Below are 72,089 nucleotides of genomic sequence, written 5' to 3' on the forward strand. Positions count from 1 at the left end.
TCGACTAGCAGTTGCGCCAGCCACTGGCTCTGGGAGAGAAGCCTGAGCGGCCGACTCCCCAGCATTTGTCTCGCTCTCCCCCTCATTAGAGCCGACCGGCTGGATGCCGAGCGTCTCCATTTTTTTGGCCGCCGCCGCCTTCCTCTTCAAAATGCCAGCCATCACCGACTCCATGACAATGTTTGCTGCAAAGGAAAACAGAGAAAATCAGTTAGCAATTAAAACGAATGCACAAAGTAAAATTCTTATCGAAGCCGCTCGGAAGGGGGGTCCTGATCGGACTAAGACCGAATATATACATCACCCCTTCAGGCAGGAATTTGTTGATGTCAAACCTCAGACCGGTCAGCATGTTGGCGGCATGAAGATAGTCCGGTCGGGTTTTGAACATTTTGAGCTCTGGTGAGGTTGGCGGTCCGATCTGCCACTTCGTTAGGAAGGGGGCCCGCTCGGGCATACGAAGGTAGAAGTAGAATTCTTTCCAATGCTTATTGGAAGAAGGAAGTTTATTGAAGAAAACTAAACCGGGCCGAGCCTGGAACATATATGTGCCCAGCTCGGACTGTTTAGGGTAATAAAAATAATAGAAAACCTCCGGTCGGAGGGGGATATGGTGGATTTTGAACAGAACAACGACGCCGCATAAAAGGCGGAAAGTATTGGGGACTAGGCTTCCGAGCGGAACGCCGAAAAAATTACAGACTTCAACGATGAAGGGATGAATGGGAAATCGCAGACCGGCTGTGAACTGGTCGCGGAAAACACAAAAGGCTCCGCGCGGCGGTTTGTGAGGCCGAGCGGAGGAAGTGGGTAAGATAATTTCGAAGTCAGAGGGGATGTCAAAATTATCCATCAAAATATCGGCGTCGCGCTGATCGAAGCGCGACTCCATGGTAGTATACCATGGGCCGAGGGTTTGGTCTCGAGGCTGAGAGGAACTGGCCATTGCCCGAATGGACGAAATCAAAAAAGACGAAAGGCAGAGGATAGAAGAAAGGAGATGGCAAACGAAACAGTGTCCCGAGGACCAAAACTCGGGAAAAGAGAGGCAACGAAAACACAAGAACCAAAGAGAGAAAGAAGAAGAACCTTAAACGAAGAGGAGGATCGAGGGAAGCGCACCGGGGATCGCCGAAAATAGAAGAGCAAGATCGCCGGAATGCTGAGAGCGAGAAGCTATGGAGCACGCGAGAGCAGAATTGTGGCGAAGGAAGATAGCGAAGCCTTTATAGAGTGGAGCCCGAGCGGCCTCCACCGTCCGATTCAGGTCGCGAGAACCGGAGCATGCATCGCACCATTCATTTCGAACCGCCTCGATCCCGTCAGAACACCACGCCGCCGCCGTATAATGACGGCAGCCTCGACACGTGGCATTCGGCCACTGGAACGTATTTAATGAGTGCGTGCTCGACCTTAATGATGGAGATTGGCGAAAACTTCGAAAAGATACCGAGGAATGTTGGCGTTGACTGGCGTTTTAGTTGCCCCCGTGTATCCGAGCGGAAGCAAAGATGCATATGGACGCCGTTCGGCACAACTGATGGTCCAGTCAGTCGGACTAATCGTCTCCTTCGACTAGACTTGAAGGGGAGGCAAGTGATCCGGTAGTAAGGAAGGGGGACCCCCCTTTAAGCAGAGTCAACGCCACGTGGAGGTTGAAAGGTAAAAGGTCAATCAGGGGTTTGGTCGAGCGGATAAAGATAGGGGCGACCGACCGAACGTTCGAGCGAGGCAAAGACACCCGCGGGAGTCGGGGTTCCGACGCTCGTGTTGAACAGAGTTGTATGGCCGAGCGGATAACCCGCTCGGTCGAAACAGTCTCCACAGAGCACACAACCGGGAATCTCCCGAGCGGACTAGCACATACGACCGGCCCGATGTGAGGAGACTGCCGACCGGCCGGACGCTCGGAATGGGGTAAGAAGAGACAAAAGGACAAGGGAACATCTTCTGACAGCGGGTATGTTCAACGACCAGGCCATACGCAGGATCTTACGACAGAGGGTTTCGCTGTCCCATCAGAGATGTGCTCGGACTGTAGCAGTATGGTGTCAGGTAAGCTCTTCCGACAAGCCCATGCTGAGGTATGGTTAGAGGATACGTATTCGCCTCGGTATGTGCGTGTGAGTCTCTTCACACCTCTATATAAGGAGCCTCATACTTCGCCGGAGGTACGCATTCTCCCGTATTCGAAGCCACTTCTGCATTTCCTCTTGCCTGACTTAAGCGTCGGAGGGTCGTCGCCGGGAACTCCTTCCCGGCCCGACTTCTTTGCAGGTTCGCCGGAGGTCCATACGATCGGTCGGATATCTACGTCAGCAATTTGGAGAGAGCCACGCGCCCAATGTCCGTTGATTCAGCGTTCGGACAGGATCATACCCAAAGACAAATTTTTTACGTAAAGTCAAATAATTCAAATAAAAAATCTAAATCAACAAATTCAAAAACTAAACATTTCAAAACCCACCAAAACTTAGAATATCATGAAGTTAAATATAATTACAAAAAGAACAAACATAAACCAAGAACCAAAAATTAAATAAAGGCCAATAATTCAGAGGGAGACTCCAGAATAGTTGGCACCTTCAAAACTAACCTACCCGGCAGGGTAGCCCAAACTATTCTACCCGGTAGGGTACTTAAGACTAATTAGAAAGGGGTTCAAGTTTAACTTGAAAAATGGTACTGGTGAAGTTTTGGATGATAGTATGTCAAGGAAGCTGTGTCTATGCATGTCTAGGAAAATATGACTTCGACCTGGTGCATTTGGCTAAGTGGAACTGATCGAAGCTACCTTTTATGGATCCTAACCAGTGAGACCAAGGTTTTTGTACTAAGTCTAGTGGATAGGACTATTTGGAAAACCTCGAAGGGTTGGTTACTCTAATAATGTCCAAGTGACTCACCATAGCCCAGAAGTTTATCTAGAGAATGCCTATTTATTGAACCCAAAGCTAAACCTGAATCTAACACAAAGTTTAAAGCAAATCCTAAATTTGAACCTAATTCATCTCACAAAATTATAGGATTCCCTGATTGAAAACATAGATCGGGTGAGATGACTAAAGACTCAATTAAAATTTTAAATTAAATTAAATAGAATTAAAACTAAATTAAAATTAAGATAAAAATTAAAAATTTATTTTAAAATTAAACTTAAATTTTATTTAATTTTTTTTAACTTAAAAATTTATTTTGAAAATTTAACTTTATTTTTTTAAACTTAAAAAAATTATTTTAAAATTAAACTTAAATTTTATTCTTAAACTTAAAAAATTTATTTTAAAATTAAACTTAAATTTTATTAAAATTTTTTTTAACTTAAAAATTTATTTTAAACATTTAACTTTATTTTTTTAAAATTAAAAAATTTATTTTAAATTAAACTTAAATTTTATTCTTAAACTTAAAAATTTATTTTAAAATTAAACTTAAATTTTATTTAATTTTTTTAACTTAAAAATTTATTTTAAAAATTTAACTTTATTTTTTTAAAACTTAAAAAAATTATTTTAAAATTAAACTTAAATTTTATTCTTAAACTTAAAAATTTATTTTAAAATTAAACTTAAATTTTATTCTTAAACTTAAAAATTTATTTTAAAATTAAACTTAAATTTGACTTAAAAATTTTATTTTAAAACTTAAAAATTTATTTTAAAATTAAACTTAAAATTTTTATCTTTAAACTTAAAAATTTATTTTAAAATTAAACTTAAATTTGACTTAAAAATTTATATTAAAATTAAACTTAAAAATTTTACTTTAAAATTAAACTTTATTTTTAAACTTAAAAATTTTTATTTTAAAATTAAACTTAATGTTTTTTCTAAAACTTAATTTTTTTTTTAAACTTAAAAATTTTATTTTAAAATTAAACTTTGTTAAACTTAATTTTTTTTTTTAAATTTAAAAATTTTATTTTAAAATCAAACTTGATTTTTTAAACTCAAAAATTTTATTTTAAAATTAAACTTATTTTTTTTTAAAATTTATTTTAAAATTAAACTTAACTTTTTTAAAACTTAAAAATTTTATTTTAAAATTAAAACTTAACTTTTTTAAAACTTAAAAATTTTATTTTAAAATTAAACTTAATTTTTTTAACAATTTTATTTTAAAATTAAACTTAATGTTTTTTTAAACTTAAACTTTTATTTTAAAATTAAACTTAACTTTTTTTAAATTTAAAAATTTTATTTTAATATTAAAACTTAACTTTTTTAAAACTTAAAAATTTTATTTTAAAATTAAACTTAATTTTTTACTTAAAAATTTATTTTAAAATTAAACTTATTTTTTTAAAAAAACTTAAAAATTAATTTTAAAATTAAACTTAAATTTTTTTTAAACTTAAAAATTTATTTCAAAATTAAACTAAATTTTTTAAATCTTAAAAGTTTATTTTAAAATTTAACCTAATATTTTTTAAACTTAAAAATTTATGTTAAAAGTAAACTTAATCTTTTTTGTAACTTAAAAATTTATTAAATTTAAATTTAAAAAAAAAAATTAAACTTATTTTTTTTCTAAAACTTAAAAGATTTGTTTTTTAAATTTAAAAATTTATTTTAAAATTAAACTTAATTTTTTAAAACTTAAAAATTTATATTAAACTTAATTTTAAAAAAAACTTAAAAATATATTTTTAAATTAAACTTAATCCTTTTCTAAAACTTAAAAATTTGTTTTTAAATTAAACTTAAGAAAAAAAAAATCGAAGTAAAAAACCAGGGGCGGGCGCCCTGGTATTCCCTTCCGAGGCGCCCGGAAGGGACTCCGGGCACCCCACCCTAGCCAACCCAGGGCGCCCGGGAACGACCCGGGCGCCCGGAGCCCCCTATAAATAGGGGGCAGGGGCACCCTCACCCTTTGCACCACCTCCCCTTCACTCTCGTTAAGGTTCTTTCCGAGCTTTACCGCGAGAGTGATCAAATTTAAAATTTTATTCTACGATTATTATGCTGGTGCGATTCAACTGAGGTCGTCATCTCTAAAAATTCTTGTCACGATGCCTTGGTAAAACCTTTCCTCCTAAGTTTTTAAATATTTCATTGATTCGTGCCTATTATAATTTCTTTTTACTTAATATTGTAGAAAACGTTCTAGATCTGGTGCTGGACCCTCGACTGCTAGTATAGACCCTAGGTTCCCACTGACGAACTTAGGATTAAGTTTGAGTCGACCATTTACGTGGCTATTAGGAGTAAGTGTCTAGATAGAGAGTTCTTCTTACGTTCTTGTGTTCCAATTATAGAGGTTATTAGCCACTATAACTTATGGAACCTTGTTTACTGTACCAATTCAGTAAACATAGATTTATGTGCTGAATTTTATAATAACTTGCAGCCCCGACCCAGAGGCCGGGCCGTCTTGGGCGATTGCCCAGGGCCCTAGTTTGGGAGGGGCCCAAAAGCTTGTATTAAATGTTTATATATATATATATATATATATATATATATATATATATATATATATATATATATATTAATTGTTTATTTGTTTTAAGAATTAGGTTTTAACTTTTTTATAAACTTTGCACTGTTTGCCCGTTGGACTTCTCTTCCGCCGCCGCACAAGACAAGCTCAAATTTCTCTTCTTCCGCCGCCGCACAAGCAGATAAGCTCAAGCTTTTGGCTTTTGCAACTTCTGCCGACACTCCTTTTCCAGATTCGCTCTGTTCTCTTGGATTCTTTTTGCAATTTCTGCGCCTTTGCCTCTTCTCTACACGGTTGCACCAGGATCTCCTACAGTAAGCTGAATTAGTTTGCGTGTGTGTGATTTCTATTCTCAGTGTTAGTTTTTTCCTTTGTAATTGTTGTTTATTCGTAGAGTAGAGTACAGTGCTAGTTTGTATGAGATTCATCTATATAGTTGAGTAGAGTTTGATTACAACTAACTAAAATCACATAATTTTCTTTAACTTTCATTTTTTAATTGTTAAAATTATGCACATATTTTTATTTATGCATAGCGAGTTGTTGTCATTATATTTTAACTTTTTTCATTATATTGTACAACAACATAATTAAATTATAGTTGCGGCGGTTGCGGGTTGTTATCTACTCATCTTTTTCATCCAGGTGCATTTATTCCAGTTAATTTAAATTATAATTTTATTCAGTTTATTTAAATTATAATTTTGCAATTATTGTAATTTTGTGCATTATAATATGTTGCCTAGAAAACATATTTCTGGATGTGAAAAAAGGAAAAAAAGAAAAAGAATAGAACAATTAAGTGAATCACAAAGAGGTGCTCTGGAAAGTTTTACTTGATAATGTGAAAGGATTAACTGTCAAATCTTTTTCAAACACACGTTGGGAAAGTCGTATTAAAAGTGTTCAAGCTATTAGATTCCAGGCTCTTGAAGTGCGAAGTGCTTTATTAGAGTTATATAACATTTGTGATGATGCAAAGTCTAAGAGTGAAGCTGAAAGTATAATTAACTCAATTGAAAGTTTTGAATTTTTACTTGGTATGGTTATTTGGTATGACATTTTATTTGCTATAAACATGATAAGTAAGAAGTTACAATCAAAATCTATGTGCATTGATTTTGCTATGAAACAATTAGATGGTGTAATATCATATTTTGAAAAATATAGGAATGATGGTTTTGCAAAAAGTTTGACTATTGCTAAAAGTCTTGCATCTAATATGAATATAGAGCCAATATTTTCAATGAAACGTCGTATTTTTAGAAAAAAACAATTTGATGAGAAAAAAGATGATGAAATTCCACTATTACCGGAAGAATCTTTTAGAATTGATTATTTTGTGATTGTTGTAGACATGACAATTTCTTCTTTGAAAAGTAGATTTGATGAAATGAAAATATTTGAAAATATATTTGGTTTTTTGTTTGATTCAAAAACATTAAAATCATTAGATAATAATGAGTTGAGAAAATGTTGTATTAATTTAACATCCACTTTTACGCATGAAAATTCATTAGATGTTGAGTTAGATGATTTGTTTACAGAATTAAAAATATTACAAGTGACTTTACCAAATGAGATAATGTCAGCAATTGATATTCTTAATTTTGTGAAAAATATAGATTGTTATCCAAATGTTGCAATTGCTTATAGAATATTGTTAACTATGCCTGTTACCGTAGGATCAGCTGAAAGGAGTTTCTCAAAATTAAAATTGTTAAAAACATACATGAGATCAACAATGTCACAAGAGAGATTGAATGAATTAACAATTTTATCTATTGAAAAAGAGATTTTAGAAAATCTTGAAATTAATAATATTATAGATGATTTTACATCTAGAAAAGCTAGAAGAAGTCATTATAAATAATTTTTACTCTATGAAAAAAAAATTAAGGACCTATTTTGATCGTTTCGCCCCGGGCCTCCTGATTGTTAGGACCGGGGCTGATAACTTGGTTAGGGTAGATGATCTCACTTACGTTACTAGGGTAGCTGGTACGGATATTACACTATCTCCTACCACTATCCAGGACTTCTTAGGATTATGACCATTTGCGTGTCGTTTTCAGTGTTACCCCCCTAGGGATCTACCATTTGGTGATCCCTACTCACACATAACTCTGGATACGATTTATTTGTATTTTTTCGGAGGAGAGTGTGTACCCACTGTGACCATGTTTAGGTCAATAGGCCTTCGAGTTCATGATTATGCGCTCTATAGAGTCTTAGTTTATTGCATCTTACCACTATCCACTCGCGACATAGCGATGATGCGTCCATTCCATTCCTTTCTTTTGTACGCCCTTTGCCATAGATTAGATATAGATATTAGTCTACATATATTTCAGACCATTATCTACGCAGCTGGATACATCACCAGCGCTCGAGTACATATGCCGTATTGCCACATTTTGACGGCATATTTCGCCCACCTACATATTAACGTCACCCGAGGTAATGTTCGGGCCATGACTGAATTCAACGTCATAGGACCTAGGAGATTCTAGTTAGCGGGTGTCCATGTAGATGATGATGGTGTCATGTCTTGGTGGAGGGGGGCACAGCACCAGCCAGACCCAGATGCCCAGGAGGAGGCAGAGCATGATGAGTTCATGGTTGCACTGTTAGGCGAGGATGCTTTGGCCCTGGTACCACCTCCACCTCTTGGCCGAGCACCTCGTCCAGCTCATCGCACTCTAGGCGATCGAGTTACCGGACTCGACCTATCCATGACGAGTCTTCGGCAGGAGGTCTCCGACTTCAGACGAGATGTGAGACAGGATATCTCGGACCTTCGACGCGATCTATCCAGTTCCCGAGAGGATGCCTAGACCCGTCACGCCGAGCTGATTGAGATGTTCCGTTCCTTGGGATCCGAACCACCCGGACCACACCCCTCCTCCTCATCTTGATAGACATCCCGACCACTATGTACATTTTATCATGATTATTGTACCTTGACTTTGACATTAAGTTATGATATCCTATACTGCACCTACTTAGGTATATATTAACTTTGAAAATGATAGATCCTGATGTGTCTAATAGACTAGGAATTTTAAAATTATTTTCAAAAATGACTATAAAACAACTTTCAAATTCTAAGGTAAAATGTTTTTATGTTTTCAAAACTCCCCATTTTTAGAACTTCAAAACAGTTTTAGCCTTAGACTAGGGTAACCCCTTAGAAAGCATGTTCCCCTAGGGCTAGTACTTGAGCATCTCACCAACACTATGAGATTCCCTTGTTTGTGATTATCAAACATAGAAAGGGGTGAGATGCATAGGCAGATTGTCTAGACTTAAGATGCTTATTTCAGTACATCGACATAAGTCTGAGCGTTAAATACTAAACAGATATTAATTAGATTAAGTTATTCAGTTTAGTTAAACATCAACTGATTATAATTAACTTAATCTGACTAACCAAGTGAAAGCTGCTATCTTTTGATAGTTGGTAAGTAACTAATTGGTTAGACAGTTATTTATTTTTAAATGTTAGGTTCAAGGGGAGAAATTAATTAAATACTTATTTTCCCTTTATATTTTAAATTTGTGTTTGAAAAATATTTTCTTAAAAATTCTTAAATCTATTTTTGAAAACTAACTAATCTACGTTTAAAAATTAAATCTAACTTAGTTTTGAAAACTGATTTTCAAAGGTTAAATTTTACTGAGTTTTAAAATTACTTTATTTTTTTAAATTGAAAATCAGACAATACTTAATTTATTTTTGCTTAAAAGCCAAATTCTACAAAGTGAGTTTTGAAATTGACTTTGAAAAATTTAGTTCTACTTAATTTTGAACATTGGATCTTACCTGACTTTTGAGAACTTTACTTTTGTAAAATTATCTATATAAAATTCATGTTTTAAAAATGTTTCAAGTTCAAGTTAATTTTTCAAATTTCCAAACATAAGTTTCCTTTTTTAAAACTTATAAAAATGTTTTGTGATTGCAAAAAAATATCTTTTGAAAACTAATCTACAAATTTACTACTAAGTTATATTGTTAAATTAGCTATCTTTCACAACTTAGTTATTTTACAAAGGTTAAAATCTAAATTGACTATATTTTAAATTTAAACTCTCCCAAGTCAACTTGACTTTAATTCTTTGCATTGGCTGTATTCTATTTGCATTTTTCTGTAATTGTGATTATTTGATCTATGTTTATATTTGATGAATGCCAAAGGAGGAGGATTAGATGGTTAAGTTAGTTAAAACAAGAAAATCCCAAACTTATTTCAAAAACTAACTTAAAAACACAAAAAAATGCTTGTTTTACTTGCATTATTTTTCACTAACTTAACCAGGTTGTCATTACATCAAAAAGGGAGAGATTGTTGGTGCGGTTAGCACTAACGGTCTAATTCAGGTTTTGATGAATGACAAATTAGGTTAAGTTAGTTTTGTTGTTGATCTAACCCTTTGACCGAGTGTGCAGGAGAAGCCCAGACAGGTCGATGGGCTGACCCGATGTCTGACACGAAGCCCAACTAGGTCAACGGGTCGATCGGATAGCCGGCACGAAGTCCAAACGGGTCGATGGGCTGACCTGACGTTTGGCACGAAGTCCAGCTAGGTCGACGGGCTGACCGGATAGTTGGCGCGAAGTCCAGGAGGGTCGAAGGACTGATCGGACATCTGGCAGGTAAGTGAAGGTAAGTCACTAGAGTGGAGTGACTGTAAGGACGTATTACCGGGAAGGGAACTTAGGTGCCGATCCGACTTAGAACCATTTCGGAACTCTAAGTCGAGATCTTGACTAGATTCCGGTCTCGAGGAGACGGAATCTAATTAATATTTTATTCAATGATAAACTATGCTAACACTCTATTTTGTAGGATATATATTTGCCTCGGACTAACGTTTTCTTGCAGGTAGGAAACCTCTAGAAAACAGGGTCCGGGCGCCCGGAGGCAAAATTTATCCCCAGCGTCGCTGTGCCACGTGGAATTCGCTGGTTGGCTCCAGGGTGCCCTGAAGGTTCCAAGTGCCTCAAACCTCCTTTATAAGGAGGGTCAAGGCTAGAGTCAGAACAACAACTCTCAATTTGATCTCTGCTGCTCCTGCAACGCTGCGAAAGCTCTTCGACAAAGTTCTAGTTTGCTTTTTTCCTTTTCTAATTGTCGACTTTTATTTTACTAATTAATTCCTGTACTTCAATTCTATAATTGCTATTCCAATTATTAGTAATTGCCCCATCGCAAGCACCCTTGTGTGCGGGCCTTAGAGTAGGAGTCACCAAAGGCTCTGAACCAAGTAAATCTTTGTGTCGTCTTTGGCTCGTTTCTTTTTTCACTGTGCTTAACTCTTTTCGATAAATTTTAAAATCGATATTCACCCCCCCTCCCCCTATCGATTCTCACGATCCAACAGTTCCAAGTTTATCAGCCATTGGAAGCACTAAAGAGGGACCTAATCTTTATGCATGTCTCTTAGTTGAAGACATAAACAAACCAGCTGGTGAAAAGAAAGCATTATATTGGCAAGTCTGAATTTACAATTTAAAAAACCAGAAGTCTGTTGGAGGACTACAGACTGAGGTTTACAATAGAACTTTAGCTTGTTGCTCATGTGCTTATTTTTTTTATTTGAGTTGTCGCTAGTTAATGGCTAGTATTTTGTCTTATTAGATTGTAAGAATCACAATTATCAATTTGAGCTAATAGATCTGGTCAAGAATACTATATGAAATTAGCATCTAATTCTTGCAGACAAGAAATCCAGAGATATTATATGTAAGTAAAATGGGTGTTCTTAGGCATCTCAAACAAAAGAAAACTTCATATTTTGAGAATTCTTGCAAACAATTTTAGGTTTGATGAAATAAAAAAGATCAAACTACACCACACAAAAAAGATGACGTGTCTTGTATTCCATGCAACTCTGAGAATGGTGGCTGGAGGTGATGATACAGGAAGGATTGTGATGCTGTACAATTTTGGGAGAAGAAATTTGCTCAAAATTTACAAAATCTCAAGGGCACAAAGAATCCTTTTGATGAAGAAAAGTCTGGGGTGAGAAATAATGATGATGTGAATTCTTGCACAACATGACATTGGCACCCTAGTGAAGTAAAGTTTCTTCACTTCTCCTCTAACGACACTTATTTGTATTCAGGTTGTGCATACTTCATACCTAATGTTTATTTGCCTATGATCTTTTAGACCTTTTTTTGTGGGTTATTATATTAGCATTAGTTCATTGATGGTTGATTGGCTGTAGTTAATATACATCTACTCTTAGAAAGAATACGAGTGACATTTATTTGCTTAATTTCTTGATTTTTCAATTTTCCTTTTACATAGTTCTGAATGATCCATCTTGGTTCTGAAAGTATACCCTTTGATGAATATTTATCAGGTGGGAACGAAGGAGTTATTGTGGTTTGGTAGATTGACACTAGAAAGAACAAATTTAAGCCACAACTAGGATCACCTCTTTTATATTTCACTAAATCTCCAAATCCTTCCCTTTCATGTGAAAACTATTTTTTAACTTGCTTCTGTCTATCAGTCATTTCGTTTGCTACTTTTAATTGGTCTAGGTTTAGTGTATTGGATGCCCTTTTACTTTAATTAATTGTTTTTACTTTTTTAGCATATGGCAATTTTATTCTATCTTGGTTCTGAATGCTTGTAAGTTTGCATTGTTTAGAAACTAGCATTGACATCTCTAATGTTCAATCTTAATGTTGGCTGGATGATGGATTGAAACTAGCATTGACATCCTCAAGGGAATGGGTTGAGAAGAAGGATTTTTCTGTCAAATAATAACGGATTCAATTGAAGAGAGTAACAAGTTTTGTGATTAATGTGGAGGGACAGTAATAGAATTATAGAAATCATTACTTTATTTTGATTTCTATTATCCCTTTCCAAACAACATAAATGAGAATCAAAATTTACATTCATGACCCGGCGGACCAGAGGATCTTGCTTGGTCATGACCCCTAGACCAAGAGCCCCTATTTCTAAATCCTTTTCCTCAATTTTTATATTTTTTAAATGTTGAATGAATATATATTTTTAATAAAAAATGAATTCTCTTTTTCTAACCTGGCTCATTATCACTTGAAACCTAAAACCCTTCCGAATAGTCTTCACTCCCGCTTTTGTGCAATTGCTCCCGTTTTTGTGTCATGCTTGCCTTACCTAAAATACAATAGCAACCGCAACTCTGGCTTCTTGTTCTCGTCGTTCCTTGGTTTCAACATCACCGATGAGCGCCCCTATGATCACTGGCTGCCAGAGATTCATTGCCTCACCTCATGCCTTCTCCCAGGATGGTAAGAAGCTCTTGGTCTGCACCGGATGCATTATCTCCATCTTTAGTGCCTCCACCAGAATGCAGGTTACTTGACCAATTTCAACTTTTTATGTATTTTCCGTATCTCGTTTGTGGAAGGAAATACTACTCGGTGTTCAAAATTTAATCTTTTGTGCCTCAGATTTTGGAATTGGAGGGTGGGCACAATGACCGTGTCACTTTTGTTATTGTAGTGTCAGTTGCCTCGCATTTGAGTAAGTTCATGAGTTACTGTTGGACTTCCTCATTGGATGGGGACTATCTGTTATTGGGATTTTGCCTCAGCTGAGTTCATAAAGAAGATGAAGATCCAATTTCCAGTCCATTCTATGGTAAGTAGGAATTTTGTTTCACGTAGTATGTTTCTTCTAGTCTTCCTTCTACCATGATTCAAAATAAGGGCTTCATCCGTCGTGTTGCACGTCAAGGTGGATTTGGGGTCGAGAATTTTTTTAATATTGGTTCGAAACTTGGTCCTAACAATCTAGTAGAGTTTGCAGAATATGCTGCTTTTGTTTTAAAGGGGATAACAATGGGCTAATTTTGTGTGCTTTTTTTAGTTTCTTGGTTATACTAAAAGTGAAATAGAGTCATATGTATATATTAGTTTGGAGTTAGTTTAAATTATGTTCTTCTTTTGTTTTAATGATTAAAGCAGTGAGCTAATTGTACATGAAATTTATTTGTATTTCTTAGCTATACACATATACCAAAATTAGAATGGAATCATAAGTAACGTTGACGATTTTTCATCCTTTATTTTCTTGTCTTAAGTGAATTTCTGGGTTGAGCCTTATGAATTTCCTTCTTACGCCCTTTAAATTGGCATTCTTAGCATGATATCACATTCGTGCAGGTAATTTCAAGTTTATCAACCATTGGAAGCACCGAAGAGGGACCTAATATTTATGCATTTCTCTGAGTTGAAGACATAAACAAACCAGCTGGTGAAAATAAAGCATTACATGGGCAAGTCTGAATTTACAATTTTAAAAACCAGAAGTCTGTTGGAGGACTATTGACTGAGGTTTATAATAGAACTTTAGCTTGCTGCTCATGTGCTTATTTTTTTATTTGAGTTATCGCTAATTAATGGCTACTATTCTGTCTTATTAGATTGTAAGAATCATAATTATCAATTTTAGCTAATAGGCCAGGTCAAGAATACTATATGAAATTGGTATCTAATTCTCGTAGACAAGAAATCCAGAGATATTATATTCAAGTAAAAATGAGGAGTTCTTAGGCATCTCAAACAAAAGAAAGCTTCACATTTGGAGAATTCCTGCAAACAATTTTAGGGTTGACGAAATAAAAAAGGTCAAACTACATCACACAAAAAAGTTGACATGTCTTGCATTCCATGTAACTCTGAGAATGGTGGCTGGGGTGATGATACAGGAAGGATCTTGATATGGTACAATTTTGGGAGAGAAAAATTTGCTCAAAATTTACAAAATTTCAAGGGCACAATGAATCCTTCTAATGAAGAAACGCCTGGGGTGAGAAATAATGATGATGCAGATTCCTGCACAATATGGATTGACACCCTAGTGAAGTAAAGTTTCTTCACTTCTCCTCTGACGACGCTTATTTGTATTCAAGTTTTGCATACTTCATATCTAATGTGTTTAGAAGTTTTTTTTTATGGATTATTATATTAGCATTAGTTCATTGATGCTTGATTGGTTGTAGTTAATATACATATACTCTTAGAAAGAATACGAGTGACTTTTATTTGCTTAATTTCCTGATCTTTCAATTTTCCTTTTACATAGTTTTGAATGATCCATCCTTGTTATGAAAGTATACCCTTTGATGAATATTTATCAGGTGGGAACGAAGGAGTTATTGTGGTTTGGCAGATTGACACTGGAAAGAAAAAATTTAAGCCACGATTAGGATCACCTCTTTTATATTTCATTGAATCTCCAGATCCTTCCCTTTCATGTGTGAGTCTTATTTTTTAACTTCTAACTATCAGTCATTTCATTTGCTACTTTTAATTGGTCAACGTTTAGTGTATTGGATGTCATTTTACTTTAATTGACTGTTTCTACTTTTTTAGCATATGACAATTTTATTCTGTCTTGGTTCTGTATGCTTGTAAGTTTGCATTGTCTAGAAACTAGCATTGACATCTCTAATGTTCAAACTTAATGTTGGCTGGATGATGGATTGAAACTAGCATTGACATCCTCAAGGTAATGGCTTGAGGAGAAGGATTTTTCTGTCTAATAATGACAACTTCAATTGAGGAGAGTAATAAGTTTTGTGATTAATGGGGAGGGACGGTAATAGAATTCTAGGAATTATTGCTTTATTTTGATTTTATTGTCCCTTTCCAAACAACATAAAGGAGAATCAAAATTCACATTCATGATCCGGCGGACTAGAGGATCCCGCCTGATCATGACCCTTAAACCCCTAGACCAAGAGCCCCTATTTCTAAATCATTTTCCTCAATTTTTATATTTTTTTAACAGTCGAACGAATATATATTTTTAATAAAAAAATGAATTTTCTTTTTCTAACCTGGCTCATTATCACCCGAAACCTAAAACCCTTCCGAACAACCGCCACTCCCGATTTTGTGCCACCGCTCCTGCTTTTGTGTCGCACTTGCCTGACCTAAAATCCAATATCCGTCGCTGCTCCGACTTCTTGTATTCGCTGTTCCTAGGTTCCAACATCACCTGCGAGCGTCCCAATGATCACTAGTGGCTAGAGATTCGTTGCCTCGCCTCCTGCCTTCTCCCAGGATGACAAGAAGCTCTTGGTCTGCACCGGATGCACTGTCTCCATCTTTAGTGCGTCCATCGGAATGCAGGTTACTTGACCAATTTCAACTTTTTGTGTATTTTTCATATATCTTTTGCAGAAGGAAATACTACTCGGTGTTCAAAATTCAATCTTTTGTGCCTCAGATTACAGAATTGGAGGGTGGACACATTGATCGTGTCACTTCTGTCATTATAGTGCTAGTTGCCTCGCCTTCGAGTAAGTTCATGAGCTACTACTGGACTTCCTCATTGTATGGGACTATCTGTTACTCGGATTTTACCTCAGCTGAGCTGATTAAAAAGGTGAAGATCCAGTTTCCAGTCCATTCTATGGTAAGTAGGAATTTCGTTTCAGGTAGTGTGTTTCTTCTAGTCTTCCTTCTACCATGATTCAAAATAAGGGCTTCATCCATCGGGTTGCACGTCCAGGTAGATTTGTGGTCGAGATTTTTTTTAATATTGGTTCAAAACTCGGTCCTAACAATCTAGCAGAGCTTGCAAAATATGCTGCTTTTGTTTTAAAGGGGATGGCAATGGACTAATTTTGTGTGCTTTTTCTAGTTTCTTGATTATACTAAAAGTGAAATAGTTCTGCCTGCTTGTCAGTACTGACTATCCTTTGATAGCTTGCTGAATGGTGCCTGCTTTACAGGGCAATAATGCATGCCCTACTCCACCTCCGAGAAAAACCATGATGCAGGCGGTGATCTTATAGTGCTAATGCATCGAACATTTCTTCGTCATCTGAGAGCATCCATAACGCTAATCCATTATAACATCCATCATCTCATCAAAAAACATAAGATTCACTGTCACATATTCATTATAACAACATATCTTTTTCACCAACATTCCTTTTAACATTAACATGGATTCCACAATCCACTCAATCATCTTAAAATTAATATATATTAAATAAATATAATTTAAATATATTTTAAAATATTTAAATTATTATTATTATTATTATTAATCTTATTTTTTTAAAAAAATAATATTAAAATTTTTAATATCTTTTTATAATTTACAAAAAAAGAAAAAAAACAAAAATACAAACAAGAAGAGAGAGGGATGAATTCGGGATTTGTCTCAGAATTTAAAAAAAGAAAAAATAATTGAAATGCTTAAATATAGACCTAGAGTTATCTGAATTTCATAAAACAAGTTTTTATATGTTCGTATCGTTCTTCTGTTCATAATAATGTCCTCATAAATAATTTTGACCTAATATATTGAGTGTGGTGATTTTTTAACCCGAATTTGACCTAATTCAGGTTAAAAAATTACCACACTCAAAATATTAGGTTAAAATTATGGATGAGGATGTTTTTACAATTAGGAGAATGATACAAACACATAGAAATTTGTTTAATAAAATTTCGATGTCTCTAGGTCCAATACTTAAGCCTTCTGATTTCTTCTTCTTTTTTCTTTTTAAAAATTTTTAATTCTGGGACGAATTCTAGATTCATCCCCAATTCTGGGATTAATCCAGAATTCATCCCATAATTGAAAATTGAAAAAAAAAGGAAAAAAAAACGGAAGGCTTAAATATGGACAGGGCTATAAACAAATTGAGTCGAGCCGAGTTTTGGGGTATTCGAGCTTATTTGATAAGGCCACCAAGTTGAGCCGAGCCGAGCTTAAAATGAACCAAGCTTTTGAAATGAGTGTTCAAGCTTAACTTAGTGTATTTTTTATGAGCTTGAGCTTGTTTGAAGCTTGACTTGAGTTTAGTTCATTTAGATGTTATCAAGCTCTCAATTCAAACTTGGCTTGAGCTTGGTTCAAGCTTGGTTCGTTTAGATGTTATCAAGCTCTCAATTCAAGCTTGTTTAATTGTTTGAAACTTTAAGTTGTTTGATTGATTATTGGGCTTGATAATTTAAATTTATTTATTTATTTATTATTTATTTAGCATATTGAAAAGTGTTTTATTAATGAATATGATTCGTGAACGTTGTTCACGAACGTTGTTCACGAACATTATTCATGAACGTTGTTCACGAACATTGTTCATGAACGTTGTTCACGAACGTTAATGAGCTGAACATATATGTGTTCAAGCTTGTTTGTTTAGCTTAACGAGTTGTTCAAGTTTGTTTGTTTAATTAATCTTATGTATATTGAACGAACATAAACAAGCTCTTACCAAGCCAAACACCAAGTTTGTTCACGAACGTTTGGTTCATTTACAATCCTAAATATGGACATAGAGATATCAAAATTTCATTAAACAAGTTTCTATGCGTTTATTTCATTTTCCTGATCGTAAAAACATCCTCATCCATAATTTTAACCTAATATTTTGAGTGCGGTGATTTTTTTAACCCGAATTAGGTCAAATTCGGATTAAAAATTCCCAACACTCAATATATTATATTAAAATTATAGATGAGGACATTTTACAATAAGATGAATGATACAAACAAATAAAAACTTGTTTTATAAAATTCTGATATATCTGTGTTCGTATTTAAGGTTTTGGCTACATATACGAACATGCGTTGGACAGTCACTTTCTTAGTTAGTATTAAACTATATATGTTTTATAAATATGAATCTAGAGATATTAGAATTTTATGAAATAAATTTTTATGTGTTTGTATCGTTCTTCTGATCGTAAAAACATTCTCATCCCTAATTATAACCTAATATTTTGAGCGTGGTGATCTTTTAACCTGAATTAGGTCAAATTTGGGTTAAAAAAATTAGCACACTCAATATATTAGGTCAAAATTATTTATGAGGATATTATTACGATCAGAAGAATTATACGAATATATAGAAACTTGTTTCATAAAATTCCGATGTCTTTAGGTCCATATTTAAACCTTCTGATTTTTTTTCCTTCTTTTTTATTTTCAATTCTGGGATGAATCCAGGATTCGTCCCAGAATTGGGGATGAATTCATGATTTCGTCCCCAAATCTGGGATTCTTCCAAAATTTAATTTTTTTTTAAAAAAAGAAAAAATAATCGGAAGATTTAAATATGGATCTAGAGACATGAATTACACGAAACAAGTTTTTATGTGTTCGTATGGTTCTCCTGATCGTAATAATGTCCTCATAAATAATTTTGACCTGATATATTGAGTGTGGTGATTTTTTAACCCGAATTTGACCTAATTTAGGTTAAAAAATTACCACACTCAAAATATTAGGTTAAAATTATGGATGAGGATGTTTTTACAATCAGGAAAATGATACAAACAGATAGAAATTTGTTTCATGAAATTTCGATGTCTCCATGTTCATATTTAAGCCTTCTGATTTTTTTTTAAAATTTAAATTCTGGGATGAATCTTGGATTCGTCCTAGATTTGGGGACGAATCTAGGATTTGTCCCAAATTCTGGGACGAATTTGGCGTTGAAAATATGTTTTGTTGGGGATTTGAAATGAAAATATTTTGTTGCAGATTACGTTGTTAATTTGGGTCGATTTTTTTTTTGTTGCTAAAATTATTATGATTTTGGGATGAAAAATATTCGTCCTAGATTTTCGTCCCTAAATCATTATTTTTTTTAGTGAATACATATTAACACTCTCCTCTCTCTCTCTCTCTCTCTCTCTCTCTCTCTCGTGAGTGAGTGTTATAATGTCCACTCATAGCCCCCACGGGCTGGATCAGCTGGAGAGGTGCCTGATTCTTGCAGCTAAGGTTCTGGGGTCAAAGGTCGCCAGTTGCACACGGGGTTAAAATCCTGGTCTGCTGTGCCAAAAATTCCTGCGACCCCCAGTCACCTCTCTTGCCCAGCATTAACCGTGATTCACTCCCTCTGGAATCCTGGGGGGCCAGGCCCAGGGGGCCGCTAGGGTGGCGGTTCCACCTTTTTGCAGTTATAATGTCCACTCATAATGGAAAGGAATGTCTATTTAACACCCTACTAAGGTGCTCTGATGTCAATCTTTCAATTGTGGCAAAAGGTGAATACGCTCGTCTCCAGCACCCCCGCCAACTCGTCCCAGGACCAACACGGAGGAGGTAAATCACGGATGTCTATTAGTCTTTAGAATACATAAGGGAGATATTTACCTCGACTTTGTCAATGATGTCAATCTTTCAAGTAATTGATCAAGGATACCAAACTGTCCTTAATTGGTCAGATTTATGAAATGGTTGTATGAGCAAATGTGATTGGAGCTGCTCAATCACAAAAGGAAGGAAGCCCTGCTGCAAAAATAAAATTTGTTCCCCTATCCAGCTTCATGATTATGTAGTCTGGAAAAGTAGCTTACTGCTATAAAAAAGCTGATCGATTTTGGTTTGTGTTTTCGTGTAATTCGCCATCTTGTCACTATCATTAATGTTCTTGTCACCATTCTCCTAATTCTGCTTGGCCGAGTAGTATTGTAATAAATGGTACGCGCTTATTATATCATTGTTCTTTTTTTTGCTGAATCTTTAGCCTAAGTAGATTCAACTCTAGATATATTCTATGAACCTGAGTAGATTCAATCTGCACAATTGTCCTTCGAATTTCCAGGATTAATCCTACATTTAACAAGAACTATTCATCATCATCATTGAGATTACATAAGAAGTTCTCGCCCTCCTTTAAGTATTTGGTGTTTGATGAGCAGAGAAATCTTTCTTTTTCTCAACCATAAATCATTAAGAATTTTATTTTTTTTTGAAAGAAAAATTTGTGCAAATTAACGCTCGAACTATAAGCACATTACATCAGTTGCAATTTACAAAAGTCACTCCAGCTGAACTACAAAATTTTTAGAATATTTCCAATGTATACAAGGCATTTACCGTGAGCAGATAAATTTTAATGCACTGTTCTTCCATACAAAGTCCTCTAAGCTCATAAAATACTCTAACACCACTCAAGTCTATAATGCGCTTTCTTTAAAACCTTTGCGTATTACATGCACAGCGATCAGACTTCATGCAATTTTGTGCATATTCAAAGATCTGCATCTATTATCATCTCATTGCTGTTCTCCAGCCTTTTCTCCAGCAACGATTCGAAAAATGAGGTGCAGAGCTTGGTCAGCGGAGGTAGAACATGGGAAGATCCACTGAATATGGTTTCCCATGGTCTTTCACTCGGGGCAAATGGAACTTCTTGGAAATGGTTGTGCTTTGCATTTGTGTTAGACAGATCTCCATAAATTGATGTATACCCAAGCCTCTCTGCAAAGTAACCAAACACAATCCAAATAATTAGATCTTTGTTGTTCCTACAACTAAATTTGCATATAACAAGAAACAAAGCAAAGTCTTCCAAGAAAGATGAGTCTGATATTATTTTACCTGCTTCATCCTGTGCAGCTTGACTTTTCCGAGAATTCTTGCTAATTATGTCCTCTTCCTTGTGTGGATTGAAGATGGTGTATTCATGCTCGCCATTCATAAAAATAAGCAAAAGTTGATTTACGCCATTTGTAGCTGAGCTTTCGTGAAGCGAAGGATTGGCAGGTAGAAAGGCTAGGCTACCACCTTTTGCCTGGATTGAAGGAAACACTAAGGCCACATTGAACTCTTCAATCCACACATCAAAGGAGTCGTACTTTAACAACAAAATCTAATTCTAATACTTAGGAATGTTAATAGAGCAGTCAACATAAAACTAACCAAAGTTATTATAACTAAATGGTTTGTTTACATGGATATACAAGTAAAACAAAATTATGGGAAACAAAAAAATGTTGTGTGGAACTTCTGTTAGGTTGCAGTGATTTGATATCTAACAAGAAAACGCTCACACCATTTGAAAAAAAAAAAGTTTGCTGAATGCAGGCAAGTGGCATCAACAACCTCATCGGAATTTAGTTGCAAAGCAAAGAATGGGATGTAGACACGCTACCTTTGTCACTGTCCAAGTTGCCACAGGAACAGGATCTTCCACATGGAAGAAAAATATTACCCCATTTCCTTTTGCATCAGCATCACCTGGTGAACTGAGAAGAGCTAAGACGGCGAATTGAGATTCATCATGGGAACAGCTTACGGCTGTAAAAAAAAGGGAACCATCAACAAGGCAAAAGATTTCAATCTTCTAAATACTCAAAGAGAAAATATAAAGTTAAAGAAATATAAAAAATTCTATAAATATTTGACAAAATGTGAGCTTTGTTTGTAATCACACCCCATTCACAAAGCCACGGTAAGTTTACACTGGTCCAACAATGGACTGGTTCTTGCTGCCTATTTTGGACATTTGCAATTTCTTAATATTAGTGCCGGTATGCTAGAGACACTTGCAAAATAAAAGCTTTAGGACTCAAGATTGTTGTTGTATGAAACTGTTGACATGAACATCTAAATTGCCAAAAATGAAATGGTCCTTTTTATTTCATTTTAATTTTCTTGTTATTTTAGTCTTGGATTTATAGTACGATCATTTAAGAGCCAAGAAAATGCACACCTTCTGTAACGATCCCATGAGACCAGTACAATGCCAAATTTGAAGTACTCCAAACTGAAAGTTGTGGCTTTAAACTGTGTGTATAGGACACCAGATATTCTGAATTCCCAACAAATGAAAGCTTTGTAATTGGCTGTACAAGAAAAAGGAAAAAAAAGGACAGATGTAAGAGCATTCGTTGCCATTTCGATTTGCCAGATGACAATATAGACAAAATGATGATTACCGAAAGTGTATCTCCAATCATAGCCACAAGAATATTGGAATCCGGATCCCATAATGTAATCATAGTCTCAGCTGCAATAGCAAGGACCGATCCATCGGCAGAAAAAACAGCAGCTGTTAATGGTTTTCCCCTGTCATCAATTCAAAGAAATTAATTGCATGGGAGTTCCACTGTGCAGTAACAGTGTGTGATGGGAAAAGAAAGAAATGTAAGCAAATAATTTCAAAAAATAGTTTAAAGGTTTTGCCAATAATTCAATTAAAAAACAAGGCATCCTTTAAATTAAGAACTAGTATCTTTTTTATGTAATTAATGTATATACAAAATTGCAAGTTCCATACGCCCAATCAACTGGTTCAGCTCTGAAGTAGCATCAAATACAAGTATACTTTTAAATATTTCTGCTTGATTTGAAAGCTGTCTGCTTCCACAAATTATTTCAATTTAACTCAATACAAATAACTTTTTATGTTAAAATAAATCATAAAAAATAAAAGGCATCAAATGGGCAATGATATTAATATAATAAAGGAAAAAACATTTCACTGGCAGCAAAATTTAATACTTGTATGAACCAACAGATTGGCATCTCCAACCAGTTCTCTGCATTGATTCATTATTTCTGCTGGCATGAGAGCCATGAACCCAAACCTACAAAATAGATTACTCGTTTAGTCATTATATACATACAGCAGGGCAACAAAAAGAAAAGAGCCTCATAGACACTACCTTAAAGTCACCACCATAAGATGATGTGACAGCCATGTTGTGTCCAGGGCGAAATGCAAGAGATGAAACTTGAGCATCACTACATCAGAAAGTAAAGAAAATATAAAAAGGTGTTTTATTTTATCTGTTAGAGTGGAAGGTGTAAATGGTAAAAGAAGTGCAAAGAAAACATTAGTCAAGTAGTGAAAATATTATAATTTGTCTTGGAGCTCAACGAAGGATAAGATTCCTGTAACTGATTCCCAACAGTTGGGACAAACATGGGATGGTAGTAATGATAACGGCAGCAGTAACAACTCAGAACCAAGAATCGTTAAGCAGCAGAGAACAACTTGGCAACCAATCACTCAAAGAAGAGCTATGTCAGACCACAACCATATGGATCACTCAAGGATAAGCAACGACAGAACAGCAATGAAGTTTCAATATAAAATTGATCAATATTTAACTAATTCAAGATTGTCAACTTGAAGAATTTCTCTAAAATGAGTAATGGTAACAATCAAACTTATCTCTCTTTTCCAACAATCAAAAGGTTCAATATGCTGGAATAAGATATGTATAATACAATCTGATCATTCAAGGATGCTTTTCAACATATTGCAAAAGAAATGCTTGAATGTGCGGATATAATAACCAAATCATAAGCACCAAAACTATATAGAAATTAAAAACCTATGAAACTTCTGTTACATAAAACTAAAGTATCTAGAAAATTGAAAAGGAAATATGTTTGTCTCACTGATATGAAAGACAACATTGGTGTGCCAAATTAAATACTTCTCCAATTGACATCATAGAAAATTAAAAGATTGATGGCCCCTATTCACAAAGTTATGAAAGATTTATAGAATAAATAAACAAAAAAAATAAAGAACAATAGATGAAGCTCTTTTTGTAGTCTTCGTACCTGTGAGGCTCATATATGACAGTGGATAATAAGTACTCTGCCACTAGGGAACCACGAGTCCAGTATTTTAGGCAAACCAAACCCCCTAATTTTTCTTCAGGAATTGTCACATCAATGGTAGCCATTAAGGAGCCATCAAGAGAAATGGCTACAAGAGCCACATATAGCTGCAACCATCGAAGTACAAGTACATCCACAAAGAGTTAGCCAAAAATTCAAAGATCTAATTCATCATCTACAAGAATTATGATAGCTATCTATGTTGTCATGCAAAAGTAATTACATGCTTAAAACAAACTATAACAGCAACCAAGCAGATTTTAAGATTGACTCTCTCAAAATGCATCCCCAAGACATTATTTAATTAGGTGCAAATTTGTGATCTCGCTCTATTGAAACACACACTACACACCAATCCTAGCATGGTAGTTTAGCATGAATCTCAGAAATTATTGAGCTTTAAACTAAATTAAATCTCTATCTTGTCCCAGACAATCCATGACTGATTACTCCAGCAATAGAAACATATAATTGAATACCCCAAAACTGCCACAAAGAGAGCCTGTGTGAGTTATGACACGTGCATTTCCAGTTTCCAGCAAATAGGAACCAATTGTGGTACTTTCTAGCTTATATCCCTGACTATCTATGTGGCCAGCTAATCAGAATCAAAATGGATATTTCTGTACCCCATAACTGAGTTGTATCAAATATACTTGTTTCTAGTTAATAGAACCCAACAGTAACAGTGATATTTACAGAGCTAATTCCTGGAAGTAATAATGTCTTAGCAAAAAATGACCCATAGAATCCATAAAAATGCAACTCCAATCTGGAAGAAATAATGTCTTAGCAAAAAATGACCCATAGAATCCATAAAAATGCAACTCCAATCAAGCTGTTTACAGAAATTTGGCAGTTGGTACAAATAATGCATTCTTTCCAAATGTCAAACTACAAATTAGAATTGCTTCTAAACTAACAGCCTACTAATGCATGGACGATTGACTCAAAGAGCTACGGATACAACAGAACAAAAGTTAAGGTAATAGTCATAACAGATACAGCACCGCAAATATATCTTGATTAGTTAATGACGTACCATAACGTCATCCGCAGGCTGAAAATTTCTTTTGCACACTTGGACCTAAGCAATAAAATAAATATCATGAGAACTTGCTTTTTCTTAAAAGGAAAAAAGAGATGTCAAGCTCTAGATGATAATATCAGAATGCAAAAATAGAGCCATCACCTCTGAAACCTCATGGTTGTCAAACAAGCTATAAAATTGTACACAATAATCTTCAGTGGAAACAGCAACTAATCCAGTTGTCTGCTCAAATGCAACTTGTGTGCAGGATCCTTCATGTTTGAGAGGAAACGAAAAAGGAGGCTGAAGATATACTAGAATATATCAACATACGAAAGTTTATCCGGGAAAGGTTTTCAGTAAAACTAAGCCAACAAAGCATTGATGTCTAAACCATATGGTATGACAAACCTTGATTCCCGATATGGATTTTGAGATATCCATTGTAGGCATTTTTAGCAGATGAATGTGATTATCTGAACAAGATACCTGGAAAAAAAAAATATGAATTAACATTGGCTTCCAAATTTCAATTAAATCTAAACATCAAAAGCCGTACAAAGCAATAAAAAGTAGTGTGACAAGTAGAACTATAGAGGTTTATCAATTCTGTATAGGATCATCAGTTGCCAATAATATGCAAAATGCCTGTAGATTTACTAAACAGGACCTCCTTATTAAACATATAATAAAAAATGGGAAAAAAACCACATTTTCAATGAAAAAATAATGTATTGATATATAAGAAGTCTCCTTAGTTAAGTTGGATTCCCATTTTGAGTTGGACTTCCTCTTTGGTGTTCAAATTATCATAACAGTCTCTCATAGTCCCACATGATTGAGAACAAGGAATCCCAATTAAAGTGTTTTGGTATTTTAGTCAGATTGAGCCTCACTTTGACTTCAACAACTCTAAATATATGGTGCCTAGCACAAACTTCATCAGATTATGTACTCATCTATGCAAACCATATTTTTAATCAGTCTTCATTGGCACACTTAAATTAGCAATTTTAAGTCGAGGATATGTTTAGACGAGAAGACCATGCATACCACTCAACAAGAAAACAACTGCAGCCTTAAGGCACAGCAATAAGCTCCTCCTCGGAAATTATCATGCTAAACTATCTTGAACAACTAAAGCTGAGAATATTTGCTCAGAGAGGTGAATAGTAACACAAGAACACAAATAAGCAATCAGAAGTATACAGGTTCCAGGAATTCCTTCTTAGCTTTCAAGCTATTTACCAATTACCAGCATACATTTGCAAGGGAATTACTTTTGCATATACCTAATTGAAATGAATTCCATCATGCTAATTTTGATGAAAAAAGTAGCATTATTGTATATTCTTTAACATTATGAAAGTTTATAATGATTTTTCCTTGTCACATTTACAACTTCTGATTGTATTTTGACATATTATGAACTTGTTTGTTCAATCCATCATCCAGCCAACATTAAGTTTGAACATTAGAGATGTCAATGCTAGTTTCTAAACAATGCAAACTTACAAGCATCCAGAACCAAGACAGAATAAAATTGTCATATGCTAAAAAAGTTGAAACAGTCGATTAAAGTAAAAGGGCATCCAATACACTAAACCTTGACCAATTAAAAGCAGCAAACGAAATGACTGATAGTTAGAAGCATGTTAAAAAGGCAGACTCACACATGAAAGGGACGGATCTGGAGATTCAGTGAAATATAAAAGCGGTGATCCTAGTCGTGGCTTAAATTTTTTCTTTCCAGTGTCAATCTGCCAAACCACAATAACTCCTTCGTTCCCACCTGATAAATATTCATCAAAGGGTATACTTTCAGAACAAGGATGGATCATTCAGAACTATGTAAAAGGAAAATTGAAAGATCAGGAAATTAAGCAAATAAAAGTCACTCGTATTCTTTCTAAGAGTAGATGTGTATTAACTACAGCCAATCAACCATCAATGAACTAATGATAATATAATAATCCACAAAAAAACTTCTAAAAGATCATAGGCAAATAAACATTAGGTATGAAGTATGCACAACCTGAATACAAATAAGCGCCGTCAGAAGAGAAGTGAAGAAACTTTACTTCACTAGGGTGCCAATGCCATGTTGTGCAGGAATCCACATCATCATTATTTCTCACCCCAGGCTTTACTTCATCAGAAGGATTCTTTGTGCCCTTGAGATTTTGTAAATTTTGAGCAAATTTCTCTCTCCCAAAATTGTACCATATCAAGATCCTTCCTGTATCATCACCTCCAGCCACCATTCTCAGAGTTGAATGGAATGCAAGACATGTCAACTTTTTTGTGTGATGTAGTTTGATCTTTTTTATTTCGTCAAACCTAAAATTGTTTGCAGGAATTCTCCAAATATGAAGCTTTCTTTTGTTTGAGATGCCTAAGAACTCCCCATTTTTACTTGCATATAATATCTCTGGATTTCTTGTCTGCGAGAATTAGATACCAATTTCATATAGTATTCTTGACCTGATCTATTAGGTCAAATTGATAATTATGATTCTGACAATCTAATAGGACAGAATAGTAGCCATTAAATGGCGACAACTCAAATCAAAAAATAGGCACATGAGCAGCAAGCTAAAGTTCTATTATCAACCTCAGTCAGCAGTCCTCCAACAGGCTTCTGGTTTTTTAAATCGTAAATTCGGACTTGCCCATGTAAAGCTTTCTTTTCACTAGCTGGTTTGTTTATGTCTTCAACTGAGAGAAATGCATAAAGATTAGATCCCTCTTCAGTGCTTCCAATGGTTGATAAACTTGGAATTACCTGCACGAATGTGATATCATGCTAAGAATGCCAATTTAAAGGGCATAAGAAGGAAAGTCATAAGGCCCAACCCAGAAATTCACGTAAGACAAGAAAATAAAGGATGAAAAATCATCAACGTTATACTTATGATTCCATTCTAATTTTGGTATATGTGTATAGCTAAGAAATACAAATAAATTTCATGTAAAATTAGCTCACTGCTTTCGTCATTAAAACAAAAGCAGAACATACTCTAAACCAACTCCAGACTGATATACATATGACTATATTACACTTTTAGTATAACCAAGAAACTAAAAAAAGCACACAAAATTTGCCCATTGTCATCCTCTTTAAAACAAAAGCAGCATATTCTGCAAACTCTGCTAGATTGTTAGGACCGAGTTTCAAACCAATATTCAAAAAATTCTCGAATGCAAATCCACCTTGACGTGGAACACGACGGATGAAGCCCTTATTTTGAATCATGGTAGAAGGAAGACTAGAAGAAACACACAACATAAAACGAAATTCCTACTTACCATAGAATGGACTGGAAACTGGATCTTCACCTTCTTTATCAACTCAGCTGAGGCAAAATCCCAGTAACAGATAGTCCCATCCAATGAGGAAGTCCAGCAGTAGCTCATGAACTTACTTGAAGGCGCGCCAACTGGCACTACAACGACAGAAGTGACTCGGTCAGTGTGCCCACCCTCCAATTCCGTAATCTGAGGCACAAAACATCGAATTTTGAACACCAAGTAGTATTTCCTTCCGCAAAAGAGATACGGAAAATACACAAAAAAGTTGAAATTGGTCGAGTAACCTGCATTCCGGTGGAGACACTAAAGATGGAGACAGTGCATCCGGTGCAGACCAAGAGCTTCTTTCCATCCTGGGAGAAGGCAGGAGGCGAGGCAACGAATCTCTGGCCGCCGGTGATCATTGGGCCGCTTGCTTTGGAATCTAGGAACGGCGAGTACGAGGCGGGAATGGCGCCGCCGTCGGATTTTAGGTCAGTGCTCGGGACAAAAAGCGTGAGCGGCGGACGGGCGTTAGGTTGATTATAATGAGCCAGGTAAAGAAATCCTTTATATATATTTATATTTAAGGCGGAGGCACTAATACCTTGTTTACTTAGGAGGACGGATTTGAAAACGAAGGCGCGGAAAATTTTCCTCCGTTTATTTCATGTACTTTATCTGAAATAAAGGACGGATAGATGTATAAATCATATTTTATCCTCCAAAATTATACGGAACGCCTCTTTCTGACCTTCCTCGTCACGCGCCTCGGCTGCACTGTGCGACAACCACTGCCCAGATCACCGCGCGCGGGCTGTCTTCCCTCAACCTCCGCCTCTGCTCCGCCGCGCCCTTCCCCGCCGCTGCCGCTCGCTTGAACCTTCTGAGGCAGTAGAAGAGAGGCAAAAGGTCGGAGTAGGAGAACAGCACAGCGATCTGCCGCCCGCTTTGGGCGCAGAGAACATGCTGGAAGCTTTGTCTCCCGCTCATATTTTCCCTTAGCTGCAGATGTTGTGCCGGAGCCTCATCGTCCGATCGTCCTCCGCCTCCCGCCGCTCCCCTCGCCGAGGCAAGGTTGTCGTCCCGTCCTTCTGCCGCCTCGACGCCGATCGCTGCTCTTTATGGGGCCACTACCATGACTCGGCCTCCTCCTCAGGGCTGCGACCCGACGACGAGCGCGCTTCCCCCGCAGCTCCGGCGGTCACAAGGAGTTGGATTTGTTCCTCGAGTTGGTCCCGCCTCGGATGAGGAGAGATCTCGTGCGGCACTAGGAGATCCAGAAGCTCATTGAGGTGGTGATGGATTTGGGCAGGAAGCCCATCGCGCCGTTCCCGTCAGGGGATTAGATCATGTCCGAACAGCTCGTTGGCGTCGAAGACCTTCGCCAAACTATTTCTAATTTAGTTTTCTCTTCCTTCTCTCTTCATTCTTTTCTCTTCCTTCCCATTCTTTATCTTTTCTCTTCTCTCACCGTAGGGTTTTGTTTCCTTCATTGATTTCTTTCCTTCCTCAATCCACCCCTCTGAGTAAACATACCATACAGATGGAGATAGTGCATACAGACCAATAACTTCTTGCCATCCTGGGGAAGATAGTAGTTGAGGCAATGAATCTTCAGCCGTTATCATTGGATCTCGCCGGTGATGTTGAAACCTAAGAATGAGAAGTATAAGAAGCCGAATAAAAGTGCGAGCGGCGGCTGTTGTTGAATTTTAGGTTGGTCTCGCACGAGATAAAAGCGGGAGCAGTGGATTTTAGGTTTCGGATTATAATGAGCCAGACGGTGCGAAGCTAGAGGTATTGGCCCGGGGTGATGAAGGATGCGACGAGATTAGGAGCGTCGGGAACGTCTACCGTGACGTGAAACAAGGAGAGGCGACGAAACTGAGGGGCACTCGGGTCCAGGTCGACGTCCTGACGGAATTTGAGCCAATATATATATATATATATATATATATGTATATATATATATATATATATATATAATGGGTGTCCTAGCCGCTTCCGTCAGGACGTCGACCTGGACTCAGGTGCCCCTCAGCTTCGTCACCCCTCCCTGTTCCACGTCACCGTGGACGTCTCCGACGCTTCCGATCTCGCTGTATCCTCCACTGCCCGGGCCAGTACCTCCAGCTCCGCGTCCCATGACTCATTATAACCCGAAACCTAAAACTTGTCGCTCCTGCTTTTGTATCGCGCGAGGCTGATCTAAAATCCGACAGTAGCTGTCGCTCCCGTTTTTGTCTGGCTTCTTGTACTCGCCGTTCCTAGGTTCCAACATCACCGGCGAGTCGTCCAATGATCACTGGCGGCCGGAGATTCATTACCTCGCCTCCTGCCTTCTCCTAGACAGCAAGAGGCTCTTGGTCTGCACCGGATGCATTGTATCCATCTTTAGTGTCTCTACCGGAATGCAGGTTACTTGACCAATTTCAATTTTTTGTATTTTCTGTATCTCTTTTGCGGAAGGAAATACTACTTGGTGTTCAAAATTCGATCTTTTGTGCCTCAGATTATGGAATTGGAGGGTGGACACACTGACTGCACTTCTGTCGTTGTAGTGCGAGTGGCCGCACCTTCAAGTAAGTTCATGAGCTACTGCTGGACTTCCTCATTGGATGGGACTATCTGTTACTGGGTTTTGATCCAGTTTCAGTTCATTCTATGGTAAGTAGGAATTTCGTTTCATGTAGTGTGTTTCTTCTAGTCTTCTACAAAATAAAGTGCGGTCGAGAATTTTTTGAATATTGGTTTGAAACTCAGTCCTAACAATCTAGCAGAGTTTGCAGAATATGTTGCTTTTGTTTTAAAAGGGATGACGATGGGCTAATTTTGTGTGCTTTTTTTAGTTTCTTGGTTATACTAAAAGTGTAATAGAGTCATATGTATATCAGTTTGGAGTTAGTTTAGATTATGTTCTGCTTTTGTTTTAATGACAAAAGCAGTGAGCTAATTTTACATGAAATTTATTTGTATTTCTTAGCTATACACATAACAAAATTAGAATGGAATCATAACTATAACGTTGATGATTTTTCATCCTTTATTTTCTTGTCTTAAGTGAATTTCTGGGTTGAGACTTATGAATTTCCTTCTTATGCCCTTTAAATTGGCATTCTTAGCATGATATCATATTCGTGCAGGTAATTCCAAGTTTATCAACCATTGGAAGCACTGAAGAGGGATCTAATCTTTATGCATGTTTCTCAGTTGAAGACAAACAAACCAGCTGGTGAAAAGAAAGCATTACGTGGGCAAGTCCAAATTTACAATTTAAAAAACCAGAAGCCTGTTGGAGGACTACTGACTGAGGTTGATAATAGAACTTTAGCTTGCTGCTCATGTGCTTATTTTTTTATTTGAGTTGTCGCCATTTAATGACTACTATTCTGTCCTATTAGATTGTAAGAATCAAAATTATCAATTTGAGCTAATAGATCAGGTCAAGAATACTATATAAATTGGTATCTAATTCTCACAGACAAGAAATCCAGAGATATTATATGCAAGTAAAAATGGGGAGTTCTTAGGCATCTCAAACAAAAGAAAGCTTCATATTTGGAGAATTCCTGCAAACAATTTTAGGTTTGATGAAATAAAAAAGATCAAACTACACCACACAAAAAAGATGACGTGTCTTGCATTCCATGCAACTCTGAGAATGGTGGCTGGAGGTGATGATACAGGAAGGATCTTGATGTGGTACAATTTTGGGAGAGAGAAATTTGCTCAAAATTTACAAAATCTCAAGGGCACAAAGAATCCTTCTGATGAAGCAAAGCCTGGGGTGAGAAATAATGATGATGTGGATTCCTGCACAACATGACATTGGCACCCTAGTGAAGTAAAGTTTCTTCACTTCTCTTCTGACGGCGCTTATTTGTATTCAGGTTGTGCATACTTCATACCTAATGTTTATTTGCCTATGATCTTTTAGAAGTTTTTTTGTGGATTATTATATTATCATTAGTTCATTGATGGTTGATTGGCTGTAGTTAATACACATCTACTCTTAGAAAGAATACGAGTGACTTTTATTTGCTTAATTTCCTGATCTTTCAATTTTCCTTTTACATAGTTCTGAATGATCCATCCTTGTTCTGAAAGTATACCCTTTGATGAATATTTATCAGGTGGGAACGAAGGAGTTATTGTGGTTTGGCAGCTTGACACTGGAAAGAAAAAATTTAAGCCACGACTAGGATCACCGCTTTTATATTTCACTGAATCTCCAGATCCGTCCCTTTCATGTGTGAGTCTGCCTTTTTAACATGCTTCTAACTATCAGTCATTTCGTTTGCTGCTTTTAATTGGTCAAGGTTTAGTGTATTGGATGCCCTTTTACTTTAATCGACTGTTTCAACTTTTTTAGCATATGACAATTTTATTCTGTCTTGGTTCTGGATGCTTGTAAGTTTGCATTATTTAGAAACTAGCATTGACATCTCTAATGTTCAAACTTAATGTTGTCTGGATGATTGATTGAATAAACAGGATCATAATATGTCAAAATACAATCAGAAGTTGTAAATGTGACAAAGAAAAATCATTATAAACTTTCATAATGTTAAAGAGTATACAATAATGCTACTTTTTCCATCAAAATTAGCATGATGTAATTCATTTCAATTAGGTATATGCAAAAGTAATTCCCTTGCAAATGTATGCTGGTAATTGGTAAATAGATTGAAAGCTAAGCCAACTGGTTAAGGAATTCCTGGAACCTGTATACTTCTGATTGCTTATCTGTGTTCTTGTGCGACTGTTCACCTCTCTGAGCAAATATTCTCAGCTCTAGTTGTTCAAGATAGGTTAGCATGATAATTTCAGGAGAAGAGCTTATTGCTGTGCCTTGAGGCTGCAGTTGTTTGCTTGTTGAGTGGTATGCTTGGTGTTCTCATCTAAACATATCCTCGACTTAAAATTACTAATTTAAGTGTGCCAATGAAGACTGATTAAAAATATGGTTTGCATAGATGAGTACATAATCTGATGAAGTCTGTGCTAGGCACTAACATTTAGAGTTGTTGAAGTCAAGGTGAGGCTCAATGTGACTAAAATACCAAAACACTTTAATTGGGATTGCTTGTTCTCAATCATGTGGGACTATGAGTGACTGTTATGATAATTTAAACACCAAAGAGGAAGCCCAACTCAAAATGGGAATCCAACTTAACTAAGGAGACTTCTTATCATGGTTTAAAGTGTCGTGCCGAGACAGTCGAAACGGGCGAAACATCTCATTCCGCTCGACGACCGACACCAGCACGACCCTGGCACTAGATCCACGACAGCTACAACGTGTTGCGCGACCTCGTGGCCGCAGTGAAGAGGTCGCTCGACCTCGCAATAGTAGCGGAGGTAACCCTTCTCCTGCTGCCTTGGAGGCGTCGCACGACCTTATAGCCACTACAGAGGGGTCGCACGACCACCGTGGCCACGCCAAAGGAGTCACGCGATCCCCGCGGCCTTTGCTGAGGGGTTGCGTAACCCCGCGATAGCGCCGAAGTCGCGCAAGCTCGAGTAGTCTCGAATTTCAGATTTTTTTAATTAAACTTAGATTAATTATTTTAATCAACTCCTAGCTATCATGGAGATAATATTAAGAGACTTTATTAAATCCTAATAAAATTATCTAATTAATTTTATATTTCATTTATTTTAATTTAAAAATTATAATAAAATTTATATTTATTTATTTATCTATTTTCACCTTTTCCTTTTTTTAAAGATTATTTTTTATATTGTTTATTTTTTAAATATTTATGTTAAATATTTTATTTTTTAATTAATATATTTTATATTTAAAAATACCGAAACTATATCGGCACGGCACGATACAGTACAAAAACCGTATCGTTACGGTCCATGACCGAAACCTCGACACGGGTTGAAATTTTAAACCTTGCTTCTTATATATCTATACATTATTTTTTAATTTAAAATGAGGTTTTTATTTTCCCATTTTTTATTATATGTTTAATAAGGAGGTCATGTTTAGTAAATCTACAGGCATTCTGCATATTATTGGCAACTGCTGATCCTATACAGAATTCATGATCCTCTATATTTCTACTTCTCACACTACTTTTTATTGCTTTGTAGTGCTTTGCATGATGCTCATTTTGATTTAATTGAAATTTGGAAGCCAATGTTAATTCGTATTTTTTTTTCAGGTATTTTGTTTGGATAATCACATTCATCTGCTAAAAATGCCTACAATGGATATCTCAAAATCCATATCGGGAATCAAGGTTTGTCATACCATATGGTTTAGACATTAATTCTTGGTTGGCTTATTTTACTGAAAACCTTTCCTGGATAAACTTCTGTATGTTGATATATTCTACTATATCTTCAGCCTCCTCTTTCGTTTCCTCTCAAACATGAAGGCTCCTGCACACAAGTTGCATTTGAACAGACAACTGGATTAGTTGCTGTTTCCACTGAAGATTATTGTGTACAATTCTATAGCTTGTTTGACAATCATGAGGTTTCAGAGGTGATGGGTCTATTTTTGCATTCTGATATGATCATCTAGAGTTCGACATCTCTTTTTTCCTTTAAAGAAAAAGCAAGTTCTCATGATATTTATTTTATTGCTTAGGTCCAAGTGTGCAAAAGAATTTTTCAGCCTGCAGATGATGTTATGGTAAGGCATTAACTCATCAAGATATATTTGCTGTGCTGTATTGTCTGCTATGGCTATTACCTTAACATTTTTTCTATTGATGTATATCCGTACCTCTTTGAGTCAATTGTCCATGCATAAATAGGCTGTTAGTTTAGCAGCAATTCTAATTTGTGGAGCCTCTTATTTGCTGTTGGAGAATAGTTTGACATTGGGAAAGAATGCATTATTTGTACCAACTGCCAAATTTCTGTAAACAGCTTGATTGGAGTTGCATTTTTATGGATTCTAAGGTCATTTTTTGCTAGGACATTATTGCTTCCAGGAATTAGCTCTGTAAATATCATTGTTACTGTTGGGTTCCATTAACTAGAAAGTACTACAATTGGTTCCTATTTGCTGGAAACTGGAAATGCATGTGACATAATTCACACAGGCTCTCTTTGTGGCAGTTGTGGGGTATTGAATTATATGTTTCTATTGCTGGGGCAATCAGTCATGGATTGTCTGGGACAAGATAGAGATTTAATTTAGCTTAAAGCTCAATAATTTCTGAGATTCATGCTAAACTACCGTGCTAGTATTGGTGTGTAGTTTGTGTTTCTATAGAGCGAGATCACAAATTTGCACCTTATTAAATAATGTCTTGGGGATGCATTTTGAGAGAGTCAATCTTAAAATCTGTTTGGTTGCTATCTGTATTTGTTTTAAGCATGTAATTACTTTTGCATGACAACATAGATAGCTATCATAATTCTTGTAGATGATGAATTAGATCTTTGAATTTTTGGCTAATGCTTTGTGGATGTACTTGTACTTCAATTGTTGCAGCTATATGTGGCTCTTGTAGCCATTTCTCTTGATGGCTCCTTAATGGCTACCATTGATGTAGAAGAAAAATTAGGGGGTTTGGTTTGTCTAAAATACTGGAGTCGTGGTTCCCTAGTGGCAGAGTACTTATTATCCACTGTCATATATGAGCCTCACAGGTAAGACTACAAACAGAGCTTCATCTATTGTTCTTTATTTTTTTTGTTTATTTATTCTATAAATCTTTCATAACTTTGTGAATAGGGACCATCAATCTTTTAATTTTCTATGATGTCAATTGGAATTCATATATGCATATATGAATTGCAGAAGTTTTTAATTTGGCACACCAATGTGGTCTTTCATATCAGTGAGACAAACATATTTCCTTTTCAATTTTCTAGATATTTGTTTCATGTAACAGAAGTTTCATTGGTTTTAAATTTCTATATAGTTTGGTGCTTATGATTTGATTATTATATCCGCACATTCAAGCATTTCTTTTGCAATATGTTGAAAAGCATCATTGAATGATCAGATTGAATTATACATATCTTATTCCAGCATATTGAACTTTTTGAATTGTTGAAAAAGAGTGATTAGTTTGATTGTTACCATTACTCATGCTAGAGAAATTCTTCAAGTTGACAATCTTGAATTAGTTAAATGTTGATCAATTTTATATTGAAACTTCATTGCTGTTCTGTCGTTGCTTATCCTTGAGTGATCCATATGGTTGTGGTCTGACATAGCTCTTCTTTGAGTGATTGGTTGCCAAGTTGTTCTCTGCTGCTTAACGTTTAACTATTCTTGGTTCTGTGCTGTTCCTGGTGCTGTTATCATTACCATCCCATGTTTGTCCCAACTGTTTGGAATCAGTTACATGAATCTTATCCTTCGTTGAACTCCAAGACAAATTATAATATTTTCACTACTTGACTAATGTTTTCTTTGCACTTTTTTTTCCCTTTACACCTTCCACTCTAACAGAAAAAATAAAACACCTTTTTATATGTTCTTTACTTTCTGATGTAGTGATGCTCAAGTTTCATCTCTTGCATTTCGCCCTGGACACAACATGGCTGTCACATCATCTTATGGTGGTGATTTTAAAGTAGTGTCTATTAGGCTCTTTTCTTTCTGTTGCCCCGTTGTATGTATATAATGACTAAACGAGTAATCTATTTTGCAGGTTTGGGTTCATGGTTCTCATAACAACAACGACAACCAAGCATTTTCCCACTAGGTGGGGTCGGCTGTATGAATCCTTTTACGCCATTGAGCTCTATCTCCTATTATATTATCATCTATATTTAAATAAATTTTATCTTGTTTTATTGTTGCTAACCAAGTCTTTTTTGGTCTTCCTCTTCCTCGTTTGATATGCATGTTTATCATAGTTTCACATCGCCTAACTGGAGCATTTATTGATTGTCTAAGTACATGTCCGTACCATCTTAAACGCGCCTCTCGGAGTTTTTCCTCAATAGATGCAATTTCGACTTTCTCTCTAATGCTCTCATTTCTTATTTTGTCCATCTTCGTATGTCCACACATCCACATTAACATCCTCATCTCTGCTACTCTCATCTTCTGCTCATGTGCTCGAGTCATAGCCCAACATTCAGCTCCATATAACATAGCAGGGCTAACTGCGATTTTATAGAACTTACCTTTAAGTTTAAGAGATACTTTACGATCACGTAAAACACTCGACGCTCCCCTCCATTTCACCCATCTTGCTTGTATTCTATGTAAGACATCTCTCTCAATCTCTCCATCATTTTGTAAAAATGATCCTAAATATTTAAATCTCTCGGTTCCGGGCAACTCGTCCTCTCTTATCTTAACAATTATTTCATTACTTTTAATATTGCTAAACTTAAATTCTATATATTCTGTCTTTAATCTACTAAGCTTAAAACCTTTCCCTTCTAGTGTTTCCCTTCAAGATTCTAACTTAGTATTTACTCCTTCACGTGTCTCATCTACCAAAATAATATCATCTGCAAACAACATGCACCACGGTACTGTGTCTTGAATGTGCGCAGTTCGTCCATAATTAGTGTAAAAAGATAGGGACTTAGAGCTGATCCTTGATGTAACCCTATCTTTATTGGAAATGTTTCAGTTACTCATATGACGATAGAAATAATGAATCAATGCAGAAAACTGGTTGGAGATGCCAATCTGTTGGTTCATACAAGTATTAAATTTTTCAGCCAATGAAATGATTTTTCCTTTAGTATATTAATATCATTACCCATATGATGCCTTTTATTTTTTATGATTTATTTTAACATAAAAAATTATTTGTATTGAATGAAATTGAAATAATTTGTGGAAGCAGACAGCTTTCGAATCAAGCAGAGATATTTAAAGTATACTTGTATTTGATGCTACTTTAGGGCTGAACCAGTTGATTGGGCGTATGGAACTTGCAATTTTGTATATACATTAATTACAAAAAATAAATACTGTTTCTTAATTTAAAGGATGCCTTGTTTTTTAATTGAATTATTGGCAAAACCTTTAAACTATTTTTTGAAATTATTTGCTTACATATATTTCTTTTCCCATCATACGCTGTTGCTACACAGTGGAACTCCCATGCAATTAATTTCTTTGAATTGATGGCAGGGGAAAACCATTAACAGCTGCTGTTTTTTCTGCCGATGGATCAGTCCTGCTATTGCAGCTGAGACTATGATTACATTATGGGATCCGGATTCCAATATTCTTGTGGCTATGATTGGAGATACATTTTCGGTAATCATCATTTTGTCTATATTGTCATCTGGCAAATCGAAATGGCAACGAATGCTCTTACATCTGTTTTTTTTCCTTTTTCTTGTACAGCCAATTACAAAGCTTTCATTTGTTGGGAAATCAGAATATCTGGTGTCCTATACACACGGTTTAAAGCCACAACTTTCAGTTTGGAGTACTTCAAATTTGGCATTGTACTGGTCTCATGGGATCGTTACAGAAGGTGTGCATTTTTTTGGCTCTTAAATGATCGTACTATAAATCCAAGACTAAAATAACAAGAAAATTAAAATGAAATAAAAAGGACCAGTTCATTTTTGGCAATTTAGATGTTCATGTCAACACTTTCATACAACAACAATCTTGAGTCCTAAAGTTTTTATTTTGCAAGTGTCTCTAGCATACCGGCACTAATATTAAGAAATTGCAAATGTCCAAAATAGGCAGCAAGAACCAGTCCATTGTTGGACCAGTGTAAACTTACCGTGGCTTTGCGAATGGTGTGTGATTACAAACAAAGCTCACATTTCGTCAAATATTTATAGAATTTTTTATATTTTTTTAACATTATACTATTTTCTCTTTGAGTAGTTAGAAAATTGAATCTTTTGCCTTGTTGATGGTTCCCTTTTTTCTACAGCCATAAGCTGTTCCCATGATGAATCTCAATTCACCCTCTTAGCTCTTCTCAGTTCACCAGGTGATGCTGATGCAAAAGGAAATGGGGTAATATTTTTCTTCCATGTGGAAGATCCTGTTCCTGTGGCAACTTGGACAGTGACAAAGGTAGCGTGTCTACATCCCTTTCTTTGCTTTGCAACTAAATTCCGATGAGGTTGTTGATGCCACTAGCCTGCATTCAGCAAACTTTTTTTTTTTTTGTCAAATGGTGAGAGCGTTTTCTTGTTAGATATCAAATCACTGCAACCTAACAGAAGCTCCACACAGCATTTTTTTTGTTTCCCATAATTTTGTTTTACTTGTATATCCATGTAAACAAACCATTTAGTTATAATAACTTTGGTTCCTCCTTTTGGTTAGTTTCATGTTAACTTCTCTATTAACATTACTAAGTTTTAGAATTAGATTTGTTGTTAAAGTACGACTCCTTTGATGTGTGGATTGAAGAGTTCAATGTGGCCTTATTGTTTCCTTCAATCCAGGCAAAAGGCGGTAGCCTAGCCTTTCTACCTGCCAATCCTTCGCTTCACGAAAGCTCAGCTACAAATGGCGTAAATCAACTTTTGCTTGTTTTTATGAACGGCGAGCATGAATACACCATCTTCAATCCACACAAGGAAGAGGACATAATTAGCAAGAATTCTTGGAAAAGTCAAGCTGCACAGGATGAAGCAGGTAAAATAATATCAGACTCATCTTTCTTGGAAGACTTTGCTTTGTTTCTTGTTACATGCTAATTTAGTTGTAGGAACAACAAAGATCTAATTATTTGGATTGTGTTTGGTTACTTTGCAGAGAGGTTTGGGTATACATCAATTTACGGAGATCTGTCTAATTCAAATGCAAAGCACAACCATTTCCAAGAAGTTCCATTTGTCCCGAGTGAAAGACCATGGGAAACCATATTCAGTGGATCTTCCCATGTTCTACCTCCGCTGACCAAGCTCTGCACCTCATTTTTCGAATCGTTGCTGGAGAAAAGGCTGGAGAACAGCAATGAGATGATCATAGATGCAGATCTTTGAATATGCACAAAATTGCATGAAGTCTGATCGCTGTGCATGTAATACGCACAAGGTTTTAAAGAAAGCGCATTATAGACTTGAGTGGTGTTAGAGTATTTTATGAGCTTAGAGGACTTTGTATGGAAGAGCAGTGCATTAAAATTTATCTGCTCACGGTAAATGCCTTGTATACATTGGAAATATTCTAAAAAGTTTGTAGTTCAGGTGGAGTGACTTTTGTAAATTGCAACTGATGTAATGTGCTTATAGTTCGAGCGTTAATTTGCACAAATTTTTCTTTCAAAAAAAAAAAAAATTCTTAATGATTTATGGTTGAGAAAAAGAAAGATTTCTCTGCTCATCAAACACCAAATACTTAAAGGAGGGCGAGAACTTATTATGTAATCTCAATGATGATGATGAATAATTCTTGTTAAATGTAGGATTAATCCTGGAAATTCGAACAATTACGCAGATTGAATCTACTCAGGTTCATAGAATATATCTAGAGTTGAATCTACTTAGGCTAAAGATTCAGCAAAAAAAAGAACAATGATATAATAAGCTCGTACCATTTATTACAATGCTACTCGGCCAAGCAGAATTAGGAGAATGGTGACAAGAACATTAATGATAGTGACAAGATGGTGAATTACACGAAAACAGAAACCAAAATCGATCAGCTTTTTTATAGCAGTAAGCTGCTTATCCAGACTACACAATCATGAAGCTGGATATGGGAACAAATTTTAGTTTGCAGCAGGGCTTCCTTCCTTTTGTGATTGAGCAGCTCCAATCACATTGCTCATACAACCATTTCATAAATCTGACCAATTAAGGACAATTTGGTATCCTTGACCAATTACTTGAAAGATTGACATCAGGTGACCAAGAGATGTTCGATGCATTAGCACTCTCAAGATCACCATTTGTATCATGGTTTTTCTTGGAGGTGGAGTAGGGCATGGCATTATTCGCCCTGTAAAGCAGACACCATTCAGCAAGCTATCAAAGGATAATCAGTACTGACAAGCAGGCAGAGAATTGCTTGATTGACAGTATCGTACATATCAAAACATTACTAGTTCTTCGATTCGTCAACCATGATTAACCTACCTTTCCTTCCGTTTTTCAAGGAATCGTGCCAGTGATGCTTTCCGAGCTTGAGGTACTGCTGAAGACAAATATCACCAATCTAATTAGTTACTTAAAAACCATTAACAAACTAATTAATATACGAGTTCTTCAAAGTAAAAGTATGACGAATCGTGATGCTTCTTGTGGAGTGGAACTAAGTTCTCCCTATTGCTCCAACAAGTGAAATAGTTCTACATGCAATCTGTAACAATCAGTCAAATAAAAGTTTTGGATCAGGAAAGCAAGTATACCTCGAGAAGAAGTGGCCACAGAAACTGTAGAGCCAAAAGCTGAAGGCAAAGTTCTGGAAGGCTCTTGCTTTATTGACGGAGACAATGAGCTCATAATATTGGCACCAACTATATCACTTGGCGTGCTAAAACTACTTCTTGAGTTAGCCCCTGCCACAGGAGTCACTAACATGGGGTTCGAAAAGCCTGAGCAGGGTGATACCACCCGAAGTGGAGTAGGACATAGGATCTGTTTTGTACTTAAACTATCGGATGCAGGAAAGTTGGTTGGAACCGGAGCTTTGACCTTGAAAGGTGCTTCGGATCTTGAAGCATTTAAAGTTCCTTTTGAATTGGATCCTTCGCTCACTAATGCAATGATTGCTTCGGCCTAATAGTGAAGGTTCTTAGAAAATAGCTTCACAACCATGGAATCATCACTTCAACATTGACCTTAAGGAAAATCATCCGAAACAGTACCTTATCAAAGGAAACATCATCGTATACATGGACTGTACCAGCATAAAATATAGTTAACTGTGCCATCATTTTTGTCACCACCGGCACATTGCTGCAAGAAAATTAGTTATAAATTATAACAATAATAGTTAAAAACCAGAATATTCGTCAATTAAACCAATGCATTCTGCAAAATTTTGCATCCAGTTTACCTGGGTGCAAGGGTTCCAATGTTCATATTAACAAAAGGGTTGTTTAACGTAGCTCCTCCAAATTGATGCTGTTCATTATGGAACTTGAAGAAAGGGTCGCTATTCACATCGGAATTAGATGAGGTCATTGGAAAACTTCTGGTTCCACTTGCTCGGCGAGAGGAAGCACTAAGGCCAGCAGTGATCTGAAGTGGAAGATCATGCAGACTGAATGATTTCTAGAAGAAATGTGAATGTGTCAGGTCTATAAATTTGGCAAATCACTCGGAAGATTATGATCTGATCCATAGTACTAGTAAGTTTACACACCTGCTGTGTAGACCCAGGAGAATTAGCAGCTTTCATAGGCTGAAACATGGGTGAGGATACTAGATCAAAACTGAAACTCTTTGTTCTATCCTCTTGTGCAACCTTTAGGGGAATGAACTGCTGCAAGGAAGATGCATTCTTTGTCGAAGGCCACTGCTCGGACCAACCTATTCAGTTGTATGTGCAAACCAATTACTCAACTGAACAAAATCTAATACCATCGATCTCAACTTGAAATTAGTCAAATTCTTTCTAAAAGGAGACTTATTATAAAAGAACAGATTAGATGCATAGATGAATCAAAACATGAAAAGTAAAAGAACAGCATGCTGCCATACTACCTTTCCTCACCACTACACAGTTTAATCAATCTATCTCCAATTTCATTAAGACACTTCCCTTCATCTTGAGCAAGAGCAGGGTGATAAATCCAAAGCAAAATATGTAAAATCACATGAAACAAGAGGGGAACATAACTCCTAGGAGTGCCAAATACAAATATAAGATTAAAAATGTCATTTTTGTGCTTAAAAAAAAAAAACCCAAAGAAATCAGCTAAAAAGACTCACCTGAATCATGGCGGCTGCCTTTCGCTTCCTCCTCCGCCCCACCTCCGGTGATGCTCAAGAAGTCCCTCTCCATCACAAATACAAAGAATCCCTTCCCAAAGCACCCACTCTCACAGAGACCTCGATAGCTTCGCACCGCCTCTTCTTCTTCTCCTCCTCCTCCTCCCTATTAATACTACTCTCTCCCCTCGCCGCCCTCATCCCTGGAGGATGACAACGGAGCTTCATCAAAATTATAATTAATATATATAATTGATAATAATTATATAATAATAAAGAGGCAAAATTCGCATGCCGTGATTAATAAATAGCCCCCAAAATTAATAATTATGAGAAGAAAAAATAAAAAGAAAAAGAGGTGGGCCCAGTGAGCCGTGGGCCCACGGGCTCGTGCCCATCAGATAGATTCCCACGAAAGCCGAATATCGGAGGGCATTCAGTCACCCGCCCATTCACCTTTGTGTTTAGCGCATCACGGAAAGTTAGGTCCAATCAGAAATAAGGTAGTGTTTCGGGGATCGAGAAGCCAAAGAGAAAGTGGGCCCCTGCTACTGTGAGCAGTCCAAGACCAACACGTGCCCCTCCACGCTTTTAATTTTGTTAATAATCGTGGCGTACAGAATGGGGAAGCCACAATCTTTATATATATATAAAATTCTTTTTATTATTTTCGATGTTTTTTTAAAATATAAATTCATTTTAGAAAAAACAATTGTGTATAATTTTCTTTTTGTACAATTGTTTTTGTAATCATGTGATACTCATGAAAGTCCAAGGATAAGCACTTAGACTCAACATCCAATGTGTTGCATGAATGATCAACAACCACTTGCCTTAATTTTTTAAATTTTAATTTTGTTGGACATACCAAAATTAATGATTTCGAATTTATAATACTCTTTTTTTTTCTTAATTTTCTTATTTGAAGATTAAAGAATGCATAAGAGATTATCAAAATTTTAATTTAATTTGGATAGTGTTATACATTCATGCACCATCATGCAAATAAGTATGCAATTGCACAATATTCTATTTTGCAATAATAAATATTTTTTTTATAAAAAAAGATCACATCACAAGGGATCCAATCATAATACAATTAATGATAATGGTTAATTAATTTATCATCAAATTTTGCAAATAGTCAAAGATGGAAGGCACACCTCCATTAAGTGCAACTCCACACAAATATAATTAAACTTAAATATTTTTAATTACCACTCATCTTTTTCTCAAATATTTTTTATGTTCCAATGGTTTTTTTTATTATTAATTATCCTCTTGTGTTCATGTATACTACATGTGCACCACAATTCTCTAATCAAATGACTCGTGTAAATAATGATAGGCGATTTGGGTTGCAGGTGAGGTAACAGCCTTAATTAGAAGGGATTATTTAAATGGTAATTGGGTTTTTTTAGTCATCTTTGGGAATTAATTAAACAAAGTTTTGTGCAATTAGTACGGGTGCAACATGGCGTTTAGTTTAGTGCATGCCAATTTACTTAAAATTATTCAATAAACTTATTTAAAATTATTTAAACTTATTCAAATTAATTAATATAAATTAGGGTCATAGATACTATTCTTGTCAAGACTGAGATCTGGTGAGTTAGTGAAAAGAAGTTGTGGAAAAGATTGCAGGTGGCATGTGTTAAAGGATTGCACGAAGATTCGGCAAGTACTTAACGAAGAGGTTAGAATAGACTATGAGGTTGAACTCGACATGACTACTCATATTTAAATTAACTCGGGGGGCTAAAGAAGATGAAAGTAATAGAGTAGTTAAAAACTTCATATGGTTGTGTATGTGTATACTTGTGCCCGTGAGGGTAGATTGTTGATGCAGTTAATACTAATAATTAAATTCAGATTTTAATAAATGACAAATGAATTAAAATTAGATGTTATATTTTCTAACATATTATTTACCAAGTGTGCATGAAGGACCCAAAGACTTGATGTGACTTGACACCAAACTAAAGTCAAATTAGGTTGATAATTGATACGAGAAGATCAGATAAATTGATATCTAGTAGAAAGTCCAATTAGGCCCACGAGACCTGACAACTGTTGAAGTCTAGATGTGGTATCTGACATGAAATCTTGGTGGGTCAAGGTCAAGTAAGTCTGCAATGGTAAGTAAGATAAGTACTGGAGGAGAGTAATTAGTGAGGACGAGTCTCAGTGGGACTGTAGGCGCTGGTCCAACTAAGATGCATTTTGGAAATCTAAGCTGAGATCATGACTAGATCCTGGTCTTGACAAAATAGGATCTAATTGTTGGTGCAACCTTAGGTCAAGGTTGACCTGGTTGACCTGACTCGAGTTGACCTGACTCGAGTTGTGTTTTGATGTTTGACGATGTTTGACGAGAAGAGAGTTGTATTCTTGATGTTTGACAAGAATAGGTGTTTGGGAGATTGTAGGTGCAACCTTAGGTCAAGGTTGATCTGGTTGACCTGATTCGGGAAAAGTCCAAGCAGGTAGCTTGGCACGCGGAAAGTCCAAGTATGGAGACTTGGCACGGGGAAAAGTCCTGGTGAGTGAAGCCAGGCAGTCGGAGAAGTCCTGGTGAGTGAAGCCAGGCAGTCGGGAAATCCTGGTGAGTGAAGCCAGGTGAAAATCCTAGTGAGTGAAGCTAGGTGAAAGTGGAAGTCCTGGTGAGTGAAGCCAGGCAGTGAGAAAGTCCTAACTGGGATGTTAGGCAGTGTGGAAAGTCCTGGTGAGTGAAGCCAGGCAGTGGGAAAGTCCTAACTGGGATGTTAGGCAGTTGGAAAGTCCTGGTGAGTGAAGCCAGAGAAAACCTAATGGATGTTAGGCGGTTTAAGTTAATGAGTTTGAAAGAAAGTCCTAACTGTGATTAGAAGCTAGGTGAAAGTCCGGTGAGTGAAGCCGCAGGAAAATCCGATGGATCGGGATGATCGGACATCCGGTGTCGAGGAAAGTCCAAGTAGGTCAGGATTGACCGGACACTTGGCGGGAAATTCTAGCAGATCAAGGAGTGACCGGATGCTAGGAATGAAGTACCAACAGTCAAGGTTGACCGAATGTTGGTTTGAAGGCTTGGACTTGGTTTGGGCAAAACCAAGTCATTAGTTATCTGACGGCCGTGACCGATCAAGAATCGATGTGCTATCGATCGATCGGCCCGCACCGATCGGAAGGTGATCGATGGCGCGAGAAGACACCGATCGGTCCGTGGACCGATCAGAGCTTCGATCGGTCGTGGCGACCGATCGAGACGATGTCGCAAGGAAGCAAAGCCAGAGTTGGGATCGGTCTATGGACCGATCCACACTCGATCTGATCGGTCATCTGATCGGTCCATGGACCGATCAGGCACTAATCTGATCGGTCCGAGACCGATCAGATGTCGCTCGTCCAGGGAACCTCCCGATCGGTCCATAGACCGATCAGGATCTTGCTGCAACGCAACGCTAGTTTCTTCGCTGTTTCTTCGCAGTATAAAGGAGACGAGGGCATCTTCCGTGCTAGCGCTTCTTTTCTTTTGCGAAGTGCTGTCGTGCTTGAGCTTTGTTGAGCTCTTCTTCGAAGCTTCGCGTGAGCTTCTTCTTCTTGGGACTCCGACCGAGCTGCTGCTGTGGTTGGCGTCTGAGAAGCTGTTGCTTCTTCAACAGTCGACAAGAAGGCAAGGGTTGTTTACATTTGCTGTGTATTTACTTCTTGCTTCTCTTGTATTTGTACTCCTTATCTTGCTGTTGCAAGAAGTAGTTGTGGCGAGGTTTCTCCACCCACAAGGAGCTCATATTTAGCCGGTTCTCCGGGGACTCATCCACCGACGGATTGGTAGGCTTCGTCCACCTTACGGACACGCCGAGGAGTAGGAGTTCATCTCCGAACCTCGTTACATCGGTTTGTTTTTCTTCTCCTCAGTTTCTTCCTTGTATTTCCACTGCGACTAACCCTAACTGTAGGAAGAACGCGAGAATTTGGGGCGGCTATTCACACCCCCCCTCTCTAGCCGAGTACGAACGATCCCAACACTAATTAATAATATTGTGTTATTTTTATTGTACTAACTCTATTTTACAGAGTACATTTGTTATTTGGACTAACGAGCTTTTGCAGGAGTTAAGTGTAAAAATCAGGCTCGGATGAACAGTGTCTGAGGTGCCTCAGAGATGCATGGAGGCGCCTCAGAGTTGAATGAAGTGCCTTGTATAGGGCGGAGGCGCTCTTGTGCAGATAAAGTTTGAGGATAGAGTTTCGCTGCAGGGAGGCACCTTGGAACGCATTGGAGGTGCCCTCGCGAGGATTGAAATCGACGATTACAGATCGGATAAGCGCTATCGGAGGTGCCTCAGCCCTCGGGCTATTGGAGGTGCCTCCAACATTACTTATAAGGAAGTCATTGGCAGCCCTCAACACATAACTTTTCCACTCTTATTCACGATCATCTTGCTGCTCCAACCTCATTTTGCTGTTGTCCTATAAATTTGCTTCACCCAACCGTTGTAGACAGACCAACTCCAACACCGGAGCTAATGATTTCATCATCCTTGTGTTGGTAATTATATTTAATTTAAGTCATTTATATTACTGTTTAAAGGAAGTGTAGGGTGTTGCACTTGTAGGGATCTTTTCAGAAAAATAATAAAATACGCAGCGAAAAAATGATCCCTCCAGAGATCCATGCGAATACAGTATACACGTTATTCTACTCTATCAAAATAGAATAGTCATCTTTGTTGTGTGAATGATATGATCCCGACAACAACTTTGATTCATTGGATCTCAATGCGATCAGAGTGGTCACGCCTCTTCGGTATCCATACGAATATGTTCCACATTCGTTGCATGAACTTAGATTTGGAGAAGAACAACCTTGTTGTGCTAGCAACAAGAGGATGCTCGTCCAAGGGAAGAAGAAGAGGAAGAGGAAGAAGATAAAAAGTCTCACATAAAATTCTTATTCAAAAGACCTTTTATATTTTTCAAAGAATACCAAGAGTTTGCCTTTTGGTGTTCTTCCATTAATGATACCAATTAATCCTCATTAATCTTCTTAAAGGGTTGAATTTTAGTATATTAGATTAACTATTAACTCAATAAGCCTATGAATCTTATCCATTAATCCAATGAGTCTAACCCATTAATCCAATGAGTATAATCCGAATTCATTTGAGTTTAACTCAATGAGTCTAATTCGGATTAGACTGAACCCCATAATCTTAGGCTCCATCATATTTTAGTCAAATTAAAATAAACTCATATCCAAATCAATATATTCTTTGCGTGTGACCTAATAGATTTTCATAACGTTGGCAATGTCTCTAAAATAACATTTTAAATACATAAGCAATGTGTGGCATCTAGCAATGTATTATTGCTACCCAAGTGACGAAAATGTCGAGATCTGACATAACCTTTTTGTGTCTATTATATTGTATAATTCGGTCCTTCTATTCTCGATATCTTTATTGATCAATGAGGCATAGACTATGCCATTCTCTTATCAATCTTTGTATTTCTTGATCTTCAAGTAGACACACTTAACCAAATAAGCTCAATATCTCATATATGAATTATTTGAGCATGACCATGTATTTTAGTAGTTCTACTTAATCAACGGGCCCAAAGATATCACTTCTATCATATGGAAGGGATAGATCTCATCTACATCACTCGCATCCCTCCGCATAACTTATTGCATATCTAGTGATCGACTTTATAGTACACCTTGTTACATATGACGTTTCCCGATACCAAAATACACAACTCTTTATGTAGGGAATCGTAGTGACTTCAGGTCTAAGGACTATTCATACCAATAGTCACTATGAGAATGTTTATGACACTCATATAGCAATCTATGAAACATTTTCATGGCGGATCAATTTAGTACATATTCTCTAATATATACACATGTGTCAACTTGATATCTTATATCCATGACTTGTGAGATTAAGTCATTAAGTGACCTACATACTAGTCTCAATGTATTAATATTGCCCTTGTATATTAATGTTTGACTAAAATAGTTAAGAGTAGTATTTTATATATATCTACAACTTCCCACTATCAATTCAACTAATTGATATACTATAGACTAGAACCTACTACCCTAGGATATTATTATACTTATTCATCTGGCACAAATTTGAAGTAAATATAATAACTATTGTTTTTTTATTAATGAAATATAATATAAAAATTTCTTTGTTAATTATCTTATAATTGGCTCTTAGGGCTTACACTAACAAAACTGTCCTCTTATTATTATTCTTTGTACTCGATTACTCTATCGGGAGTTTCCTAGTAGAGGATTTTAATAGATTTCCCATCGATATGTTCAAGGGGTCTGGGTCTTAGAGTAGGAGTCGCCGAAGGTTCTGAACCAAACAAAATTGAGATTGTCCTTATTTTTGATTTTTCATTTCTACTCTTTCTTACTTAGTTCATTTTATTTTACTACTCACTCGCACTATTTTTAAAAGGTTTCAAAAAAGGAACAAATTTTAAAATCATATGATTCACCCCCTCTCTCATGTGCCTATGACCCTATAATTGGTATTAGAGCGGGTTCACTCTGAATTGGTGCAACCACCATTAGAGCAGGAGTTTCTTTTTTTGTTTTAGTTTTTGAGCCTTTTCGAATTAATCTAAATTGGTGTTATCACCTCTTCGGATAAGTTTCCTCATTTTGATTCCTTCGTCTAGCTTGAAGTTGGTGCAACACCACTCGAACTAATTTAGTTTTCGCGTTATATTCCTCCCACACTACTAATCTAAGACCTAATCTTGATAACTATTTTCTTTCATTTTCTCTTGTGCAAATGTTGATCCAAATGATTCAAGGCGAAGGCTACAATACCGCTCGCCCTCCATTCTTTAGCGGGGACGATTTCCGTTACTGGAATAAAAGAATGGAGGAATGCCTGAAGATAGATATCGACCAGTGGTTTTCAATTCGACTAGGATACAAGGTGGCAATTGATGATGCAACTAAAGTACCTCTCGACCCCCCCCCCCCCCAAAGAAATGGAATCCAGAAGACAAGAAGAAGGTCCAAATTGATTCAAAAGTGCTGAACACCCTTTAGTGTGGATTGACAAAGGAAGAACTCAACCAAGTTGGACCATTCAAAAATGCAAAGGAGCTTGGGACAAGCTAATCAAAGTTACGAAGGCACAAGCGATGCTAAGGTAACAGATAACCATGATTTTGCTATATTATTTTAATTCATAATGCATGTTTTTATTGGTCTATTCATAGCTTAAACTCACATTTACATTATATTTTGCAAATTGCATGTGATCTTGGACCTAATTACAAATTAGAAAATTATTATGGTATTTGATATTAATATTTGATTATTATTTTGTAGGCATCAAAGGGGTCATGGACCCGATCAGATCATATCACATTTGGGCTCAAATCTAGGGCTAAACGAAGTTGATCAAGCCTTCGAGCGATTTGGACCGTCCATTGAAGATCAGAGAGATCTGAGCCATCCGTCGAGGATCTGGTCCATCCAAGCTACGAGGAAGTACATCACAACCGTAGATGAAGATCCAAGGGTTTTGATCCAGATCTGAGTTCATCCAGCTGTTGATCGAGCCCCGAATTGTTCTGGACCGTTGGATCATATTTGAGGAGGATTTAAAAGCCTCGCGAGAAGCTACAGTGACTCGGACTCGACGTTTTCGCTATCACTGTTCCTTCTTCTTCTCCGCGACGTCGAGGTTCCCGTTCTCCATTCCAGATCTGGATGCTAGCATTCTTCATCGGCGGAGATTCCTGAGCTAAGGCGTTCACCGTTCGAGGAGACAGAGAGAGGCAGAGGGCATTACCCAGTCCGCGAAGTTGAGTTCTGTCCCAATTCGCAATCCAAGCAAGAGGCGTTCCCAGATTTGGATTTTCATCAGCCAACGGAGCTCGAAGGGCGGTTCCCAGAAGCTCCGATCGCATTTCTGTTCTTCATTCCATCAACGACTCCAGCCGATCTGATCAATCGAGTGGTGTGCGCAAATCCAGAATTCATGATCTGTTTCCTTGTGCGTTAAGGATTCCATTCGGGTGTGAGCCCGAAAGGCGTTCTCAGAGGCTATGAGCATCCGGATGGATTAGCTGGTAGTTTGAGATTCAAGCCAATTGCTCGAAGGGCGTTCTCAGAGGTAATTATGTAGTGACAGTAGGGAGAAGAAGCTTGCGGCAAGGATCTATGGATGAGGAACGTTTTCTTGTTTACCTTTCTTGCATTTTATTTTGAAATTCTTATGAACATACTCAAATCATATGATCTGATTTCTTTACCTTGCAATTTCATCTTTTTTTCAGTTTTGTTGCAACTAATTTCTCTTTCCTTCCTTGCAATTCTGATTTCTTTGAATTTCTGCATTTCAACCCCATGTTCAGCTACTAACTTAGTTTTTTAATCTATTTCCTATTCTGAATTCCTTATTTCAGTTTAAATCAACTAATGTTTAGTTACTAACAAGTGTCATCTAGTGTTTTGTTTTGAATTTTTAGCTACTAACTAGGTTTTCCTTTATTAGGGTTGATTTGATTTTTAATCCTAGTGACTGTGAACTAGTTTAGGTATTGAATTGATCATGAGATGGTCTTCATTATTTGCCTTTGTATTACTTTTTTGATTGTGGGAATTAATTGAAGAATTGGTTTGAGCATTGGAGTTTAATTGTTGAATTTGATTATGAATGTGAGTGGAATGCTATTTTGGTTTTTGCAAGTGTTTGGTGATTGTAATTGTGTTGTCGAATTGTGAAAGGAGGAATCCAAATTTAATTGATGTTCATTTGATGAGAAGGAAGTGGATCATGTTAGATAAGATTAGTCTTCTTTTTATTCTATTCTTGATTGAATTAGTGCACTATTGAAACCTAGATGAATTCCATTTGCAACGTGAATCAAAAGGAAGTTCCTAATTGACTTGTTTATGAAAGAATTCAATTTGAATCAATCTTAGATTTTCACACACTTACTAGTCATCCTAGGAAAAATATGACTTGGGACTCGTTACTACAACACTTGTCTTAATTTTAATGAGTTTCAATCTTTATCAATTTTGTGTGTCAAGTGACATGCTAAATGGTTGACACTAAAATTTTGGCGTCGTTGCCGGGGAAATAACTAGTAGTGTGTGCTTATTTTTAGATTGTACATTGATTGGTTTATTTTGTTAGTATCTTTCTTGATTTGATTGCTTGTTCTTTTTGTATTTTCATGTGGGCTTGTTCTTAATTGTTAAAATCTTTACTGTTCATATTTTCATGAGATTGAAGCTTTATGCTCTTAGTCTTCTAATCTTGATTTTTAGTGTGTAGTGTAAGAACAGGAGATTTTTTTAGCATGGATCCATATTTTCAGAATTATGGAGGTGGAATGGAGAATCAGTATTTTCAGCCTGAGTATCAATTTTACCCAAACATGGATCAACAAAATATGTATGAATCATTTTCAAATGGTTTTAATGCTAATTGGGTGGATAATTCATGTTTCAGGTATGAAAGTGCACAAGGACCATTTATTAAGTCATATCTAGCTTACCAGAATTCATATGAGTTCCAAGAAGTTTCAACAAATTTTATGCCACAACCTTTTCAACAAAATGATCCTCAAATGGATGAATCAACATGGAAACTCAGAGAGATTATGCAACAAATGAGTGAGCAGCAAGAGCAGTAATTCTCAAGGATACAGAACATACAGTTACAATTGGATCAAATTGCATCATCCATTAATCAGTTACAAACACAAAACGCCAGTGAGGAGTTAGATTGTAGAGATCTTGTCAGACCTGACACTGCATCTACTTCTTCACTAGATTCTTTAAGTACTTTTTACTGTTGTGATGATGTAGTTGAACATAATTTTGATTCTACTGATGATGTTGCTTTAGATGATGGAAATGATGCAGGTATTGATGTTGAAGATGATCTAAGTGTAGGGGATTGTTTACTGGAAGCATTACCTCATGAATCACCGAGAATTGAAGATGTAAGTGTAGGGACTTGTGCTATGGAGCCAAGCACCCAAGAATCACTTCATGAAGTTGTATATTCATCTAAACCATCACTTGAACTAGAACTTGAGCATTTACATGATGAAGAGGAGGTAACAATCACCACTTCCGTACCTTTCAACATGATAAGGTGAGTATTTCTTGTGATTTTTCAGAAAATTTAATAGAGGTACCAATTGTTGATTTTATTAGATGTGAATCATTTCTAGATAAATTTGCTACCCACACTAATGTTCTCCTATTTTCTTTTTATCCCACATGTGTATGGGAGGTTTTTTCTTTTTATGATGTTGTAGGAGAATACAAGTTCCCAGAGTGGATGCTTGAACTGAACCGCCTCCGTCCTCCAGAAAGAATTTTCAAAAGGAAAAGGATGAATAAAAAGAGTTTGAGTGGAACTTTGATTACTCCACTTCCGGGGTGACTTCTACTTCTTAATCTTCTTCAACCACCGGGAATGAAAAGGGGAGTTGGTTCTAATTTAGCTTTCTTTTGCATTTTAATTCATGCTTTGTTAATAAATTCTTTTTATGCATTTCCTTAGTTTCATATTTTACATTTGAAATTTGCTTCCATACTTTACATTTTGTTTAGTATACATAGCATTTCATTTGAATTAAATTTTCCATGAATTTTCTAGTAATATTTTTAAGATGGTAAGAGTTTCTTAAATTTGGTCATCAATTTTAGGTCATTTGACATGATTGGATGCTTTTCTCACATAATATTGGTTAGTGTGGAGGTGGATTCTAATTTGATTAATAGAGCTTGATTGCATGAAAATACCTAGAGAGGACCACTTTAAGCCTACACTCTATTATTTTCTTTGTGTGGCATGTACTCATAACAAATGAAACTCTAGAACTTGCTTTGCTTCTTTTCAAAATCACAATAGCATATGTATGCATAAAAAGGAAGGATGTTTGCCATTCTTGTTTCATCATAAATTCTAATTTCTTCCTCCACAATTTTCTTAAAACATTCTCATCTAGCATTTTAACCTTTGATCATCTTTGCTTGTCATGTTTCTATTGAGAGTTTTGGTTGAATTATTGATGAGTTAGATTGTGCAAGATGACAAAGTTTTGAGTGTGGGGGAGATGTATAGAGCTTTTGAATGCTTGGATTCATTTGTTAATGGACGAGATTCAAATTCAAGCCAAAGATGAAGTTTTGGGAAGATGTAATGGAGTTAAATGCTTAAGGTTTTTCAAGTTGGGATGCTACTGTGCTAGAAAAGAAAATGCTGAAAATATTGTCATGAATGAAGTGCTCTTAAGATTGTATGCTAAATGAATTCATTTCTTGAGTTTTATCATGTCAAGAGCAAGCTATAATTGCTTTAAACTTTGAGAATTGATACTATGTTGATACATTCAAAACTTTGGGAGACACATGTTGGAAGAATATGTTGATATGCTTAATTCTGCAGAGATGAGAATGAAGCTGAAATTTGCATGTGCTGCATTGCTTTTGGTAGTTATTTTAGGAGTAAAATGTGGAAGGCTAAAGTTTAAAAATCTATTTTGAACTCTTGAAAGTTGGATTGTTTAACAAGGATGGATCAGGACACTTGAAATTCTGTAGCAATTCTGCAGTTGATTAATTCTGGACAGTGCTTCTGGGTGAACTAATGGACATAGCTAATGATTGGATTTTGGACTCTATACATGATAGAAATTCAGAATGAGTTACAGTGATCATTGCACAAAAATCTACTGAGACAGTGAAGTACAGAGCTGGAATATGGAAAGAAATCTATTGAGATTAAGGCTTCAAGGTTGATGTGCAGAAATTACATAGAAGTCAAAGAATTGAAACTGTATCACTCAAATACAGGAATTTGGAAGTGAAATGCAGATAAATGAGCTACAGAAAAGAGAAAAGAAATGCCATACATCACCTGAAATTAAACAAAATTTGCTGTAACCTACAATGTAGGATTCAACAAGTTGGTATGAGTTCAAGAGTTGATTCTAAAATTAGTTGATTCATTTCTTCAAAACCTTGTTTAGTGCCAAATTAATGTGTTGATTTTGTACAGTTGAAGTTAGAATTTAACTTCTTATTACTTCATTGCTAAATGATAAACAATGATGAATTGAGATCTATATAACTCAAGATAGAATTACCTCATCTCTCAAGTGTTGAAACTTAATCTAGGGAGTTATTTTGTAGAGCTAAATCAGTAATACATGGTGCAAGAGAACCAGAATTTAGAATCGATTTCAATTCTGTTTCAGTTCTGATTTCTGTACTCTAGGAGAAATATGAAGGAAGAAGATGATGAATCTGATTTCTGAATTTGAAGTTGTTGATCTGGAGGAACTAGAAGGATCAAGTTTATGAAAATAGGAGATTTTAAGCTGCAGATTTAATGGTCGACATGCTGGAAATTTGAATAGTAAGGATCAAAATTCAAAGTTGAGTTAATAGAGTACTGGATGGTGCAGTGAATTCAAAGAAATCAGATATGGAATGCTGAATTGTGCCAAAACTTTGTGTTATTTCTGAATTACAGAAATTTTGGATTCAAGTTCAAAACAATTGAGTGTCAAACGAGTTCCTTACCTAGTTCCAACTCCATCCGAACCAAGCCCAAATATCTCCAACTGCAGAATTCTGAAACGTTGAGACTGTAGAAAAGAATGCAGAACAACTGATTTATGGAATTGTTCAAGTACACTGCACTGTTTAGTGCCAAGCTTATTTGCTGATTTTGAAGAGCAAGAATTGAAACTCAATTTTGTGTGGATTCTATGCTAAATGCAACTTTTTGTGAATCTGAATTTTCTACATTACAAATTGAAATTACTTTAATTTGTAGATTTTGAAACTTAGTCCAGGAAATTGCTGAGTTAGATTGCTAATTGCTACTAATCTGCAGTTAAGGAATCTGAGCTATGAGGCAGCTACATCTAATTCTTCATTCTTTTGTAAAGAATGAGGTTCGGGTTGCCTAGTTATAGGTAAAAGTGGGAAACAGGTTGGATAGAAGTGAGAATGTTGTATTTCCAAACTTGAGTAAGATCTACGAATTCTGAACTTTGAAACAGAGAAGGACCATAATCAAGTTTTGTGCCAATTCTTTATGCTGTTTTTGATTAGCAATGTTATGAAACTAAGTACCTATCAATTGAGAGTAAATGATTCCCTCTTTCAAACTGAATTCTTAATAAATTAAATCGAAGTTACTTTGGAATCACATTTCTGAAACTTAAGACTGGAATTTTGAATTTCTGAAAAATGATAGCTGGTGGCTGGAGCTTTGTGAAATATTTAGTTGTGATATATCAGATGTTATAAGCTGTGTGTTAGGATTTGCAGAAATAAATCAGGAATTAGAGCCTAGCAGTATGTTCAATTAACCTCCTATTATCTTAGTGTCAAATGACAATCTGTAGTGTTGGTTTCCTGGTGATTCTGGATAGTTGAAATAAATCTGTTAAATTGGATTTCGTAGGAACTAAATGAAGTTACTTTGAAATCCAAGAATGCTAGCTCATGAATTCCTGAAATTGCAGAGTTCAGTAACAACTTTTGCTTTAGAATTTGATTTCGAAGTAGAAAGAAGGTTGCTATTGATAGGAAATCAAAATCTGAATTTTAATACAGAAAGATATAGGGAAAATTCTACAGAATGTAGTTTGGTCTTTTATCCATTTAATACTTGGTGTTCCTGCAGTCAAAACCTGTAATTTACTGAAGTACTGAAAGATTAGAATTCATATCTTAGTTTCAATTCTGAAATTTTTTTTTAGCAGAATTTCTGAATCTGGTTTGAAGACATAAATTACAGAAATTAATTTCATCTTAGAGAATCTTAGCTGATGCTTTTGGGTATGGATTGAATTGGTTTTAGCTGAATGCTGCATCAATTTAGAAGGACAATTTGAGAGCATTTCCAAGTCCTGGAGTGGCTGCTAGCTTTGGATACTACTGCTGAAAAATGTCATGGAGTGACTACTAGTTCATCTCAGAAACTAAAAATATGTAGAAGAGTGAATTCTGTAACAAACGTGTAAAACCGACTCAGTAGATGTGAATTCTGAAGTAACAGAGAATCCAATCGTTGAGAAGTTGAATAACCAACCTGAACAGGGACTAATGTAGGAGTAAGACTTAAAAGAATTGAGGAGTTTTGGAAGGTTAACAAATGTTTAATTGCTGGAATTCTGTGCAAGCTGCAGGACCAAAAATCTGGAACAATGACATGTTGGATACAGAATCCAGAATTCAAACTGAAGTTTTCTGCATCATCTGCTTTTACAGAGCTCTAATCACTTTAATGCTTAATGAGAACACTGTTTGAGTTGAAATTTTCATATTTCAAGCCGGAATTGCTTCAACTCTTGAACCTGAAACTTTAAATTTACTTTCTGTAATCATGAAACTTGTGGAGCTTTAAAGCTAGATTTAAGTCTTTGGATTCAGAAATTGATATGAGATTATTGGAATTTTTAGGAATCAGATGTGCAAAATGTTTGATGTTAAGCCTTTGCTGTTCTGTACCAATGACAGCCAATTGTTGAATTCTAAATTTCTGAAACTTTCTGGCAGTCTAAATTCTTTAAATTTGGAAGTGTTCTTTGATGTCTGAATTTATGAACTAACATCCTGATTTCCTTGAACTTGATTTCAGTTTAATGCACAGAATTAAAGCTGATTTCTAAATACAAAGCTGAAACTTAATGTTGTAATTAAGTTGACTTCATTATGTTGTTTATATACTCAATTTCTAGATATCTGAAGTTGGAATCCTGTTTAATACTGTTTCTTTGAGCTGATGTTGACCAAATACAACTGGAATTCAATCTACAGTTATTGACAGTGTTGATTTCTGAATATACTGCATATGTAGGTTTCTAAATTTCTACTTCTTGTTGAAATGATTTGAGCTCTTGCTGGAGTTAAGGTTTGGAATCATATCTCTTGGTTACTTAAGTTCCGAAAGAATAGGAAAAGGAAAAGAGAAGAAAGAAGAACAGAATGTAGAATGAAAAAGAAAGTGGTTTAATAGTGTATCAAGTGGATAATATGCTGTGTTTCATTGCCCGAGATGGCCAAGTTTTAAGTGTGGGGGAGGGAACTCTTCTTGGCAAGTTGATGTGAGATTATTTTAGTTTCAAAATGCTGAAATTGAAGTGCAAAAATAGTGAAGAAGAAAGGAAAAACAGTGGCAAAATAAAAGAGTATCAAGTGTGGAGATAGAGTATCAAAATTTTCGGATAGCCATCAAATTGAAGGGGAGTTTAGCTTGATCTTTTGTATTGATAATGAAAAATGGTATTCATCTCTTTTTACATCAAAATTGGTCAACTCATCAAGTATATTCCTCCAATACTCCCATCTTCTCAATTTTTCATTGAATTATCTTCTTTTGCCTATTTCATTCACTTTCATTGTTCTTTTTTATTCCATTTCAATTCTTTATGATAAATTTCTTTTGATTCATGTATGCTATGTTTATAGTGGTGGAGAATTAGAAAATAAGCAAGCTTATAGTAGTGAAATGTTGTGAGTGACATTGAGTGAGCTCCACTAATACATGTTTGAGTGTGAGGGCTAGAATAGGTAAATCCCTTGTGAGATTGCAACTTGCTTAATTTTTCAATTGGATTGAAATTACCATACCTACTAATTATTGTTTGGATTGTATTCATGATTATTAGTGATCTTTAGATGACCTTAGTTAATTACTTCTTACCATCTTCTAGGTATTTCTAGAGAATTTGTGTGGAGATGATTTTTAGTTTTCTTAACTTGAACGGGACGTCCAAGATTAAGAGTGGGGGATTTGATAACCATGATTTTTATATATTATTTTAATTCATAATGCATGTTTTTATTGGTCTATTCATAGCTTAAACTCACATTTACATTATATTTTGTAAATTGCATGTGATCTTGGACCTAATTGCAAATTAGAAAATTATTATGGTATTTGATGCTAATATTTGATTATTATTTTATAGGCATCAAAGGGGTCATGGACCCGATCAGATCAGACCATATTTGGGCTCAAATCTAGGGTTAAACGAAGTCGATCAAAGCCTTCGAGCGATTTGGACCGTCCATTGAAGATTAGAGAGATCTGAGCCATCGTCGAGGATCTGGTCCATCTAAGCTACGAGGAAGCACATCACAACTGTAGATGAAGATCCAAGGGTTTTGATCCAAATCTGAGTTCATCCAGCCGTTGATCGAGCCCCGAATTGTTCTGGACCGTTGGATCATATTTGAGGAGGATTTAAAAGCCTTGTGAGAAGCTACAGTGACTCGGACTCGGCGTTTTCCCTATCACTGTTCCTTCTTCTTCTTCTCCGCGACGCCGAGGTTCCCGTTCTCCATTCCAGATCCGGATGCTAGCATTCTTCATCGGCGGTGATTCCTGAGCTCCGGCGTTCACCGTCCGAGGAGACAGAGAGCGGCAGAGGGCGTTACCCAGTCCGCGAAGTTGAGTTCTGTCCCAATTTGCAATCCAGGCAAGAGGCGTTCCTAGATCTGGATTTTCATCAGCCAACGGAGCTCGAAGGGCGGTTCCCAGAAGCTCCGATCGCATTTCTGTTCTTCATTCCATCAGTGACTCCAGCCGATTTGATCAATCGAGTGGTGTGCGCAAATCCAGAATGCATGCTCTGTTTCCTTGTGCGTTGAGGATTCCATTCGGGTGTGAGCCCGAAGGGGTTCCCAGAGGCTATGAACATCCGAATGGATTAGCTGGTAGTTCGAGATTCAAGCCAATTGCTCGAAGGGTGTTCTCAGAGGTAATTCTGTAGTGACAGCAAGGAGAAGAAGCTTGTGGCAAGGATCTATGGATGAGGAACATTTTCTTGTTTACCTTTCTTGCATTTTATTTTGGAATTCTTATGAACATGCTCAGATCATATGATCTGATTTCTTTACCTTGCAATTTCATCTTTGTTTCACTTTTGTTCCTTGCAATTCTGATTTCTTTGAATTTCTGCATTTCAACCCCATGTTCAGCTACTAACTTAGTTTTTTAATCTATTTCATATTATGAATTCCTTATTTCAGTTTAAATCAACTAATGTTTAGTTACTAACAAGTGTCAGCTAATGTCTTGTTTTAAATTTTTAGCTACTAACTAGGTTTTCCTTTATTAGTGTTGATTTGATTTTTAATCCTAGTGACTGTGAACTAGTTTAGGTGTTGAATTGATCACGAGATGGTCTTCATTATTTTCCTTTGTATTACTTTGTTGATTGTGGGAATTAATTGAAGAATTGGTTTGAGCATTGGAGTTTAATTGTTGAATTTGATTATGAATGTGAGTGGAATGCTATTTTGGTTTTTGCAAGTGTTTGGTGATTGTAATTGTGTTGCCGAATTGTGAATGGAGGAATCCAAATTTAATTGATGTTCATTTGATGAGAAGGAAGTGGATCATGTTAGATAAGATTAGTCTTCTTTTTATTCTATTCTTGATTGAATCAGTGCACTATTGAAACCTAGATGAATTCCATTTGCAACGTGAATCAAAAGGAAGTTCCTAATTGACCTTGTTTATGAAAGAATTCAATTTGAATCAATCTTAGATTTTCACACACTTACTAGTCATCCTAGGAAAAAATACGACTTGAGACTCGTTACTACAACACTTGTCTTAATTTTAATGAGTTTCAATCTTTATCAATTTTGTGTGCCAAGTGACATGCTAAATGGTTGACACCAGTAAAGAAACAAATAATTTATTTAATGTTAGGATGGAGAGATAGCAACTCAGCTTCATGCGAGGATCAAAGACATCTTGAATGGACTTCATTGGATCGGTCACAACTGGAATGCAGGGATGTCATAACGTATGCCTTAAATTCTTTTCCTTGAAATGCATTGTGAGTATCTATAATAGATGTCTATAAAGTTTCTAGAAATTTAAATCAACTAAAATTAGATGAGTTTTTTTTTATGAACTTTAACTCTATGAATAGACTAACTCAAATCAGGTCGAGAAAGGTGTAACTTTTCTTGTAGGCTCATCAAAGGAGATGAAAATAAGAACCTGAACCACACCAGAGTTTGAAGATGAATTTTACTCAAAATTAGATGAAGAAGAGCAACTAGTGAACATGGTAAAAAAAAATTCACTAGAAGAAAGAACAACTTTACAAAGAAGGACCTACAAAAAGTGATCAAATAAGCATCTAACAATGCGAAGACAAAAATTACGTGCTTCGGATGCAACAAAAAAGGTTATTTTAAGCATGAATGCCCAAATTGAAAGGAAGACAAATCCAAGAAGATGGCAAAGAAGACACTCCAAGCCACTTGGGACGGATCTTCCTCAGAAGAGTCGGGCTTAGAAGATCGGAAGTAAGTAAGCCACCTCGCACTAATGGCAACCACACTCGAGTCAGAGAGTGACTCAGATCAAGAAGATGAGTTAGAGTATGAATCAAGTCACAAGTCCATACTCGTTTCCAAAGGTTCCAACGAGGTAATATCCATTTAAAATGCAAAGTTCTTTAGAATAATTTCATGTTTAAATAAAAATTTATCTAAATCTGAAAAATAAACTAACATGCTCCTTAAGGAAACCTAAGACCACGTTAGTCCAAATAGCCTACAAAACCACGTTAGTCCAAATAATTTCGTGTTTATCCGAAGGTAAATTAGCTCCTTTTATCTTGCAAAACCACGTTATTCCAAATAGCCTGCAAAACAAGTATTAGGACAAATAATAAACGATAATAAAGGATAGTAATTAGTTCCTGTCCTCCCAGGACTAGAAACTAGTCAAGGTCTCAGTTTAGGGATCCCAAATGGACCCAAACTGGATCAACACTAACTACCCCTCTAACCGGGACGAATCCTCACTGGGTCACTCTCCTCTAGTGACTTACCTTAACTTACCAGTTTGCAGACATCCGGTCAGCCTGTGGACTTCTTGCCAGTTATTCGGTCGGTGCATAGACCTAGCTGGACTTCATACCAACTATCCGGTCGACCTGTCGAACTAGCTGAATTTTATACCAGCTATCCGGTCGGCTCGTAGACCTAGCTGGATTTCATACCAGCTATCCGATCAACCAGTCGACCTAGTTGAATTTCCTACACACTCAATCAAGTGGTTAGATCATGACAAAACCTAATTTAACTTACTTGTCATTCATCAAAATCTGGGTTAGACCGTTAGTGCGAACCACACCAACACTTATAACCAGTTCTCGTGGGATCGATAATCTTTTATTACTTGATGACACCTGTGCACTTGCGAGCACACATCACTTATCTAGTCGCTTGGACATCTAGGTGCCTGGATCCCTTCCGGGCACTTGGAATGCCATAACTCCAACTTTGATTTCCTACAATATAGAGTTAACAAAATAGACATAATATGAAATATAAGTATTAAAATATTTAGACAGTCTCAGAACTGTCTGGTCTTGACTTTAGATTTTAATGAAACTCTAGGTCAAACCAACACTTATTGCTCCCTCAACAGGGAATGCATCCTCACAGGATCTCTCTCTTCCAATGCTTACCTTATTAACCCACCAGGTCTTTCTATCAAATGCTCCATCTGGATTTCAGTTAGTTGTCAGATCCCCATATATTAAACTGGACTTCCTGACATATGTCAACCTATCTAGGCTTCCTACCAGTTATCAGATCCTGCAGATCTAATTGGATTTTAGTTTGGTGTCAGGTTCCATCAAGTCTTTCAATCCTATAGACTTGGTAAATAGGTTAGAACACACAATATCTAACTTTAATCTTTTGTCATACATCAAAATCTAAGTTTGATTATCAATATTGATTGCACCAACACTAGCTTTCCTATATCGCGAACGGGCTTGACTTTCTTCCATACAAAGTCACTGACATAGAAAGTACGAGAGATGACTCTCTTGTTGTATGTTTAGCACATTCATTGTTAGTAGGCTATTAGTCACATTGTTGCCTCTCCCAAGTTTTAGTGATGAGATCGAGCTCTAGTAGTCATTTGTCAATATTATTAGAATCGTTGGCTTGTACCCGAGTAGATTTCACATCAATTTCAAAGGGACGAGTACCTCCCCTCCTTGTACCCGAGCATGTATCTAGACAAACCAGATGAAAAGGAGTCATTCTCATATTTTCTTGAGAGGTAGTCTTGTAAGCCTAAAGGTTATTTGGTAGCTCTTCTACCTAGCCGCCATTGACCTGGTCAAGCTTGATCTTGAGGCCTTAGAAGAACCTCCGATTAGCTACCTTCGCCTGTCTATTACTTTAGAGGTGAGCGATAGAAGTGAAGGCTTGTTAAATACCAAAGTCTTCATAGCACTCCTTGAGTTTGTGCCCCTGGAAATGCTGACCATTGTCAAATACCAACTTATGAGGGAGGTCATACTAATATATGGTATTCTTCCATAGGAATTTTAGAATGATTCCTTCTATGATCAACGCTAAGGGCTCAGCCTCCACCCACTTGGAGAAATAATCAAACACTATTAATAGAAACTTCTTTTGGTTGGGTCCTATCGGGAAAGGAACAACGATGTGTAGGTCCTAATGAGGTCAATCAGGAGAGGGGGGGGGGGGGGGGGGGAATTGCCTTGAAAGAAAGTTAGCACTTCTTTCACTTTCAGAACTTAGTAAGGAAAACACGTTAGTTTAATAATAAAACATAAACATTAATTAAAAAGTATAAGCACAAAAAAATTTACTTGATTTGCAACTGGGGAGACTGCTAATCTAAGATAGTGGAAGCTCAACTAGAAGATCTTCTTCGGTGAAGATGGAGTAGACTCTTGTAGACGTTAACGCTCGAACAAAAAAAAAGAACAAAATTCGAATACAGTGTCTTATCTTGAATGAAGAGGACTAGGGCTCTATTTATAGCTCATTGGTCAAAATATAGCCATTGATGATGTGGCGGGTTTCAGGCGCTTCCACTGTGGCACCTTATTTGCTCTGTAATGGCTCCACAATGGTTTTATGATAAGTCTCTTATCCATGCCCGGGTGCCTGGATCGATCCGTGTGCTTGAATGTTACCAACGTGGATCTAAATTCTATCCCCGTTGCAATGTCTCCAAAAGGATGCCTTTGTTGACCCAAGCTGGTTTGAGAACCCGAACTAGTCTGGGTGCTTGGAGTTCCAGCACCTGGACTTGGCCAAGATGCTTGGATAATTAAACTTTGTGTTGACTTGTCCCGCTGCTGCTCCAGTTGCTTGGGTGATTCTCCGGTCATCCAGAGTTGAACTCACTCGAACCCAATTCCGGCCTTCTCCTCAAGCATATTTTCTTCCGACATCTCATCCCTCGGACGAATCGTGCACGTCCTTCTCATTTGCTAGTATACTCTTTCGCAACTCTTTGTCCCTCAGATGTACCAAATCTATAGACTTGCTTCCCGCGCCATCCTTCTTTCTCACTGTACTTTTCGCTTGACTTTTTGTATTTCTAAGTCCCTGCACATTTAGATACAAGACATCAAATACATAGAGCCTAACTTAATTCGGTTGATCACATCATAACTAATCCAAGATACTTACATGATGTTCATTTCCCAATGATCAAAGGGGCTGCAATGGATGCCTTTAGTAATTTGGTAAGGCTCAAAAGAGGCTTTGATGCCTTTGATAGTTGACACAAGTGAGAACTAGCTGAGCTACACCTGCCCGCAAAGTGGGCCAGAAGTATCCTGCCAGCAAGACATTTACGACTAGTGTTTGACCACCTATGTGATTACCACAACTGCCTTGATAGAGCTCTTGTATAATATATTCAACATCTTTAGGGTTGAGGCATCTGAGTAGAGGGCGAGAGATAATGTTTTTTTATAGAGAATCGCCAACTAGAATGAACTGAGCTGCCAATCTTTTGAGAAGTCAGACCTGATTCGAGTGATTGGGTAAGGTCCCTTCCTTCAGAAATGAGATGAAGGATGCTTGCAATCAACTGACTCGCTGAGTGCAGGGCATTGTTCTATTTGTGAAACTAACTGAATTCAGACAACCAAGTCATTCAAGGTCCATATGGCTAAGACACTTACCATTTTGGTCAGCTTTTCTGCCTTTTGATTTTCAAGTCTGGATATTTTCTAGATGACAATTTCAAGGAATCCCACTTTCAATTTTCTGAAGGCCTGCGCATAACCTCGGAGTCGATCATTCTTGGTTTCGATAGTCACTTCAAGCTACTGTATAGCTAATTGGGAATCCGAGTGAATCATCACATGGGAAGCCTCAACTTGTTTGGTAGCTCAAAGACCAACTAACAATGCCTCATACTCAATCTCATTATTAGAGGTTTGAAAGTTCAATTGTATGACAACTTGCAACACTTCTTCATGGAGTGAGATCAATAACATGCCATCCCACTACCTTGCTTCATAGCTAACTCATCGACGAAGATCCTCTAAGTTTCCTTTGACTTCAGACATGGAGTTTCAATCAAGAAGTTTGCTAACGCTTGCACCTTGATAGCAATTTGGGGTTGGTATTGAATTTCGTACTCATTGAGCTCAGTGCTCCATTTGATGAGTCATCCTAAGGTCTTGGTGTTAGTCAATGCCCGATTCAAGGTGTTGTTGGTAAGCATGATGATAGGATAGGATAGGATAAGATAGGATAGAAAATATGATCGCAGTTTGCGTGCTGTTGTGGCCAGAGCCAACTTCTCTAAAGTGGAATATCTAGTCTCCACATCCTTTAGAAGGTGAGCGGTGAAATAGATGGGGTGTTGAGTGTCATCCTCCTACCGAAATAGAACAAAGTTAAATGCTTCTTCGGCCACTACCAAATACAACCAGAGTCTCTCCTTTGTGATAGGCTTGGAGTGTAGGGGAAGTTTGATTAGGTATGCTTTGAGCTCCATGAAGGATTACTCACAGTTGTCATCCCACTCAAGCTGAGCTAACTTCTAGAGAATCTTGAAGAAGGGAAAGCTCTTGGTGGCTAATGTAGATATGAATAAGGAGAGTGTGGTGATTCACCCAACTAATCTATGAGTCTTCTTGAGGTTTTTAGTCAGGGCATGTCTTGCAATGCTTGAACTTTCTCTAGATTGAACTCAATTCCTTGTTCGGTTATGATGTAACTTAGGAAATGACTCCGAACATTCACTTGTTCAGATTTAGTTTGAGACCATATTGGCGCAATATGCCACAGATCCCCTCGATGTCCCCCTAGTTTGACTTATGACTAACCCCTTGACTCTTGACCCTCATACTGCCACATGGAGACATCCACTATAATAATAATAAAATAAATTTTAATTGTCACAGTTGAATCCTAAACAATGGTACTAAATAGTTGTCATAAATCATGTTTCTTTCAATTTCATTTTGGATTTTTTGTTGTTGGTGTTAAGATATTATATTCATGTTATTTATCAAAATTTATATCGATTTGTTTTCTTTGACTTCAATTAATGTTTCAACTTGCAGCATCAATCAAGAATCACTATTATAATCAATTTCAGTATAATGAAGTAAGAAGTGAATGGAACAAATTCATCTACTTCTATGTGGGTGCCTAAGGGTTGTATACGTTGTGATATAAATTTTTGTATTGTATTTAGAGATTTGTGGATACACTTTTGAGTGAAATTGGTCATGTGAGTACCTCGTGATAGTTTTGATGGAATCAACTAAGTCAAGTTGGGTCTTGTTATAGTTTGATTCTTATGTCTAAGTGTGCATGAACATAGGAGCACAAGGAGTCGAGTGAAAGACGCAGCCAGCAAGAAGGATCGCACGGGAGAGAGTCAACGGACTCAGTGCGTTTGAGGGACTAGGTGCTGCGGAAGAGTACGCTGCTGGATGAGAAAGAAGTGTGTGACTTCTCTGCCTCCGATGTTTTGTTCAAGAAGTCTTTATTGTGAGCTCATTTGCCTTGGAATAGCAATCCTCTGATTACCAACCAAGTAAATTGATTGTCTCATACTTTTTTTTATTCTGTAATATTTCTTTAAGTGTGTAATTATTTTAAAGTCCGATTGAGTTGAGAAAGGTATTGTTATTTTTTATTATGCAGGGCAATTCACTCTTCTTGCTGGTCGCAAGGGATCTACAATTGGTATCAGAGCTCAATCGCTTCAGAAGGACTAGTCGTCGAACAAAGCATAAAAGATGATGGCAGGAACAAGCATCCACCTGCCAAAGTTCGAGGGAGACTTTGCACTTAAGAAGAAGATGGAGTTTTATTTTAAAACTGATTTTGATATATTTCTTATCTTAAAAATTGGTTTTGTAGTACCTACTAATGTGTGTAAATATTATGATCGTTTATGCATGTTTTAATGCACATTCACTTGCTTTATACGTATATATTCTTTGCATGATCACCTCTTTTATCATGTACTCATCATATATACGCTTTTGTTCGGATATCTACTCTTTGTTTGATTTTGTAATGACAGAGACAACTTTCGGAGCAAAAACAGTGATTGTCGACGCACCGAAACGAGCCAGAGAACACGACCATGCAACCTCGCACGGTGGTGTGGCCAAACAGGAGAGGAGAAGTGCACGACTGTGCAACTCTTGCACAGCCATGCGGTTAACCCAGAGGCAGATCAGAGCATGGCCGTGCATACTTGCACTGTTGGTGCAATATCCCTCAGGTCAAGGTTGACCTGGGTAACCAAGCTGAGTCTTGGTTTGGGTTTAGATGTTTGACAATAAGATATTGATTGAAGAAGAGTCAAGTAGGTCAAGGTTGACTGGATACTTGACTGGGAAGTCCTAACTGGGATGTTAGGCAGATGGAAATCCTGGTGAGTGAAGCCAGGCAGAAGGAAGTCCTAGTGAGTGAAGCTAGGCAGATGGAAATCCTGGTGAGTGAAGCCAGGTGAAAGTCCTAGTGAGTGAAGCTAGGCAGATGGAAAACCCTAGTGAGTGAAGCTAGGTGAAAGCCCTGGTGAGTGAAGCCAGGCAAGGGAACATCCTAGTGAGTCAAGTAGGTCAAGGTTGACTGGATACTTGACTGGGAAGTCCTAACTGGGATGTTAGGCAGATGGAAATCCTGGTGAGTGAAGCCAGGCAGAAGGAAGTCCTAGTGAGTGAAGCTAGGCAGATGGAAATCCTGGTGAGTGAAGCCAGGTGAAAGTCTTAGTGAGTGAAGCTAGGCAGATGGAAATCCTGGTGAGTGAAGCCAGGTGAAAGTCCTAGTGAGTGAAGCTAGGCAGATGGAAAACCCTAGTGAGTGAAGCTAGGTGAAAGCCCTGGTGAGTGAAGCCAGGCAAGGGAAAATCCAGATGGATCAAGGATGATCGGACATCTGGTACTGGGAAGTCCAAGTAGGTCAAAGGATTGACTGGATACTTGGCATGAAAGAAAAGTCCAAGTAGGTCAAAGGATTGACTGGATACTTGGCATGAAAGAAAAGTCCAAGTAGGTCAAAGGGATTGACCGGATACTTGGCACAGAGAAAAGTCCAAGTGGGTCAAAGGGATTGACCGGACACTTGGTAAGGGAGTCCTAGCAGGTCAAGGGAGTGACTAGATGCTAGGCATGACATACCAACAGGTCAAGGTTGACCGGATGTTAGTTTGGGATGTTTGGGACTTGGTTTTGGACAAAAATCAAGTGCTGGATCGATCCGTGGATCGATCCAGGCTCTGGATCGATCAGTGGATCGATCCAGACCTGTCCCAGCGAACAGAGAGCTTCTGGATCGATCCGTGGATCGATCCAGAGGTCCCAATCGATCAGTGGATCGATTGGGACGCGGCTGCTTCGCGCGATACGATCCAGGCGCGTTTCCAGAGCACAGAGGCGCTCTGGATCGATCCGTGGATCGATCCAAAGCCTCCCCGATCGATTGGGAACACTCGAATCGATCGGGATCCGACCGTTGACATCGTTTATAGCTGCAGGCGTTCGATGGCTGGGAAGAACTTCACCGATTCATTCCAGATTCATCACAGCTCCTCCCCAGCACTCTCTAAGCTCCTCACCGCCAGTTCTTGAAGGTTCTTGGAGGTTCATCCAAGTCAAGAGGCAAGTTGCAACGAGAAGAAGACGAAGCTAGGGTTTTTACTGCATCTCTTGTAAGCTTTTGCTTATTCTTTACTACCCTTTCTTCTACTTGTATTGAGAGTCTTGTAGGGCTTCTCCGCCTTCGGTAGTTACCGAAAAGGAGTGTTTATTAGTGGAGGTGTGTGTGTGTGCGTGGATCCTTGGACTAGTCACCTCTTGTGAGGTGGATACCAAGTAAAATCCTATTGTTAGCATTGTTGTAGTTTGTTTCTTTGTATTCCGCTGCGCATCACTTCGAAGAAACAAGCAACAAAGCACGACGAGCACACGCGAAGCTATTCACCCCCCCTCTAGCTACTTTTGGTCCTATCAAGTGGTATCAGAGCGAGGCCGCTCTTCACCGGAATCATCGCCGGAAGGGTCAAGCATAACAAGAAAAGCTAGAGGGTGAAGAAGTTGAAGCAAATTCTTCAAGTTCAAGACTTTATCAAGCTCAACTTCAAGATGCAATTCCAAGATGGACTTGGATTTGACACAAGGGTGGCTCCACCATATTCATCTACAAGCTTCGATTCTTGGAAATCAAGAATCAAAAATTTTCTTATGATGGAAATAGAGCAATGGTTTGCTCTCATGGAAGGTTTTGAAGCTCCCACAAATTTCAAGGGCAAAGTACTCAAAAGGAGCAAGTGGAGCAAAGACCAAATTCAAAGATGTGAGGCCAATGACAAAGTGACCAAGCTTTTGGTCAATTTATTGCCAAGCAACATCTTGGAACAAATTGGAGAGTTTGAAGATGCCAAGGAGCTTTGGAGCAAATTGGCAAGAATTCATGAGATCCCCTCCACTGTATCAAATCAAGGAGAATCCAAAGAGGGCGACTCATTGGATCAAGACCGAGAGGAGGACTCCGAGGTTGAGAGATGCTCAACCTCCGAAGAAGAGGAGATCCAAGAAGCTTCATCCTCAAGGGAATGCAACGAAGGGAACAAGGAGGGAGCATACTCCTTGTTTCATATTCAAGATGATGAAGCCTCCACCTCTAGGATTGAGGGGGAGCAATCCTTGGTGACGCCGGATCAAGAAGAAGGAGAAGCTTCTACATCCGGGTCAAGTGAAGAAGAAGAAGATGGTGCCACCTCCAAAATTCAAGAAATATCAAATGGAGGAGCAAGTGCCATCCCTATACAAGAAGGTATAAATGGTTCAATTAAAAATAAAAATCATATAATATGTTTTGAGTGTAGGGAAAGTGGGCACTACAAGAGCAAATGCCCTAAATTGGCCAAGAAGAAGGGCCAAGTGGCACAAAAGGGCAAGGAGAAGCCCAAGGAGACCATCTCCGGAACAAAGAAGAGCAAGGAGCACATCGTGTGCTTCTCTTGCAATCTAAAGGGGCATTACCGAAGTCAATGCCCTAAGGGGAAGAAGGTGGTCAAGGCTCAAGGGGGCACTAGTCAAGGGGGAGCCTCCAAGGTAAAAAGGAAGGTAACTTTCATTGAGCCTATTCCCTTGCAAAATGGTAAAAAGCATGCTAGGTCAAATTTTTATCATTTTAATGCGATTTACCATAAGAATAGGAAGCATGAGGGCTTTAAGGAAAAGCATGTGGCCCTACATGCCAAAACTACTATCCCTAAGGCTAGGAATGTAGGTAAAAACCTAGGCGATAACTCTAAGGATGTAAGATACAAGCCTAGAAACAAAAATGCTCATGGGTCAAATACTAAGGACTTGGTGAGAGAAAATCAAGTCTTGAGGTCAAGACTTGATAAAATGGAAAAGACCCTAAAAAGGATGGAAAATATCCTATTAGGGCAAAATGAGCATAACCTAGGTCTAGGAGCACAAAGGTCATCTAAAGGCCATAGAGGTTTGGGATACAAACCAAAGGCTAAGAAGGATGTGCCCTCTTACCATAGAGTTCCATATAGTTATGGAACAAACCCTAGGTCTAGTGGTCAAGCCAAAAATACTAGGGAAGTCATCCCTAAGAGTATTTTTGCAATAAATGTGACTAAGACTTCTAAGAAGTCTAAGAAAGTCACAAACAAGGTCACAAGGGAGGTTATCCCTAGAGTTGACCTAGAAAATGTGACCAAGGCTTCTAAGAAGCCCAACAAGGTCACTAGGAAGGTATCTAGGGAAGTTATCCCTAGTGAGTACCTAGAGCATCCAAGGAGCACCAATAGGTGTTGGGTTCCTAGGAGCATCTTCTCTACCCCATAGATGGGTTAGAGAGTGTCAACTCCGATTAGAAGGGTAGTTAACCCAACTTTGAGGAAATTGACACTCAAGGAGCATTTTCAAGGTTTAGTTAACCTTTGAAAATGAAATGGAATTATTGATTACTCCTTGAAAGAGTAAAATGTGCCTAATGGTGGAAGAATTGATTTTAATCTTAAATGGCACATATTGGAAAATTAATAAGAACTATCAAGTTGGGTTTTTGGTATGTTCTTAGGCAATTTAAGGCAATCCGGGCCTTAAATTTAAAAGTGCTACTCTTGAGGAAAAATGGAATATGCCAACATTTGAGGACATGTTTATTTTAATTGGCATAAATTAATCAAAGGAATAAGAAATGCAAACTTAGGCTTTGGCATTTTCTTGAAGCACTTTAGGGCAATCTAGGTTTAAGGTGTAAGTTTAGCTAAGACTTTAAGGATACTTAGATAGTTAATCTAGGTATATTTTATTTATGCTAAATCTTGCCATGATTGTTTGCCCATCATATGCCATGACATCATGTCTATTTTTACATTCATGTTTTATTATGAAAAATCCAAAAAATACCATGTCATGACATTCATACATCATGTAGCAATAGAATATTTTCTTTTGAAAATTATTTTCTTTTGATGTATGCCATAACATAATCATGCATTAAGTTTAATTCCTTGTAATTAAGGACAAATGGCATCTAACGACACTTATTGACAAGTGACATCCTGGGTGGATGTCTAATATCTCTAAAATGCCTAGATAGATATGCATGATCCCTAGAATAGGGCAAAACCAAATTTTACATCTCACAAAGACCTCTAAGGTGACTTGTATGTGTTTTAGTGCATATTATATACAAGTGAGATGTTAGGATGATGAACAAAGCTCAAGATGTTGATTTAGTGCATTCCTTTGAGTTTTAAATTCATCAAAACA

General features: G+C 37.0%; 2 protein-coding genes and 1 pseudogene across 4 annotated transcripts; 1 reads left to right on the forward strand and 2 right to left on the reverse strand.

The window, feature by feature from the left end:
- The first annotated feature begins 15,454 nt into the window (after window positions 1-15,454).
- LOC122009730 lies at window positions 15,455-40,352 on the forward strand (annotated as a pseudogene).
- On the reverse strand, window positions 20,193-28,730 carry LOC122009729 (WD repeat-containing protein 75-like). Of its 2 annotated transcripts, none has more exons than XM_042566008.1 (16): window positions 28,478-28,730; window positions 28,191-28,379; window positions 27,496-27,666; window positions 26,917-27,325; window positions 26,555-26,673; window positions 25,293-25,370; window positions 25,044-25,184; window positions 24,894-24,938; window positions 23,792-23,958; window positions 22,882-22,960; window positions 22,718-22,803; window positions 22,153-22,282; window positions 21,927-22,059; window positions 21,366-21,511; window positions 20,813-21,005; window positions 20,193-20,692 (listed from the first exon to the last, which is right to left on the reverse strand). In XM_042566008.1, the coding sequence occupies exons 1-16, from the start codon at window positions 28,595-28,597 to the stop codon at window positions 20,463-20,465; spliced, it is 2,436 nt and encodes an 811-aa protein (XP_042421942.1). In that variant the 5' UTR covers window positions 28,598-28,730; the 3' UTR covers window positions 20,193-20,462. The 2 variants fall into 2 exon arrangements, with proteins under 2 accessions (XP_042421942.1, XP_042421943.1); XM_042566009.1 differs by having other exon boundaries at window positions 28,482-28,613.
- A 251-nt stretch (window positions 40,353-40,603) lies between the features above and the next one.
- On the reverse strand, window positions 40,604-43,202 carry LOC122009732 (protein TIFY 6a-like). Of its 2 annotated transcripts, none has more exons than XM_042566011.1 (7): window positions 42,987-43,202; window positions 42,418-42,584; window positions 42,109-42,326; window positions 41,918-42,008; window positions 41,459-41,828; window positions 41,187-41,241; window positions 40,604-41,049 (listed from the first exon to the last, which is right to left on the reverse strand). In XM_042566011.1, the coding sequence occupies exons 1-7, from the start codon at window positions 43,057-43,059 to the stop codon at window positions 40,905-40,907; spliced, it is 1,119 nt and encodes a 372-aa protein (XP_042421945.1). In that variant the 5' UTR covers window positions 43,060-43,202; the 3' UTR covers window positions 40,604-40,904. The 2 variants fall into 2 exon arrangements, with proteins under 2 accessions (XP_042421945.1, XP_042421944.1); XM_042566010.1 differs by having other exon boundaries at window positions 41,187-41,244.
- Window positions 43,203-72,089: the final 28,887 nt, after the last annotated feature.

This window comes from Zingiber officinale, chromosome 8A, assembly GCF_018446385.1.
Source record: "Zingiber officinale cultivar Zhangliang chromosome 8A, Zo_v1.1, whole genome shotgun sequence".
In the NCBI taxonomy this organism is placed as follows: Eukaryota; Viridiplantae; Streptophyta; class Magnoliopsida; order Zingiberales; family Zingiberaceae; genus Zingiber; species Zingiber officinale.

Bases quoted from the DNA above. Each gene is read 5' to 3' on its own strand.
- LOC122009729 (XM_042566008.1), bottom strand. From the start codon at position 28,597: ATGATCACCGGCGGCCAGAGATTCGTTGCCTCGCCTCCTGCCTTCTCC. The intron at 27,667-28,190 runs GTAAGTAGGAAT...ACATTCGTGCAG, and splicing joins AGTTTCCAGTCCATTCTATG to GTAATTCCAAGTTTATCAAC. The intron at 22,804-22,881 runs GTAGTGTCTATG...TCTATTTTGTAG, and splicing joins CTTATGGTGGTGACTTTAAG to GTTTGGGTTCATGGCTCTCA.
- LOC122009732 (XM_042566010.1), bottom strand. From the start codon at position 43,059: ATGGAGAGGGACTTCTTGAGCATCACCGGAGGTGGGGCGGAGGAGGAA. The intron at 42,585-42,986 runs GTGAGTCTTTTT...ACAACTGAATAG, and splicing joins AGGCAGCCGCCATGATTCAG to GTTGGTCCGAGCAGTGGCCT. The intron at 42,009-42,108 runs GTAAACTGGATG...ATTTTCTTGCAG, and splicing joins ATTGGAACCCTTGCACCCAG to CAATGTGCCGGTGGTGACAA.